General features: G+C 36.9%; 1 protein-coding gene across 1 annotated transcript; it reads left to right on the top strand.

The window, feature by feature from the left end:
- Positions 1-41,065: 41,065 nt before the first annotated feature.
- SLITRK1 (SLIT and NTRK like family member 1) lies at positions 41,066-44,909 on the top strand. The gene has a single exon (XM_019282676.3). It carries the CDS (start codon positions 41,561-41,563, stop codon positions 43,637-43,639), a length of 2,079 nt encoding a protein of 692 aa, XP_019138221.3. The 5' UTR covers positions 41,066-41,560; the 3' UTR covers positions 43,640-44,909.
- The last annotated feature ends 27,180 nt before the right edge of the window (positions 44,910-72,089 follow it).

Genomic DNA, 72,089 nt, shown 5'->3' with positions numbered 1-72,089 from the left:
ACCAAAGAATTGAAAAAAACAGATAATTTCTCTGAAGATTTAACAAAGACCATGAATTCCTCCACTGTATGAATGATATTGCTAAGGAATTTTACACTAGAAGAAATAACATATCCCAAAATGCAAATATTGCTTTGAGAAAGAAAAATCTACAGTTATGTTATTTGGTTTCTACAAGTTTCTATATATGTGAAAGACAGTAATTTCCTATGCTGGATGATTATCCTAATTAAAATGTGCAGAAAAAATGAATGAAAGTGAAAGCAAAAGCACCACAGAATATTTTTAAGAATACAGACATGAAAACATAAACTTGTTCTTAATGTGAACTACCCAGTATTATGACTCACTTTGTGATTCAGGCAGTGCTTATTATGTAAGACTGTTTATATTCTCTTCCAAACCATTGTTACTTTTTTTCATGGCCTTTTATTTGGCCTACACCCCTAAAAAATGTCTATAATTTATTCTGTAAAACATTCTAGTTGGGCGGACCAATTCAAGATAACACCGTAAGTCTCCCTTTGTTTATGTAGGGATTGACTAATTCAAAATATATGGAGAAATGTTTTATTGACCCTTCAGCTCTTTGCTCCCAAGAAAATCATCTTGTTGTGTTTCAGTGATGCAATCTATTAATTTTATGTGGCTTCTACATTGCTGGCTGTAAAATGATCCAGTTTCACATGGAGGAAATGGTAACTTTTCCCAGAATGCCTTATAGCCTAATGGTTAAGACCTTTCCTGGACTTCAGGGAGGGTGAATTTTCTCTGGGTTTTGGAGAGTAACAGAACCGAGGTTTCACATTTCTGCGCACAGAACCCTGGCATATTTCTGTTATATAACTGAAGGATACCACCACTGGCTACCTCAGATAAATGCACACATTCAGTTCAGTGCCTACTAAAGGACACTCATCCATATTGAACACTTCTTTCATCTAGCTCTAGGCAGTGCTTCATTTAACACACAGTCTGTTTGGCTTATGCTTTGGATTAATCTAACTTAATGGACTATCAGGAGAACCCAGGTGCATTCACCTTGCAAGGTGTCATGTAACTCATGTGCTTAAATATTAAGTCAAGGCTAGTTATCCTTTTAAGCAAAAGAAAAAATCAAGGTTTCCAAATAAAAAGTAATCCCATCCTAAAATCACTATCCAAAATAACTTCGAGAAATCCATCTCTGTAAAAACTGCTTCCCTTTTTTAGCTGTCTAAAATTAACTGATGTGAATTGTTTGGTTTTGGTGGTTTGGAGTATTTTTTTAAGTACAATGTCTAAATTGTATGTTCCAAAGCTTGAGTCAAAGTACAATATAACTAATCTCAAACATTAAAACAAAGTTTCTGATAAGCCAATATTGATAAGCAAGATCCAATATAATTTCAGTTATACAAGACACATGAATTCATTTCCAGCTTAAATAAAACAGGGTAATATGGGAGAGATATAATTTAAGTAGCTGCTTTTTTGGACCTGGTGAGAGATATAAGACACAAAGCTCCAGTCTTTAAATCTCCTGTAGTTTGCAGAGTGCTCAGTACCTGTTTGCCTGTACTCACATTTTTCTTGTTGATAGTTTTGCCTTCTGAATTTCAATATTACTGGTGTCTCATTGACTTAAACTGAAAAAAACCCAACAAACTGTCTTACGGATAAATTCAGGTTTAACTGGCTTCTGTTTGATGAGTTGCTATTTTTCTGACTATCTGTGGTGTCTTGTCTCTTGTTTATTTATTGCATCAATCATGTCCTCATTTTACATTGTCTCACAATTATTTACAGTATTCATTAACAGCAACCAAATCCCTGAAGAAATCTGTATCTCTTTGCTTCAAAATTATTGTTGTTGGTCATTGAAAGAGGGGGCTAAGAAAGAGGAAAGAATCCAGTATGTGATTTTCTCATTAAAGCAAAATGGACTCTCAACAGAAAGAATTTTTTTACTTTGGAATTATTCTAGAAATAAGTGATTGCAATTTTTATTACGAAAAGCAAATATGTTGTTTATGCATTTAATTAATGTTTTATTTACACTGACAAATCTAAAGGATTGTTTCATTTCAGATTTACATGCACAGAATAGCAGGCAACTTTCATTTCAGCTATTAACATAGTTTATAATTACCTTTGGCCAAAAAGAAAATATCTTTTTCCTTACAGTCTTGACTCTATTTTAAAGTTATTATGATACTTGTCACTATTCACTGGCAAATAAAACAGATACGTACAGAAAATAAAAACTGATCTTTTGCGGAATTGAATGACTTTTAATATATTTACATTAGATTACACAACACAGTTTATTTATCTTTTTTGTTTAAGAAAACCCTCAAATTCATGTGTGAATAGACTTGGGAAAAGGGAAAAATATAGATATTTTGGGGTTTATGCTTATAGTTAAAAGCAGTTATTATATACATTATATATACACACACACAAAGCAAATTTTGGTTTAGTCTTTTAATTTTTTTAAGGTTTTCTTTTTTCAAATCAATGCAATTATCAAAGATGTTACTACAGTCTTCTCATGAAAAAGTCATTCTATAGGTATTACCACAATCTTTCAATGAAGAAAGCATTCTAACACCTTCAGGTGCATGAAAGTTTCTCCACAACAAATGTCCTATAATTTTCATTTACCTATCATTATTACTTTGAAAGGTATGTGATTTTTTTTTTTTTTTGTGCTATGATGTGGAACCCTCACTGGTAAAAGGAATAATAGGTTGCAGCACTTTTTGGTCTATTCCGTTTAACAGACAGAATTTTTCTCTTTTAGTCGATGGTTCTCTTCATTCTTTCTATCTGTCCTGAAGACTGACACTTTTATTTTATTCTTAATTCTATCTGATGACTTTTTCATTAAAAGGAGAAAACAACATCCTGTAAAGCATTTTTCTGAGCCAGTTAAAGTTTTGCTACTAAACCACGATGGCAGAACACCTATTTTACCAGTACTTGAGCTGTTGCTATTACACATATTGGAAAATTTTCTGTCAATTGTGGGGACTGAGAGAAAGGAAAAAAAAACTAATTAGAAAACCACTATATACTGAATTGATTTTCTGGTCATGATGAGAGAGGAAGGGTCTGAAAAAATGTGTTTATAATGGAGTATTTAAATGATTCTTCATTCTTTTATGAAGTAATCATTCTCCTTTCTCTTCATGGCTGGTCAGTGTATGGAGTAAGATAAACTCTAAGAATTATCTCTTACGATTTATTTTGTTCCCATTATTGTACTCTTTCTAGTCTTTTTGTGGATTTTTAATTTCCTCATGTCCTACTGTAGGTACTTGCTTTACATAAATTCCTCTAAATTTACTCCAAATTTAACTTATTTTCTTTGCATATGAACAAACATCTGTCCTTTTCTAAATTTAATTTTGGTTCATAGGATTTTAAAGGAAACTTTCGTAGCAATAGTTTACTTCTGTCTACAGCAGAGTTTCTCTCTTATTTGTTATTACTGCAGCAATATTTCTAACTTATCAGGCAAGTAAAAGAGAAGAGCATATTACCACTGTAATTATCAATGAAGAAAAACAATTAAAGTCTTAATTAACTCTGTAGTTGTACTAATTACTGGTTAGAATAGGTATGCACTTTCCACTTTATTAAAAACTGAGTAGGACTGAACGTAAATTAAGAAAAAGGAAATTCTGCAGTGTTGCTTCATAAGCAAGCCTGATGTTTCAATACTTTGGAGATTTGTGTGACTGAAGAAGCAATTGAAAGGTTAACCAATCTTGGTATGTTCCTTAAAATCACATTCTTTACACTTTTTATAAATTTTAGTTTACCCTGATTTTTCTGTGCAGAAATGAATAAGAAATCTTACACGTTCTGCATTATCTAAACCATACCTCAATATCTTTTACTCATTTGGAGCTGACAGCTCCTATTCACCAGTAAAGAGAGCCTAGGTGGCCTTGATAATTCTACATCCACACAGTGCAATTTTTCTTTGGGAAAAGAAGAAAGTAAGCAAAGAAAAAATCTAGTCTGTTATAAATTTAGAAGTATAGAAATACCTATTTAAGCCTGAGTGAGTTATCTTAAGCTCTCTATATAGTCAATAAAAATAGACACCTTCAGAACACATATCATCTCATTCTGTCTCTTTATGATAAAGACTCATTCCCAGGAGATGGAAATTTCTTTTTTAAACACAGCTGTTCTACTGCCTGAAGGTTCACAGAATTTTAAAAACATAGAAGAAACAAGTAAACCTTAGAAAAAGAATGGATATCTGTATCCATATCCCTTTCCTTTTTGATTGATATCATCTTTACCCATTGAATAAAGACTTCAGGGATGATAATTCAATTTTAAAAATACACACATCCTAAGATGCTTGTGATGTTATTGAGCTTCCAAGTTACCTGTTTAGGATTCGTAGATATGACACGGGACCCAAAGGAAGTTCATCCCCTTCTGAAATAATAACTAGAAAAAGGAGAAACAATTTTGAGCATATTAAATGATGTTACATATCTATGATTAGGCATCTGGTGGGACTCAGCATCTGTAACTTCATGTGTCTACAATGCCTTTATGTGAACTAGTTGCTGGAGGTCCCATTGTGCTCAAGAGAGATTAAAGGAAAAAATCATCCATAAGCATTTAGTATCCTTTTAGATGTTCTAGTATATGAAAGATATCATTTGACTTGTGTGACATCATGCTGACACAAGTTTTAAGAGAAAATCATAGCCCTTGCATGATAACCTAGGATACTTGAAATGACACTGAAATTGATGTAATTTGTTTAAGCTATTAATGTATACATCTCATATATGTGTGCATGTATATATGTTTGTATATGCACTTATGTATATGAAGAAACTCTCAAAATAGCCTAATAATATTGTGTGGATAAGCAGTAATATTTTATAGTTAAAAAAAAAACAGGAGGAAAGAATGTAAAGTGTGCGTATATAAAAAATGTGTTAATATACATTGCTTTGTGTTTGCAGAAAAAAGGGGAAAAAGGTGTATATGAAGAAAAAAAGATAAAAAAGTAACACTGTGTGAGAGATTGAAATGTTAATGGTTACTGACTCCAGCAACTGGACATTTGCAAAAGCAGCAGGGTGCTTTGCTGAGGCCAGGTTTGTGCCACCCACCCCCCAGCCAAGGAGGAGGAGAAGAGTTTTATGTGTGTGGTGATGAAGCCTCTGATCCACATAAGACAGAGGGGGATGAATACCCACCACCAGAGGCTACAAGCTGGGATTTGAGCCAGATAAGGGAGAAGACTGATAAGAAGCAGACCCTGCAGAGGGGGGATGATGGTTTTTATCATGCAATGTCCTCTCTTCCACAACTGGCTCACTCACAGAACTGTATATATTTACAAACACTGATCATTCAGTGTAGTTTCACTCTAATCCGCCTCAAGGGATCTTTGAACAAGAACCTGAGCTACCCTTGCCTACAGGGTGGTAGCTTAAATTTGCATAAGAGATTATTCTTATGTGGTGGCCGGTGAACATACATTACAAGGGACAGAGAGTTTTCAGTAAGACAAGTTCCCAGTACCACAAGAACCACTTTATGTTAAGGTGACCAGAAAGGATTCTCCCAGGATGCCATGTTCTGTTACGTGAATCTATCCCAGTTTGGATTCCCCGGTTGGCTGTCACCTCTACCCCTCATCATTCCCCCAGAGCTTCCCCATTGGTCCCTGTTCCCTAGTCCTGCCCTTTCCCCACCCCCAGATAAAACTGTGAGCTGCGGGATCATGTTGGTGTTTGCCTCTGCACCCTTCGCCAGCGTAGCAGCAATAAATGCTGCTGGCGGAACGCACGCAAATGCCCTTCTGGACTCTTTTGGGTACCGACGGCATTGCTGAACCCACCCGTGCGGCTGTGGGGGCACGCGGGACCCCACGGAGCCGGGCAGGGATGGTATTGATTCTTACACTTCTCCCTTTTTTTCCTGCTACATTTCAACCCATATAGGAAATAATTTCTTTGGTGCAGTATCCATGTTTGAGGAAGGTACTAACCATACCCATGGGTAATATAAATCTAATAAATGACATCTCTCACGGGCTTGTGCAGAAAACAGGTATACTGCTGAATATGTAATTCTCAAAGAATTTTGTAAAAGCAAGACAGCTATCACTATAGAAATACTGAAATCCTTTGTCAAATTCACTAGGGACAAAAGGGGCTTATGTAAAAGAAAAAGAACAGAGATCCTTGTGGAGACTTGTAGACTGTTGATATTGTTTGAAATGCTCAGTGTGTCAAACTTATTGATCAAAACATCCTAAACAACTATTACATTCTTTGAAAATAACACAAAGACCTTGGTAAAATGTATTGACTGACCTCTTTTACTTTGAAGTCACAGACTGCTTCCTCGTGGTGCATTGGCTTGCTAGTTATTTTTCCTTGTAAGACATATTGACAACAAACATTAACTCATCAGGACCAGGCCAGTGATACTGAAGTAGGAATGAAACACAAATCTTTTCTTCCACCAGCCTGTGAAGTGTGTGTGTATGTTTATTTTGTACTCATGTATCTATCTATCTTTAACTACATATTTTCACATTTGAAATGCATCCTAGCAATACTAGCAATGTCAAATTCACTTCATGTGTGCCTTATGATGTACATTCCACTCTCAGGTTCTGGCCACAGCTGAGATGTCGCACATCTATTGGTTTTCCCAGAGGCTTTTATGATGATAACAGCTCTCCTTGGTTTCTACACAAGTGATCTGCTAAGCTGTTAAGAGCAGTTCTCTAGGTTCCCCCTACAGTCACTAAAAATAGGCAAAGTTGTCTGAGCTGCTGTGGGTAAGCGCACCGCAGTGGGTTTTGGATAAAGGGGTAGGATGAAAAGCACATATTAAAAAAAGAGATGAAATACAGAGGAGGGGAGGGTGGGGAAGGGAGACAAAGGAAGGCAGGAAGGCAGAGAAAGAAAATGAGAGGGAAAGAGAGAAAGAAAGAGAGAAAGGAAGAAAGAAAGAGAGAAAGAAAGAGAGAAAGGAAGAAAGAAAGAGAGAAAGAAAGAGAGAAAGAAAGAAAGAAAGGAAGGAAGGAAGGAAGGAAGGAAGGAAGGAAGAAAGAAAGAAAGAAAGAAAGAAAGAAAGAAAGAAAGAAAGAAAGAAAGAAAGAAAGAAGAAAGAAAGAAAGAAAGAAAGAAAAAGAAAGAGAGAAAGAAAGAAGAAAGAAAGAAAGAAAGAAAGAAAGAAAGAAAGAAAAAGAAAGAAAGAAAGAAAGGTGATTTGTAGATAGGTTTTTCCCACTCTAAAAATGGGATTTTCACTTTCTCTGCAAATTAGTTATAATGTGCAATCTGTTCTTGCAAACCTTTCTGGAAATTGGTTGGATGGCTTCTAAGACCTTCAGAGGTCTTTAGTGATCTTGGTCCCCTCCTACAATCCAACCCCTCCTCTCGGCATCATTCCTGCCCTTGCACAGTACTGTGTTGTGCTTATTTCCAGAAACAAGAGCAAGGACATTTGTCCAGGAAAAATGCTGCCTGTACCTCCATATGGCCCCCTTCTCCAGTCTCAACTTATTCTTTCTCATAGAGTTGTTATTACCAATGATCCTTGGTTGGCTCCACAGCCATCCAGCTATTGGCTCCTGTGTTCTGGGATTCTACAGGATTGATCTCCATTCTGTCTCCTTCCAGCGGCTTTGTTAAAACTTCCCTATGGAAATTTATCAATAAAAATGTTAGTAATATCTGTAGCTTCTAATTGTTGTGATGGTGTCACAAGGAGTACTTTAAAGACATTAGGCATTAAAATGCAGACCATGGTATCTACTGGGCTTTTCTTTCCTGGGAATCTAGACACAATGGAGCCATGTCCAGCTTTAACCACTCTGCAATTATTTCTTTCAAAGTTAAGAACAAAATATACTTATTTGACTTTTTGAATTTGTTTAAGTTTCTTTTGGCTTAAATTATCACCTGTAGGGCTTTTGTCATTAATTTTAGCACAACAAATCAATACACAAGATTGTTTCAAAGTCATTATGGCATTTTCTGGAGAGTCTAGATTTTGGCTAGAGACTGCCTTGTCCTAGGTAGTCTATTTACTTCTCATCACACCATTTATAGATAATCCATTGCTAGTATCATTATTTTTGTGAAAGTCATTGTTTGTTGGTAGGAGGTTGTTTATATTTGAACTGTGTCCAGGTAGCACCATAAAAAACACAGTTTAGACCTCTCTCTATGTTATAGATGCTTACACAGATTAAACTGCAGCTTGAAAAAATCAGCTGGGTTTTAAACTGAACCTACAGACACAAATTCTGCAAGATATTTAACTAAATGCTTTGCTTCTTTTCCATGTTAAATGCAGAAAGCTAACTCCTTTCTCTATGGTTAAGGTGATGAAAGAGATTATTTTGAAAAACACAGTAGTGAAATGCCCTTAACAGCAAAATACTAAAAGTGGAAATATCTTTTTCCTGTGTTAATTTTCAGTTTATTTCTGAAATTCTGGAATTCTTCTTAAACTTAGTGTATCAATGCTAACCACATCAAAGCTGCAGAGATTTTTTTCTTCTTTTTCCCCCTGTCATCTCCTCTCTTTCATGACAGAACAGATTTTTATAAGTAGGACTTTTATAATTATTTTCTTTTTTGATAGCTACTCACGTTGTTAATTATTACACAGTCAGCATTAACAGAAGAACATGCTTTTAGTGCACAGAACAAGTGAGAAATCACTTCAGAATGAGAGATGCATGCAGCAATAGAATGAATATTGTCATTGTGTTCTGTAAAAGGTGTGTTTCCATTTAGAAAACAAATCTCAACATATTAAGTCTAAAAAGGTATTCTGCTGCTTTGTGACAGTCTGGTGCAGCCAAGGTATTACTGTCTACAACTCACTTCATGTAAGAATCTTATGATTCTTATGCATTTTCAATTAGCAGATATATTTGGAAAAAGATTTAAGGGAGATTATAGGTGCAGTATTCGTAAGCTGGAGTTTTTGAGAGGGCTGTGCTTGGTTTTTGCTATTACTTGTTTAGATTGCCACACAAGCTACAAGAACAGGGCAGAGAATCAAACCAAGGCTCACCAATGTACAGGTCACATAGCAGGAGACATAGATAGATGCTTAAAGAAAAGGAAGATCAACAAAAGCAGAGGTGATATTCTCCCTTATATTCTTCTATTTTCATTCATCTCATTTTCACTTGAGAGGATTTCCTGAGCTGGATCTTGTTTTTCACATTTTGTCTCCCTCAGTGTTGGGGTTTTTTCTTTGGTCCAGCATGGTCTTTTTGAGTGTACATCATTTGTTGCATCCACAAGGAATTCTTTGTAAGGAATTCACATGATTATTATCTACTGACTGAAGAAATAATTACTGAGTTTTTTATTTATTTAAATGACAGCGTGCCTACTTGAAGATTTGTAAATGTCTCTTTCTTTGGTATACCCATGCATGGCATTCTGCTACCTGACATCATGGAGCCATTTCTGAGAAAATTTACCTCAGAATTAATTGTGTGTTAACTGGTACATCTCAGCGTCAGTGTTTATCACTGCTGCTCCAGGATCTGTGTTGATTTCAGAATGTAGCTTAAACCTGTATTTCAAATTCTTTTTCATTTTGTAGGGAATATTTCTATTTTAGTTTTTAATCATTCATTGTCTGCATTTTTCATCAGTTTTGCAGAGAATATTTAAAATCCTCAATATGAACATCAGCTGCTACCAAAGTGGTTATATTTTTCCTTCTGGGATGCTCTCACAGCTTTGGCTGGCAGAGCTACTGAGAATATATCCTCCTATGCATTCTGAGTCAGAGTAAATTTTCTTACATGTGGCTCAGTAAAGCCTTAATTTAAATGGCAGTAGAAAGCTACCAGTAGAGTGTAGTCAATAAGAAAACCTCAGTTCTCAAACAGATTGGAAAACTTATCTGTAGTGATCTTTAGAAGGAGCTGTTGGAGAACCTATTACTACAGACTTCCATTCAAGGGGAGCTTTGATAAGAATTGACCTCTGGGGCCAGCACTAAAGATAATGTCATTATTTGTTAACTTAATATTCCCTTGTTCTAGGTTAACTTCTATTAAGTGCTTTCTATGCTGTTTTTTACCTCATTAAAATAATACATTTCCATGAAGCTCCAAGATTTACAGTCAAATTCACAAATTTCTCATTCTGGTTGTCTGTGTTCTGCTAAAGCACTTGGTAAAACTCACTGATACCTCGCTTCTGAAGGACTGAGCTTGCCTTCTGATGGGGAACAGTATGTACCAATATTATTTGTGATTTCAATACTTGAAGTGCAGGTTGTTATGATTACAATGTATTGGACTTCACTGGCTATGGTAAAAAGATTCAGTGTTAGTTTTTAAGTTGCACTTTAAAATTTTGAGAAGTTTTAAAGGGGTAAATGAACAGTAAAATGTGAATGTCTGTTAGCCTTGGATTATGCTGCTTGATTAAGCTGTTAATAACTGCTGGTCATTTTGAGGTAAAAACAGGATTATCACTTCAGGTGCATGGAAAGTCGAAAAATAGTACTTCATTCCTCTAGTATACAGAAGGTATAATAAAGAATCTTAATTGAAGGTAATTGTGTTTGACTCAAAAGGACTTTTATAACTTCCATATTGATTAAAAATATTTCTTTTTCTTCCTTGACTATTGTGTTCCTTTCTCTTAACTGAACAACTATATTAACAATTATAACAACCAATAACAATTATCACAACCAATTAACAGTTAACAATTATAGCAGCCAATGTTCCTCTGTAACAGTGGCTTTCAACCTCCTTCAGCGCACAGATCCTGACAGAATTTAAACTGGACCCTTTATAAAAAAGCTAAACCAACTGGCAGTTGGATTAATTGATTGTTTTTCTTACTTGTCTTTCACAGACTCCATTTTTTTACTTCATAAGCCCTTACAGGTCCATGTAGCACTACTTTAAGGAACATTACTCATAGTATCCATAATCAGCTAAACCAAATAATTCAATCCAATTCTTTATCAAAATTTCAGTTGGTCTTTCCATGTCTAGGATTGAATGAAATCTAATCCCTTTTGTCTGAGTGACAATTTGGAATTAGAGCCTGGATTCATCATCTGCACCTTCTATTAGCTATTTATACATGTATGCTCCATCACCATTTAGGCTTTGGGCACAGCATCATTCTGGTTTAATTTCCCATAGGATAAAATGCAATAAAAAAGAAGTCATGGGAAAGAATTGCCTTAACATTGAGAACTTATCTGAAGGTATCTGAAAATAGCTAAGAAAGCTCCAGAAAGCACTTTCCAGAGTGTGATACCTTTGGTGATGTATGTTTTGTGTGATTTGACCAGTGCCAAGTGTAGTCCATGTCTGACAGATACAAGTTCTTGCTGCACTTCCTGCTCTCCTTTGCCTAATGGCCTCCATAGAGATCATGTCCAAACTACCAACCTCAATTGGAAGGAGGGTGTATAAAATGGCCCACAATGAGAAGATTAAATCTGGACACTTGTTTAGACACAAAAGATTAGCAGAAGATACTAGAGACACTGTCTGATGTGCTTGAGAGGGAAGATCATCAGGACCATCTTGGTGTCAGCGGGGCTGGAAACATGCTTATGAGAAGACATGGTGTTCCTCTGATCATTTGTCAGGTTCTTACACAAGAAAATGTTTCATTTATATTTTATTCCATTATATTATATTGTCTTCTATTATATTTTCTATCATTTTACCTAATTTTCCTCTTTCTATCTTTCCTCTCATACTCCAAATCATACCAAATCATAACTTACCTTCAGAAAAAATAGAAACAGTTTCCTATAAAACTAATAAAATGTTGAATCGTTTGACAATATTTGGTTTGGAGGCAGTATTTTATTATTAAAAAGAAGGAAGAAAAAAAAATATAAAACTTAAAATAATTCACAATAAATATCTTAAAAAAACCCACGGGTTTCAGAAGCATAAAGGTATTATATCCAAAACTGCAATCTGAAAACTCATGTGCCATAAATTTTCACATTTTCCTAACTTCCAGGTGTAGTCCTTGGGATGAGCTGAAAATAGACATTTGAATGTGTTTCAGTAGTCTGGAAGTATAAGTCCTGGCATTCATTTCACTCTGTCAAAGAAGCTTTCATGTTTTCAACCAATATCTATTTCACAATAGAATATCCAAACCATTCTGGGAGCAGTGAAAAGAACTCACATTTGTCATTGTGCAGTATATAATACATGCTCATTTTAGGCCTGTGAACTTTTCTATGAGACAGATGCATGCTGGTTTATATTGTTTTTTGCAGCACGTGGAACACACCACTGGGTCACTGACTGCCTGCTTTAGTGTCCTAAGATTGATCTATAAAGGCCTTCTTCTACTCTCTGCATTCAAAAGGATAAATAAATAAATAAATGTATGGAATAAATCTGCCTTACAGAGATATCTTAGTCTTTGAAGGACAACTGAAGGAATTATTCCAACATTCTTCCTTAGTGAGTGCTTCTACATCTTTTTCCTCATTGTCCTGGAATTTTTATAATATTTCTGTTAATAAAAACATCCACAATATTACACTCTTTAAAATCTCTTCTGAATGGCACCACTATGAGCAACTCTGTGAACATTACAAAACGTGGATATACCTTACTCATGGCTCTGGTTTCAACTTTGGTGGCAAGACATCTAACTACTAGAAGTATAGCTGTATTTTGATACCTAAATATTAATTGTCTCTTTCTAAACAATGGATAAGAAACAGACCCCATTCAGAAGCATTAACTTGTCTTTTGATTGCTGGTGGAATTTCCAGATGTTCTATCACTTAGCTGTATAATACAGTTAATAAAACTTATTAATGTGCAAGGTATTTTTTAAGCTCAGGTAACAGATTATGGTCAGCTTTGTTTCATTAAATGTTTTTTAATTTTTTTTAAAGTACTAAGGGATAAGGCAAAAATATGCTATGGATAAATTACCAGATTGTTACTCCTACATAATGGTATGACAATTAAATGGAGGAAAATTGTCCTTGGATGCATATTTATCTTTTAGTCTTACAGTTAAATGCACGTGTTATGCTGTTACATGCTCAGAAATCCTTCATTATGTTGCTTCACAGGATCATGAGAGCTCAATATTTTATTCATGTACCATAAGAAACATTTCAAGGATGTTTATCAACTGTAACTAAAAAGGATAAAACATATATTTTCATGTCTACGTGATCAATAAGAGAAAAGTCCAGGTCAGTGGTAATAAGCAGGGATCCTTAAGTACCCATGCTGTAATGAGAGTTCTCCCTTATTGCAGCATTGCTGGCAAGCTAAACCTCAAGGCAGGATGAGAAAAAAAAAAAAAAAAAAGGGAAAAAGAAAGCAATTATGGTTATTCTAGTATTTTTTTTCCATGTCAGACTGTGGAAACCACAGCTCAGCTTGGAGAAAGGACTAATAAATATTTGTTGTCCTTCCCCACAGAGAGAAAAAGACAGATCAAGAGTGAGAAAAAAGAAAACCACAAATCATCCCTCATATTTTGTGGCCCAGTCCTAACACAAATTAAAATCGTGAAGAAAAAGAAAGACTTCTAAACTCTTCTTTCAGGGATTAAGCAGTGTTCTTCACAAGTCATCTGTTCCTCTTTCTTCCAGATTCCCCTCTACATTTGCTAGAAAAATGACAGCAAAGGAACAATTTATGCTGGTTTAGAGTTCTTGTGATAACTTTTACTGCCCTTATTCTGATCTGCCCAAAGTTACTGTATACAAACCTTGTGACTTTCTAAAAGTCAGAACAAGACACAGTAACTGACAAAACCTGGGGCACTCCATTCTGGAGTCTCTTTGCAGCACTTTTAAAGAAATTGAATCTTTTTGTTTCCTTAGATTTGAAATAGATTTCTTAAGTGGTGGAATATTAGTGTAGCATAAAGTCTGGAAAGAGCAATACCAAAGTTATAATTTCAGCTCTAGAACCATCTTGGAAATAGATTTGAATAGAAATACTTGGATAGAACATACATCTTTAAATAATTAGCAGTTCAGAGATATCTAGGGATTCAGTCTTCACTCTTTTTTTTCTTTTTTTCCTTTTTTTACCATTCTATGTGGTTGCAGCAAAATTATTAAGTCTTTTTCTTCTAGCTTTATTAATACCATAGGGATTAAATATGATGAAAAATTTTGGAGGCTGATCCATCTGATATTAGAATATTTATTTTAGATTGTGTTTATCATGGGGCAAATATGATCCCTGGTGCACCTTGGAGGCTTTTTCCTTGTTTCTCAGGCAAAAGAATTTGTTAGATAATATGTCAATTCTCATGCAAGGGTTTTATTTCAGTGGAAGTAAAAAAAAAGAGCAAGGAGAGAGAACGTTGATTGTTCACTTTTGAACTTCATGTTATCCATTAATGACCATGATCTGCCTAGAGAAATGTGTTTGCTTTTATCTTTTTTCTATTTCTAAATGAGGCTAAGGAAATTATTCCTAAAACAGTGACTTTTTTAAGATTATTGCCTTTAAACCTTTTTAAATTACAGAATATATTTATAGAAAGACTCTGTATTTTAGTGTTTTTTTTAAAATAAGTCTATTACTAATAATAATTTTTTATTGCCTTAGTAATAAATTTTCTTCCATGTTAAATTTGAGGTAATTCAGTGACCAGAGAATACTAAACAGATTCACTAGTCCTCTTAAAATAGAAACAATGGATTCCAATCACTGACACTTGTAAAATATGTGAAGTCAAAGAAAAGGCCACAGGCAAAAATAAACCACAAAGAGTATTTTATGCACTAATATCTATATAATTAATTGACACAGGAAATGTTATAGTAACAGCGGTTATAAATTTTCTAGCATACTGCCTTAATGGTAATAAACTTTTTCTTCTGCTTTGATTAGAGGCATGCTTCTGCCACCACCTGAACAATTTTTTTGCTAACAAGCTGATGTTTTTCTCTTCTGTTTAGAGAAAGATCAGAGATGTAAACATTAGGATATAACAGAGCTTCGAATTCTATTTCTTCTGAAAAAATATATCTGCACAAGGAAATCTTGCTAGTATATTTATTGTTGTAGTCAGTGAATGAATGATCGCTTTTTTTCTGATTCTCAATCAATAGATTTTAGAGTATCTGCCCTAGAAAGTCTACTTATACTCCATAATTGTAGAAGGTCTTTGATCTGGACCTCTCCTAATTTATTTTAAATCAATTTGAGCTGATAGCATTTGTGCATATATCATGTGGCATTAGTTACTGCTTCATTGTAGCTGATTTATTGAAAGGAATATGACCACCAGTTCATTCAATTAGAAGTTTGCCAAATAAAATGCAAAATTATATGGTGTCCTGGTGAGGGCAGCAAAACATTCAACATACATGCTCTTAATAAGCCAGTTGCTGTTCTACGCACACTAATTCTTAAACTACAAATGAGAGGAATGTATGCTTTTTGATTTAGCAATATAAGATAGGAAGGTGCATTTTTCCACATTTTTGTTCAATCACTGTCTATGTTTGTCTAATACTAATGATAAAACTTTTATTTATTTAAATAACATCCTAAATTATAATGTGTATGCAGATGAAAACAGATTCAGTATTAATCTCAAAGGACAGTGCAAAAGTTGGAAGCAACCTGAGTTTCTTTCCTTCTTATGGCTTGATATACACTATTAAAAAATAATTGAACTATGTTTGGCTGTCTCCTACAAAACCACATTGTAATTTCTTGATTGAGAATAACTAGTAAAGTAATTCTTTGAAAAATAATTCTGGAAAATATAAAATAATTAAGTATTTTATGATCTGGAAAATATAAAATTATGAAGTCATGAAAGTAAATCTCAAGACCTAAATAAGTAAGTAAATAAGCAAATAAGTAAGGAGAAATTTACTCATCTTCTCTCCTTTTTAGTGATTCTTCCAGTAACCTCAAATCATACATTTTTATTTTAGATAGAAACAACGATCCGAAATGGAAGTCACCTACCAGTTGGCAAATATGTAGTATTATGCAAACTTTAATGGATGGTTACCTTTTTTTTTTTTCTCTTGATATGGAAAGAAAATCAATCTATATACCCAAACTTTGCAAATATCTATTAATTTTGCTTATATGTGCTAAATTTGGATTCCTTTTTTCCTGATTTCTCTCAAAATCTGTGATACATATGCTGAAAAAAATGGTTTACATGATATGCTTTTGTTAATAGAAAAAATAATGTTATCTTTCATGCTGAGCAATAAAGAAAGAACATATATAGAGAAAATATGGGATGCAGTTATTGTTAAACATTTTTGTTTGGCTTATATTTGGAATTATTTCCAACCTAAAATATGAATTGCACTATATGATTAAAAAAATATTGTTAAACATATTTTTTAGGTTTATATTTGAAACTATTTCAAACATTAGCCTCAAACTAACTTGGAGTATGAATTGCACTTTGTGTTTCAAATCTGTCTGTAACTATGTGTGATGTAAATGTTTCAACTTTTTAAGATGTGTGTTCTGTGTAGGAGGAGAAGAAAACAGTTCCGATTTTTAAAAGCTTTTCTTAAAAAAAAAAATTATAAGCTTTGGTTTCACAAATGTAAAATAGCCAGCAATTTAAAATGATACATGGTTATTCAGTTCTTAAAATGTCCCTGTGTAGAGGATTACTTGAATATCTATTGCAAGATTACTTATTTTTCCTCTTTTTTTTAACTTTTTTTCTTGTTGTTTATCTGACATTATAAAAATTATTATTATATAACACTCCTGAGGCTATTATTTGTAAGGCTGAAGAGGAATAACTAACATATATTTTTAAAACATGTACAGGTGTAAAGGCGTAAATCCTGATACACTGTGTTCTTTCAAAATTATTTTTGAAGTACTGCACAACATACTTCTTAAAGAAGGATATTCATATTGCTTGAAAAATTAAGATATTAATATTATACCTATGTAAGGAAATAAGTAATCTGATGTGAAAAAGATAAAGTTTTTACTCATATGGGCCAATCTGCCATCTTTCAAAATAAGTGGCAGGTAAACTGCTGCAGATTAGCTGCTTCCTATAATATTAAAAAATTAAATTGTAATTTTTTCTGATTAGTTTTCTAATCACATAATGGCTTACTTGAAATTTCTAGCTTTGGAGCTTTCAGAAAAAAAAAAAAAAAGGGGAAACTTATTAAATCTTACCACCTCTTAGTATTAAAAATGTTATATTTTTTAAATACATGAAAAAAAAAATAATAAGAGATTTCATGAGTACAGTTGTATAATCCCCACACAAGAGTAGAGTTCTCTCAGGGAGTATCATTCATCCTCCTGTTCAGACTATTACCACTGATAGTTGTACTTGCTCTCTCATAAAATGAAGAGCAAATGGATAGATGGACTTCAGGATAGCCTGTGTGTTAGAACTTCTCTGTGGAAAAGCAGACAAAGACTTAGCAGAGGATTTTTTGACGTGGTGCTGCTCTGTGTTCTTCAGTGAAGGGTTTCAGAGAGGTGAGGGTACTAAAGGGATCAAGGTGTGTTAAGAGAAGACAGAAACTTTGTTGTAGAGGGCTTATTTGCTTTTTGATTTTTTGCAGTTATAGTCTTCAGGCCAAGGAGAATAATGTGAGGAAATAGAGAGAGCAAAAGAGAAATGGAAAGAAAGATAAGTTCTGCTAATGAAATCAGAGTTTCTATTTGTGACAAGTAATAAATCTCATTTCACCTTCCAGTCCTTTCTTTGCCTTTTTTTCACTGTTGAGGTCAGTGGTCAAGACTTCAAGCTAGCTTTGTGGCTTTGAGGAAAACTGAATGAAAAGGATAAGGTAAAATAAATCAGTCACTGTAGAACCTGAGGGAAAAAAAGGATTTGATTATTTCTATCCAAAGTAAAGGAGGGAGTGAAAAGTCATAAAAAGGCCTCTAAAATACTGAAAAGAAAGAAAATTCCTTCCTTCCTTCCTTCCTTCCGAATTCCTTCCTTCCTTCCTTCCTTCCCTCCTTCCTTCCTTTCTTCCTTCCTTCCTTCCTTCCTTCCTTCCGAATTCCTTCCGAATTCCTTCCTTCCTTCCGAATTCCTTCCTTCCGAATTCCTTCCTCCATCTCGTACCATTAATCATTCTGAAGGGACTATAGGCAGGCTGGGATATGTTGATACATACGTCTTCAAAGATAGATGCAAGAATTATATTTACAGCCATTTATATGCAAAGCTATCCTATTTCTTCTTCCACAATGCAAACCTTTTTTCAAGTCTTGTGGAGCTGCTTCAGGCTGGGATTTGTGGATGAAATACACAGTGATAGCTGTCAGAGGTCCTAACCCTACAATTCATATTGGGACTTTACTTTCTCTCTATGTCCCTCTTGCCAAGATTAAGTTGAACATGCTCAGCTGGAGAGAGCTGGAGCTAAAAACTAGAGTACAGCAATTACTGTTCTGTGGCCTGTGATGGTAACTAACCTTGCTAATGACAATGGCACATGCTCCTCTTGAGATCCACCTGACAGAGTAGTTGTCATCCCAGGAAAATGAAAACATATGGGTGCTCTAGATAAGTGAGACATTTTATTAAAATAATTTGCACATTTTTTACTTCACATTCACCAGGTATTATGATATCTATATTTAGGTTTTCATTAGCATCCTTGGGGAAGTAAATATTCCTCCAACTCAGATGATTAATCTCTGCTTGTTTTCAGCCTTCCTTCTGACTCTACTTTTTAATAAAAAATCCCTAGCCTAATTTTAATCAAATTGCATACTTTACACTTCAGTACCTTGCTAATAAGAAGAAATGTCTCTCTCCCCCAGCCCTCCTATATTTGCATTGATGAGTGGTGTTTTACACACCTTTTTGCTATCATTTGCACTGAAAGATAAGGGGTTTAACTTCAAATCTAAATTTGTGTTAAATCAGTTCCTTACGTGTTCTTAACTCTTTAAATTTTATTTTGCTGTACAATTATGTGTTGCAATGCATATAAAATAAAAGGTATCCACACACTAGCATGTAAAAAAACATACAGAAGAAAATGTAACTAAATGCTCAGAGTTGAGTACTATACAGAATACCTTTGCATTTAACAATACAAATATCCTGTCTGAAAATCACATACAAAGAGTCCAAATTGTCCTGCGTGAATATTTTTACAGGGTCATAAGGGAGAAGAGTGCTAGATCTTATTCCTAGAGGGAACAGATATATGCATAGATGTTATGTTGCCTAGCAACATAGGGCCCTATCTGTTATTTACTCCATTTCTCTGATCTTACTATAGTCAATGGGGGAAATATTACACATTTTAGGTGTACTGAGTCCTCTATCTCTGGTTCAACAGGTCAAGAAAGAAATGGGAAATGTGTAGTTGTATATTTGGTTCTGGATAAATATTATGAAAGGCTTACCTCCCAATACATGGCAAGAACAAGTCCCTATTATTAGCTAGTATTTCACGAGTCAAAAATGCATTAAAGTCTTTACAGATTACATGAGGAAGAAGAAAACAAAATTAAAAAAAAAAGAAAATTTAAAACTTACAACCCCAACAGTTGTAATTAAAGCCTGTAATTTACAAAAGGTTCTACTGAAGTGACAGCATGGGATAATAGTGTCCTTTTTTCAGTCTTACAACACAACGAGTATTGTAGGGAATACACTTGTAAGAAAAGCTATTAACATCAGGAAACTTGTCAGAGAGTCATAACAGTCACAATTAGGAAAAAATGTGCCTACATTTTTTCTTTCACAGATACAGGTATGCTTCCATAGCTCTGACATCGCACAGGTTTCTAAGCAAAGATCAATCACTAACCTGTAAGAAGAGAGTACAAAAAGGTTATGATCCAAAACTTTTTCAAATGAAGACTTTTCTGTGGGTTGACTAGGGTACACTCCATGTAGAGTTTCAGGAAATTCTGATTTCTACATTCCTGTGTGCTTGTATCTGTGGGTGTCTTCTGGATGTGGGGTTTTTTTTCATGATGAAAAAGAGGGCCAATCCCTCTGTTATTTTGGGTCTCCCAAGGATACTGATGTGGTTTTGTGGGCTTTCAGGGACTCTTGGAAGATCTCTAATTTTTTGCAAACTGGAAAATTCTCCACAGGCAAAGACTTCAGACTAACTGTAGAATCTGTCATTAGTGGGAAAATCCCAATGAATTTGTGTGTACGGTGTGAGTTTAGGGCCTGATCTTCCATCCATGTGAATCTTCTGTTTAGGACCGTTTTTATTGCTACTGCCGAACATAATAGTCTAGAGAGTGATCTGGCTGCTCCTCATATATCAGGCGGACAGCATACTGGCACATCTCTTTTTTGGGTCCTGACTCAGGCATGTTTAATCAGCAGAAGGGTTAAAATATAATGGCTACACTGGGCTGTTTAGGGTCTTTAATCCTTCCCAAGGCACTATAGTAAGTACTGGTGTACTTTATGGCATTGTGTAGAAGAAGTGCAGCACACCTGATCTGAAGCTGGAAATACGTTATGTGGTTCAAGTGCCTGAGAAAACATGGGGCTCACTGAACTCGAGGACTACCTGAGGAATAAGTCACTACTCAGCCCTGAGAAAGGGCAACAACTAGCACCAAAAGGTTTGCAAAAACTTTAATAGGAGAGCAGAGCAGCTTTGTCACATTGGTAGATGATGCTGAACACCAAGAGAAAATGGGTTATTCTTGAAACCAGGAAAAGCATTGAACCAGACCAATAGCCAAAACTGGGTCCCTACCTCATGAAAACAAAGTATATATTCACTTAAATAATTTCAATTCAGGTTAAAGTTTTGAATATTTATTTTCCCAAATAAGACAGAATGTTTTTCTGTATTTGTAATCTTTTGTAGTCGTTTAATTCTTGTGTGTGTTTCTATCTACAACTCAAAGCAAAATAATTTTGGAATGAAAATTTAAACTTTTCATTGAGACGTCTCATGCTAGGATTGTAAGGTTTAGAAATTTGATCCTCAAATGCCTTTTTATTTCCTCTAAATTAAATACTGCGTGAATCAAGAAAATTACTTAATTATTTCTGTTGTTAAGTTGGTGTTTTCTAATGGAAAATCCTTAGGAATTTTATTTCCCTAGTGGAACCAGTTATGAGACACTAAGCTTCTGCCTCTGGCGCACTGTTTGCAGGGGACTTCTGGCAATGATATCAGACTTCTATCACTGCTGCTGTCTTGTGAGTGTAAACCCTAAGTACTCAATAAGCAAAACAATAAAACTACTGAAAATGGCTAATACCTGCATTGTAGGCCTTCACTGCCTTGCCTTTTAACAGTAATGCCTTCCTACTCCTTTTCTTTCTTTCTTGTTATCACGGCTTACCTCCCTCATCAGTGCAAAAAACAAGGAAGATAATCCTGCCAGTTACGGAATGCCTTTGATTCATATTAAATTGAGGAGAATGAGTTCACACAGCAAGTCTCCTGAACAGCTGTTGAAGTGACACAGGAGGTCCTGTGTACTTTGGAGAGTCAAGCATTGATGTAGCTGCAGTTTCCCAGCTCATTTTCTGACAAGCAAGTTTTCAGATCAGGAGAAACAGTGGCAATAATATCTTGCTTTGCTGTACCTCTGCAGCTCCACCAATGCCTGCAATCAGGGCAATTTATGAGTGCAAAACCCAAGGCCGAGTGACAATACTTTGGTTCTTCTTTCCTGCAGTGGAGTTATGCAGACCCAAAGAGTGAGTCCCCTGGCATTTTTTGTATTAACTTAAAAAAAAAAAAAAAAAAAAAAAGGAACATCTCCACAGTGTGTGATATGATACATTTCCTAAAATAAAAAAGTACAAAGTTTTTCTTGGTACCTTTGACCCCTTTTTTAAAATTCAGAACAGTGTTTTATGTAGCATGTTTCCTTTTTTTTAAGTGTTCTGGATTAGTGCTGCAAAAATGTGTCCTGTAGTACTGTCTTACTAATTGGTAGTCCAGGAGGAACTGAAAGAAGCAGCTAAGAAAAAGCAATCAAAATCCCTATAATCCAGGAAATAGAAGAGGAAAGAACCCAAAACAAATACACTTAAGAATCCACAGTGGCAATTAGAGAAGATGACAATAAAAGGCAAGAATTATTAATATATGTATCACTGTAGGCCTAAATTGTCATCAGCTGTCCTACTATATTTTAATTTTTTTCAGTTAAACACTTTGCTAAATCCTTAGTACATTAGGAGGATAGGACCTTTCAGAAGGTCATTTTTTTCTCATTTCACAAAGAGACTATTATGTAGAGTGGACAGTTAATTAAAAATAATTGAAAATTTCATATAGTTCTCAGGAATTATGAAATTAAAAAGAAAATAAGCTCTGGTTATTCTGCAAATTGAGAAGCATAACATTACCCTGAGTTACAGTAATGTAACTCAATTCTTACAATATGATAAATTATCATTCAATGTTTCAGATAAAGATCAGCTGGTAAACTTTTTTAATTGTACAATTTTACTGAGCAACATTTACCACAGTCCTGCAAATAAAATCAATATTCTCTGTGCAGTTAGTTGGTAAAAGTTGGGAGTAGATGAATCCATGTTCAGTCCCAGCTAGTGAAGATAATATTTTGTGGATATTGGCTTCTTACTACTACTGTTACCAGTATTGATCTTGGCTAACCACTGCAGTACACTGAAATCAATTCAGCTACATTCCTTAGAGTCACCTAAAACTAGAGCACTCCATTGTTGAATCAAGTCCGTTGACTTGAAATAGCTTTATTTGCAGTGGAATATTAAAAAGGCACAGAGATAGCATTTGAGTGCTAACAAAACACAGACAAATAGGGTCATTCCCCCTTCTCATAGCTCAGAAGCACACACAAAAAGAATTTTGTGGGGTTTGTGCAGGAAATAACAGGATCTGAAAGAAAAGAAATCCTTTCCTCTATGTAGTTTCCTTTACACCCCAAAGGCAGAGGCTGTGGGAGTATGTGGGTGTACATATGAACGGATTTAACTGCAGAAGTATCATCATTAACCTGAACCAGCCCTGGCTGGTGCTGGGTTTGGTGTGACTTGTTGAAAGAGATGTGCTGTTTTACTTGAGGTGCCTCATACCCAAACAGAGTTATTTTGTAGATAAAGATCTAAAACATCTGGTGTGTGAGCATCCAGTGAGTATAGGTTGCCATGAAGTTAGAAGTCAACAAGCATGATCACCATGTGTCCTATGTCTGTTCATTAGCACAGTTTGAATGTTGCTGCTGTTTGTGGGATTTATCAGTGGTAAGAGTAATGACTGTTAAGGAATCATTGAAAAACATTTGCTTGGACTGGTTTAGCTCTTAGACAGTCATGCATTTGATTGTCTGTACTGTCTTCTATATTTTGCAAGTGAATCAAGCTGTCAGATAAGAAAGTGATAGCCCTAAGTCCCTACTTATGTCCCAGAAAGTAACCTCATATATTTACTTCTAGTAAAGCAATAGAAATCTGCCTCCACTAAAATTTGATGGTGATAGAGTTGATGCATCTCCTTACAGAAAATATGTCATTTTGGACAAGGAGGGTTTAATCTAAGGTAGAGTTTAGGGACTATTATTTATGCTATTTTATTTTGTTAACCTATATGTATTTGTATCATATTTTTCATTATTATGAATTTGCAAACATAAAATTCTTGAATATACATATGTATATGTAAATACATACATAAATAAAATGTATACATAGATGTATTTAGCCATATATATGCATATACAAAAGAGAATCTGGTGAGTTGTTTTGTGGCCTACTAACAAATATATTTGGTTGCTTTGTTCCTCAAATAGAAGAGTTTCTTTTGTTCTGCTGTGCCAAGATCCTTCCTTCATTCACTAATCCACCTTTATCTGTGTCTTAAATCCAACAGGATGTAGAGAATATTGTACTGGAAATTATGCAGACTACAGATTTAAACGACCAGAAAAAAAAGAGAAAACATAGCCCACTTGGATAAAACCAGCCTTCCTGGATAAATGCCTTTTCGTTGTTTTTTGGATTTTTTTTTTAATTGTCCCACTTGAGTGGCTGTTAAATATTTTTAAAGCACATCCTGTACTTAGTGAATCAAAATTAGTTAATACTTTTGGAGTGGGATATTTAATCTTTCAGAGCTCAAAACCACAACTACCTTCTTCTACAGGGTACATAAAAGATGCCAAAACACCTCTGATTTCTTAGGATGACTTTCACTGCAGCTTAAAGTAAGGTCCCTTCCTAAACAGAATCTTATTAAACCAGTCTGCTCATACAAATCTTTGTTTTAACACCAGTTCTTTCAGGCTGAGTACATTCTTCCACTCTTCTGTTCTAGCTCAATGAGTTTCTCTTTCTAGGGTCTTTGGGTTAGGTCATGACTATCAAGGCACATCCATCCGCTGAGTCTTAAAGTGATTGGCTGTCTTCCTGATCTGGAGCAGTTTGTGTCTCTTACTCTGTCGTGGGATGTTCACTGCCAGTAAAGGGAATGGGATCTCCTGACACCAAAGTTGTCCTCAGAGTAAGGATCAAGTCTACAAGATGTCACTGGGCTGCAAAAATATTAAACAAAACTCCAAGTAATGTTAATTTCTAGCTTGATACCATTGAGATGTGGTATTCTGCCTGTTTCTTGCAAGTGGTAAACCATAATTAACTTGTATATTGATAACTGCCAAATTATTTTGATTACATCTGATGGGATAATGTTGTTTATCTTTCTTATTTGCATATTTGTTTTAACCAGAGACATCAAAGTTACTTCATATCTGTTGTCAAACTGAGAGGAATACAGACTTCTATGCAGATAAACAGACAGGATTCCTATCCTGCTGGCAAGTATGTTTTGTTTTTACTTTTATCTGTATTATTCCCAGGCAATATTGTTACTAGGAAGTCCTTTGAAAATATTTCTCTTTTACACATTTTAGTCTTTAAAAAATAATTACATGAATTTTCCTAGACAGTGAATACAGTGGATTTATATCTGTGCAACAAAAAATTAAGAAATAACATGTAGTTCTTTCTAATATTATCCCCCAATCAATCTAATTCTTGACCTAAAAACACTGCCTAAGCTATATGTCATTTTCTTTACATATGGGTGAGCAACACAATGCTTCATGTATTTAAAATCTTATTAAATTAATATTACTGTCCCAAACCATATTACTTTTTATATTGCTGTTGTTTTGGTTTTCCTTCCCTCCTTCACTCCTTTCCTCCTTCCTCCTCTGTCTTCTCTCCTCTCTGGCTTTCTCTCTCTTTCACACACCTACTCACTTTCTCTCCTTAACAGACAGAAGGTCACGAGAAGAGGAAAAGCAACAAAGCTCCCACCCAGTCAAAGTCTGCGCCCTGTGATTTGCTTTTTAGTTTATTTTTCATATTCATTTTTGATTCGTTTTTTATACTATCAATATTGTTTTAGCAATCAGTTATGCCAAATACTTAAGAAGAAAATGAAGGACTTATTTTGCAGTATTTTACATCTTGGATTCAACGTGTTTATCTTTGGATCATAGGAGAAAGTAAATGATATTAGAATTATCTTAACATCTGAAACACAAAAAGAAGAGTGTAGGACAACAACAGGTTCTTAAATACAGTAAAAAGAAATATTCAATAGGCAAATATAGAATTAGCAATTTATGCAACAAATACAGAGGTCAAATCTTATTGTGCATTTCTGTCAGAAAAGTTCTGTTTTAGCAATTATTCTGACTTCAGTTTTCAAACTCCTGCCTGAACTGAAGATGGCATCACCAAGCCAAAAATGTCCTACAAGCCTTTCTTCACATTGTTCAGAAATTTAAAATAAAATCCAAAACCACCAAGACTTCATAGAGCTCTGCAAAGTTTGACTCTGCAAAGTACTGAACATCTCTATTTTCCCAAGAATTCTCTGGGAATTGTGAATACTTTATGTCTTTTGGGATCAGCTTTCATATTAATTATGCTACAAAACCAACCCTACTGGACCCAAAAGAAAACCTCAGACCAAACCTAGAAACAAACACCGAAAATCCAAACAAGGACATTTAAAGACTTGGAAACAGTTGCAAGAAACTACAATGTTGTTTTGAGTTGGGGAAACAAGGTTAAGTGAATTACTAAAAGGGCTGCTTGCTAAAACAATGCATATAGCTTTTTACATTTATCAAGTAGGAAAAGGGAGGATACCAGACTACTGATAAGGAGAAGTAGCCGTGACCAAAAGATCCTGCTTTGGACCTAGGAACAAGTTCAAACCAGCCTTGGGGTTTGAACTTGAGCCAGGGACTCAGGGAGCATGTGCAAGGAAGCAAGGTGAAAAGTTCAAATCGAGGAAGATTTCTTACTTCATCTGAAGAAGACTTCTTACTTCATCCCAGAGACGCCTGCACGAGGCACTGCGCAAGCACAAGCCACATGGAAATGGCTTTGGGCTCATTATAATACGAAGCGGGGCTAGGCGGGGCTAGGAAATGAATTTGTGTAGGCGCATTGGGAAACTTAATAAATATGCAGCTTGTAACTTGATATATACCCAGCCAAATGGTATTGCAGGCACACATGCATTTGCTGGAGCAATCCACATGCGCCCCAGTGCTGGAATAAACATACCTACTTTACTACTTATTTCAGTAGTGGGGCCTTTTCCGTGTATCAGTTTGGGGGTTGTTTTTACCACTTTCGGAACCTGCATTTTCAAAAGGATGTTTGGAACATAAAATCTGTGGTTGTGTATGTTTATAGGTGCACAATGGATAGATAAAATTACCAGGTTTAAACTTTTATCAGTAGCACATCTATACTGTTTTGCTTTTTTTTTTTTTATCAAGAAAGCTTGTTCAAAGATTTCCTAAGGCTGCCTAAGTGCTTTGCAAATAAATATTATTGGCCTGAACTACATGCAAAGATCAAAATCACTTTTTAAATTTCAATGAAATAAACATCACATATCTTCTTCTGATTATAGAAATTCTTAGCTCTTTTTCAAATTGCCTCTGACTTCCAGGTAAGCTTGTATACTTGTTCTTTGGTTTCATTCTGACATATGCAAGTGTCAAATCTTGAAGTAAGGGCACATGACAATAAAAAAAATTTCATTTTAATGGTCTATTTTCTAGAAAATTCACATTAGTTTTGGGGTTAACTATAGCTATGATGATGTGGGTAAGCTTGAGTAGTGGGCCCCTGGGAATTTCATGAGGCAAGGTGCAAGGTGCTGCACACGGGTTGGGGCAATCCCCAGTACCAACACAGGCTGGGGATGAACAGATGAAGAGCAGCCCTGCCGAGAAGGACTTGGGGGTGTTGGTGGATGAGAGGCTGGACATGACCCAGCCATGTGCACTTGCAGCCCAGAGAGCCAAATGTGTCCTGGGCTGCATTCAAAGCAGTGTGGGCAGCAGGGCCAGGGAGGGGATTCTGCCCCTCTGCTCTGCTCTGGTGAGACCCCACCTGGAACACTGCATCCATCTCTAGGGCCCCCAACATAAGAAAAAACACCTCTCTTATGAGAAAATGTTGAAAGAGTTGAGGTTATTCAGTCTGGAGAAGAGAAGGCTCTGGGGTGACCTTGTTGTGGCCTTTCAGTACAGAGAGAGGGCTGATAAGAAAGCTGGAGAGGGACTTTTTGCAAGGACATGTAGTGATAAGATATTACAAGGAGTAATGACTTTCAGCTGAAAGTGGGTAAATTCAGATTAAATATTAATAAGAAGTTCTTTACTGTAAGGGTGTTAAAGCATTGAAACAGGTTGCCTAGAGAAGCTGTGAATGTCTGGAAATGTTCAAGGCCGGGTTGGATGGGGGCCTTGAGCAACCCTGTCTAATGGAAGATGTCCCTCTCCATGGCAGGGGTGTTGGCACTAGGTGATCTTTAAGGTGCCTTCCAACCCAAACCCTTCTGTGATTTTATGATCTAACATGGTTTTGTAATAAATCCTAATTTTCAGGTTTTTTACACGTTTTTCAAACTGAAACTATTAGTCTATTATTTTTTATCAATAAGCTGGACTGGATATTTGGAGAATAGAAGCACAGTATAAAAAAAGAAGTCAAGAATTTCTAGTCTGATGAAGAAAAATTTGAAACTTTTCCAGGAGGCCTTCCTGAGCAGTGTTTTGCTTTTTAGCTTCCTTGTGAAACCTTGAGAGCTTCTAAGCCGTAAAAAAATCCCATTATATCTACTGAGCTAGGTGGTAATAGCTAAATTATAAGTTTGTATTACGTGCAGACTGGACAGAGAGACCATAATAAACATTGTACTATATTGGATAAATTGTCCATCTAACTGTATATCCTTTTCCTGGCAGTGACCAATATTAATTGAGGTGGTTTTTTGCAGCATCAGGGAGGTGTAGCTTGACAGCTTAAAGGAACAACTGAAAGATTGGCCTATTTTTTGTCCCCTGTCCTTTGTGTGATTTTTTGTTGCTGCTGCTGCTTAAACATATTACACATTGGATGTTTCCACACAAATTTACTAAAAGGTTGGCATTTTAGTGGTTTATCTATTTATTAATCATTTTTAAATTAAGAAATGGGATACATTCATCTCCTAAAAAGTAGCTGGAATCTCCTAGCCACAGCAATGTCATTAAGATGTAATTTCTTTTTTTTTTTTAATCATTACTCTTTTAAATATCCTTGACTCTTTAGAGTGTCTGAATTTAAACACTACTTTGTCATAAGATTGAGATCTTAAAAAAGATTGATTTCCTTGGTATAGACAAGATTATGCTAACTTATAAAATAGATAATATTTCAAATGTTTGTAATAAATAGTGTATGGAAGAAAATACTCCTAAAGATTCACAGAAAATCATCAATTCAATGAGTTTTGTAATAATTAGGAAAATTGCTTCCCAAGCATAATTTTAATGAGACAAGATTCAGAACAATAAAGCTACTGATACACATAATATAATCAATAAAATCCAACTTTTATAACAGTCATCAACATAGCACTCTTTCGTTTCACCCTTCATTTCTCTCTGATATGTTGGTAGAGCTGTAAAAGAGAAAATAAATGAAGAGCCCTCTGCAATACTGAAAGGTAAGGAATAACAATGTAATGTTCCTTTTGTATATTTATCCTTTCAAAGGAAATTTTGAAGATGCAACATAATGACTTCTGTTTATTCTACTTCAAAAAATAATTTTCTATTTTTGTATTGAATAACTTACTTCACCTAGATGATAACTTTCTGTTCAACTCTTCTTGAAATACAGTAATGAGAGAAAATATTTTGATGTTCTTTTTGTTCAAAAATGACTGAAAAAAACCCAGACTTTACAAAAAAAAGTGTCTATATTTTTTAATAAAATATTATTTTTTATAAACATCTTCTTGATGTCAGTTAATCTCTTGAATGAGATTAACCCCATCTAGATATAGTCATCAAAAGGAAGCTAGTTTTTGTGTAAATTGATGTAAACAGTTAAGGTATTTGAAATAAAGTGTCACAAGTAATGCTTTCCCAACACAATTTATTCTATTTGTTCTGAACATATTTTAGTACAACCTGAATGGTTAATTTCTCACCCCTGACTGTAAAGATGTCTTGGTGGGTACCTCAGACAGAATGCTAAAAGCTAAAGCTATCGCCAGACTGCTGAAGTGTTCTGTCTTAGGATTACTTCAGTTTGACTTTTAAAAGCTAAGTTTGAAAACAGCAAAATATTTTATTTAAATTATTTAAATATGTAATTGCTACAAAAATATTTTGCAATCTCTCTGCACTTTGCTTCTGAAAAGAGGGGGTAGAAACTATAGCAATTAAGAAAAAAAGAAGGTTTAATCTAAACTTCTCTTTTTTTTTCATAGCCTGGCAATGACTTAAAAAGAGATAAATCAATTGTTCAGAGAAATGTATATCTACCGTTCAATCTCTTTAGATTTTCAGAAATCCACCAAAAGAAGGAGCTGTTACTCTGACTCCTCAGACAAAAAGCCTTACACTCTCATCTCTTTTTCACTTTGTTTTGGTTTTCTTTACCTGTAGATGACCTTCCATGGTTAGAATGAAAGTACGGAAGTTATTGAGTCAGTCTGCAATGACTTGAACTTTCATGATGAGTGTCACAGGGAAGGAAAATGAAGAAGCAAGTCAGGGAGAAGGGAAGTGGGCCTTTCAGCACTGACCCCGTGTGACCTCCTACAGGTATTTCCCAATTGTGGTGCTGGAGTCCTTTACCATGCTGTTCCACATCCATAGAGAGGGCAGCACTACTATATTTTAGTGGTGCTACTCACAGCCAGGTGCTATAAAAATAAAACAGTGCAGTTGTTTGATTGCTGGAGGGGTATGTTTGGACTGTGGGATGTCTGTGCTGCCTTTGCAGAAGAGTTAGGCCTCTTAATTTCTCTTGGAAAGGTTAATATACTCTTTGTAAAGGTTCCTCAGATGTCTGGTGGCATGAACCACTCGTGTGCAGCAGAGCAGGTTAATGATGCCTCCTGACTTGACCAAGCCTCACTGCTGTGGTTCTGCAGTGCAAATGCTGCACTCTGTGCACCAAACAAATTATCTGTTTGAGAGCCAAGCACATGAATCCCAGGTCACATGTATCCTACAGGACCATATAATACAGACCTAGTCTAGAGTTTATAATTTTTTTTTCCAAGTTATAAATACTGAAACTCTAGAATGTAAATAAATATTCATGTGAATGAAGGTAAAACAGTAAAATTGTACTTTATTTAATGTGATAAATTATCCTGATTTTCCTTCGCCTATCCAACAGAAAACACACCAGAAAAGCCCTTATATAGCCAAGTAAGCAAGGAACTTCCATTCAAAGGAGAGAGTACCAGCCTACTTAATAAACAGTGGCCCAATTCTTACTGCAAGTATTGCAAGCAAACATGAAATAAGCTATTTTAAAGTAACTTCTGCAGAAGTTATGACAAATTTAAGAATTTTAAGTATCTATGTAGCTTACAGAGTGAGTATATATGTTGCTTAAATAAAAGTCTTACTGACAAAGCAGTGACCTATTACACCCATAAAACTGAAAAACATTGAAGAGAGCATATTTGGTATTTGTTTGCCTGGAATCTGAACATAAGCATAACTATTTGTGAAATACTACATTTTGTGATGTCAGTAATGGCATAACCAGCAACAAAGTCTAAACACTTGGGCACAGGTACATAAACTGCACATTTAAACATCATCTGTAACTGCAAGAGACAAAAGGAGACTTCTGTGATGTAACTATGCAAACAGGGTACAATAAAATTCATGTATAAGGCATAAACTGAAGAAAATGAACAGTAGTTCTAGAACAAGCAGGAAACATGACTGGGAAAATGAACAAGTTCTGCTCCTGGAAATAAGACAATCTGTATTGGAAATAGATGAGATTCGATCTTTCTTTTGGGGAGGTTGTGAGGATCATAAAAATAGCAAGGACACATGAAAAAAGAAAGATAGATGATCCTTGGCTTTGGCCCCATCTTACCCCTTCAAAAAGATCTCAAAACTGATCCTCAAACCTGAGTCCAGCCATCCCTGCTGACTACATGGCATAAGCTCTCTGGTATTGAATACACACAGCTACTGTATGAGACAGTATTAAGAAGCACTTAAATATGTGATAATTATAACTAATAATGTATAAGAACTTACCATTGGAAAATGTGTACTGTTAATGAATGCCAGTCTAGTAAAACACTAGATAGAGTTTTTGTCAAAGGCCACTTTGATATTGGCCTTATTTCTCTTTTAAATACTCCCATCACCATCACATCTAACTCCCCAATATATGTGTGCATCAATATCCATATACACACACATACACTCAGTTGCAAGAGTCTTATGTTGTCTTGGGTTACAGTGTAAGATGTAACCAAAAGTATGTGCTCTATATCTGTTAAAACCAGCTGGGGCAGTGTTCTTTATCTCTTCTATGACACATCCCTGGTAAGTCCCTCAGGGGAATATCTTCTGTTAATGGGCTATCAAACCTCACTGCATGACTCACGAAATTACGTCATCCCATTGTGAGATGTTCTGCCCAGGGGGAAGAGCCAAGCATTCCTACCTGGATATAATCTGATGTTTGGAGCACCACAGCCAGCCCTTGCCTATTGGATTCCCAGAGGACAAGAGCTACACAACCACCACTGGACCTTCAGAGGAAGACCAGACCCTTCTACAGGATCACTGCTTCAACAGGACCACATCTATCACCTCAAGAGGACTGCAGTCACCACTTAATTGGACTGCTACCCCCACCGTGCCCAGCAGGGTGTCAGGTCATATCCTAACTCTGTCAGGTTAAGCCAGTGTTTGTGTATTATTGTCTTGTTATATATACTAGTAAAGAGCTGTTATTCCTATTTCTCGCGTCTTTGCCTGAAAGCTGCTTAATTTCAAAATTATAATAGTTTGGAGGGAAGGGAGTTACAGTTTCCATTCCAAGGGAGGCTCCTGCCTTCCTTAGCAGACACTTGTCTTTCAAACCAAGACACATGTGAAATTGCATTTTAGATTCTGTATATTTTACACAATAGCTTAAAGACATTAAAGTCCAGATCCACTCAAGCTAGGGTTTTCTGGGGGCTAAATCCTGGACCTTGGTATGTATTCATCCCCCTTAGGTATATGGATCATTCCTTGGACACCTCAGCAGCAATGCTGACTTGATCTCATCAGCTCAGGAAAGAACTGTTTGTGGACTGCAATATGAACTGAATCAATAAAAATTATCATGGTTATATAAGAAGGCCCAAGAAGTTAAAATTAGTTTCTGGAGGTTAGTGAAGGCAGTAAGGGATATCTCAGATCAGCTTTGCCCATGGAGAAAAAAATAACCAACTGCATCCTGAAACACCCCTGCAATACTCTAGCTTTACATCAGAGTAACACATTTGAAATCATTTGGGATGCTGTGATGTAAAATCGAGCAGTACAATGATTAATCAGGTCACCAGCCTCTTCTCCCTTATGTCTCTAAAACGTTATTTAATTTAAACTAAAATGCCATGTGGGATTGGTCCCAGGGTATGGTTTCTAGGCATTGCATAAATAGGAAGAAGGTATTATTCTATTGTTAATAATGTTTCATCTACTCAGTCTTTCTCCAGTCTGCTGATGCACAGCAATTCTCCTTTTAATATGCAGACACCACTGCGTGTTGACTTAATAGATAGTTTCAGAAAAGTTTTCAGAAATTTTCTATCAGAAAATTCCAATTCAAATTAATCAAGGGAAAGGAAAAATAATTTTAACAAAATATGATTATGGAGGGCCATGAAAGATAAAAAAATTCTGATTTCTGACATTCCATTCTGATTTTCTAGTTTAAAACATGATTTTTTATATTAGACAAAACACAACAGATAAAAAAACAAATAAGACCCTACCAGAACGAAACTTGTCATATTTTAATAAACTTGAATGTTTGGTTTCAGATTTCTGTTTTGAACCACACTGAAAAGTATTCATTTGGTTTTCATCTTTACTACGCTGGTTGCCTTTTTTTTTTTTTTTACAGCAGAATAAAGGAACTACTGTTTCCTGAAAACAAAACCACTTCTTCAGATTTCTCTGATTAAACAGGCTTTTTAATTTTTTTTCCAAGATGTTTTTTAGATGAGAGGGAGTTTGTGTTTCACATGCTTTAACATTTGGTTCTGAAATCCCTGTTTTTAAGTCTGAAGTCTAAGTCAGGTAAAGTCTAAGGAATGAAAACATTCTGTTTCCCGAGTTAAAATAATTGCATTACAGGAATTAAGATGTGAACTAATAAGAAAACCAAGGCTTGGTATTACTGTCACACCACATAACTACATTAGGCCTCCAGAAAGAAAATGACTGGCATATGAAACCTTTGATGCATAAAATCAAGTTTGAGAGAGGAGGAGAAGGAGGCAGGAAGCCTTTTGTTTAGTTTTGGTTTCTTTTGTTTTTTGAACAGTTTTTTTCTATAAATTGGTAGATCTGCCTCTCTGAAATACTGGGGTAGAAGGCAGGGCTGAGCCTTCTGAGACTTGGGTCTATTTCTAGTGCTATCAATGGCTTGACATGTGACCTTCCCAAGGTCAGTGCTTCTGTTTTCCAATCTGTTGAGCAAATAAAATTATATTGTATTCTGCTGTAAAAGCCTCTGAGATGGGTTGACAATAAGAGGAAGAACTGGGTATTACTCTTACATAAGACTTGACTTTTTCCAGTTGTACCCCTGAGTAATGATGATAATTACTTTAGTCACCACGTCTGTTCATCACAGATTTCAAAGCACCTTTGTGCTTCCACTTAAAATACCTTCCACTTCCTCAAACTGGGAAACTGTGGCATGGGAAAGAGAAATGATTTGCCCATAGTCATGTCAGGAAGCTATTAGAGGCAGGTCTTTGCCTCAGTTCTGCATTCTGAGAAGCCTTTTCCTCTTCTTTATTAAACAAAGGAAATAAGTTCTAGTTAGAGAGAGCAGAAACATAAGCTCTTATCTACTTTTGTTCATTTATATGATCCTTACGTTGCTCTGAGACTGTGCTATGAAAATTGGTAAGAAAATAATTAATTATTGAAAACGCATTATAGATCTATTATTCAAGCTGATGTGATTCAGTGGGATTACTTGTGTAAGCAATAGATTGAAAGTCTGGATTTTTTTTCTGCAGGATTTTTTTCTTGTTGAGAAAGATACTTTTTAGTGCCTTGTGTACATCTAAATGACACTGATTTTTTGTCTCATGTCTCATCATTAATTTTTTTATGAAATGATGAAAGTAATTTTTAATTTACTTTAAATTGTATGAATGAATGAGTGTTACTAAACTACCTCAGTCATCTGAATATGCTGCAGAGGGACCACCTGTTTCAATCTTTTGCTTGTGTTCAGTCAGACATGGGACATGGGAAAGAATGAAATAAGCAACCAATCAAAACCACAAAATGGTCATATTAAAAGTGTAGTACTATATTGTGTATTGATCACACTACATGGTAGTCATGTCTTGCAAGATGTTGAGAATTGTTGTAACAAGGTACTTAAAATGATAATGTTGGAATCTTAAGAAAAAAATTTGCTGAGGTTAGACTATGGTGCAAATGTTATCACTTCTTATTAAGGGCTGCAATGTTATATTAGTAAATTTCCTGTTATAGCTGACTAAAAGAACAAATATTTCTCACAGCTCCAGTTAACTTCATTGTAATGTTTTTCCCCAGCCTAAATGTATGTCTTTCATCACAAAGAAAAAAAAGAATTCTGTGTACTTCTGTGCTGCAGTGCTGAATGCTGCAATGCCAAACTTATGAAGTGAAAGCCTGGAGTGAAATCCCGGTCCCCAAGTCAAGCAACCAACCATCTCATGTATTGCTCTGGGAAAGGCAGAAACTAGGCCTTCATATCAGGACTGAGAGCATGGAAGGTGCAGCTGGGAGGACATTTCAAGTGAAATGCTGCAGTGAAATCTCAGTTCACGTTCTGGGGTCAGGGCTGCAGCAAAACCATCTCTCTCCATCTGGGCTCCTCGACTTGAAATTCTCCACTGAAAACAGACAACCCACTTCTGTTGTGTCAAAGTTTTAAAGTAAATGTGTGTGTGAGTCTCTGTGTGTGTGTATGTGTGAGAGTGAATTTTGAGATGAGAGGAGTAAAAGGAGGTGGGTGACTCAGCTCAGCTCCCTATCTCTCTCCTTCTAACCAACAGCACAGTGGGCAGAATATACTTTCCCAGAGAAGGCACAGGGTCAAATCAGTACTAAGTTGGAAGGGGATTAAGTATGTCCCTATAGTAACCCTTACATTTCAACAAAAGGCCACTCCAGAAGACTATAGGCTGGAGGAAAATAAAGAGAAAAAGAAAAATTAAAGAAACAGAGAAAGAAAGATAAAACATAAATGTCTGTCTGAATCGTCTCCTTTACCAAACACCTATTCTGGATACTCTCACCACGAAGTACTGTGTAGCTGTGGGGCTTGGTCCTCTCCTAAGAACTCCTCAGGTGCTTTAGTGACTTTAATGCAAGCAATCATAGTAGAAACTGGGTCAGAAACTCAGATCAATATATATAGTTTAAATAAGAAATTGTGGTCAGGACCTTGGCCTGGCCTACTCACTAAATACACCTCTTTCTTTCACATCATCAGGATTTCAAAGTGAGATGACTACACGGGTTTTATGGCAGACTACACACAAGATGGATGCAAAATCTGTCCACCTTTCTGACTCTATTCCCTTTTCTGACACCTAGTGTTTGAACCTTTTAAGATTAACCCTGTGACCTATTCAGACACTGTTTCCAGCACAAAATTACCTCAAGGTCTGATGACAATGAGAAGAATGTCAATGGGTTTTACTACCAGCTCCATAATCTCAACAGCTGATATGTGAAGTCCATTAGGGCAAGCTCAGCCTCATATGAAAGCACAATGCAAGCAAATCCTCCCAGGGCTGTGCACACCCTGGTGAGTGCTGTAATTCATGCTCCCCTACTGCCTTTCTATGGTTCAAGGATCTCAAAACTATTTTTCTTGTAATGTTGAACAGCTGCAGCAAGAGGGTTGGTAGCCCGGTGGTTGAGGGTATGAGCCAAGAAAGAAGAACATGTGGGCTGGCTCTTACACTGCGAAAGATAGGGAATTTTTTATTTTCTCATCATGAGCCAGTCTCCTACTCACTAGATACCAGTAGGCAAACCACTTCTCTAACTTTCTTTTCTTTCTTTTTTTTTTTTTAGTCATCATCATCTGCTACTGCATCATTTTGCAAAGCTCCGTCTGGTGAACATATCACAGGGAGACTTGGAACATGCTCACATGCCATTACCCTTAGCAAAATGAAAAATGAAGAAGAAAATTATCTAGTTTTGGAAACCTTGTTAGGTCTAATTGTGGTTTAGATAGAAATCCAGTAGCTATGTGTGAAGACTGGCCTGTGAAATACACTGAGATAGAAAATTCTGTGATGAGATCCTGATATTAGCTTAAACCTTCTACCCTTGGTTAGAACTTGTTTATCTGTACTGGTTTAAAGTCATTGTATACGCTGAGAAGCATAGTTTCTGCGGAAGTTGCAACATATGGAGGCATCTGTGTTAACCACCAGCCTATGTTGAATTCCATAGCCAAAGCTTGAACAAAGGCATCATTTCAGATTAAATAATGACCCTATAATTCTTTTATTTGCTGTTCTATCATGATTTGTAGTGCACATACACAGATGTTTATATGCATATGTATATATGTGCATGTGTGTGTGTGTGTGTGTATCCACACACGACATCATGTCTACAGTGTAGGACATCTTTATACCTCCACAGAAATAATGAAGCCAATTTTACAGTAGACAGCACAAACACTGAAATCAGATATCTACAGTAATAATTGCTTTCTTCTCTAGAACCTTTGCAGATGGTCTGAGTTCTGCTCTGCAAGTTCTACAATGTTACATGAAGTAACTAGCTTTTTAACGTGTTCCGATGTAGCACAAATATACCCTTACCCAGTGTTACTTACATAGCCATAGCAACAGGGAGATGGGAGATTACTAATTGGGAAAACGAAGAAGTATCCCACTACCTTTTCCTATTTCGAGTAATTTTCCATATTATGAAAAACCCATTTCTATTAAAAATGGCTTCATTTGGCTTGTATGTGGTTAAATAAGGACTTTACACCCAGAGGAAAGGTATAAGTAGGAAGCTCATTGTTTTAGGCTTCTAGAATTTGTAGATGGAAACACCAGGTAAAAAATAACAGATAAGTCAAGGACAATATACTTGTATGCTCTTTCCCTTATCTGATCTTCTGGATAATTTACAGGGGATTATGTGAGTTCTGTTTATACAACCTGTGTATGGATTGTAAACTGGGACGCGTATGCTGAATTTTAAAGACCCAGATTAATTGGCACTTCAATGCTGTATGATCTCCCACTTTACCACACTCTCTAAGTAACAGAGTAAAACATCTCAGCTCCCAATCAACCTGACCCAGGAAGAGGTATTTCCTTAAAACTCTCAAAGGCAGGCCTCTTATCCTAAGATACATGTTTCCAAACTTAATTCAATAAGATGAAAAAACCTAGAAAGTAAGGATTATGGCACTGAGTAATGATAAATTAATTTTCTGGATCTTTCTGTGTAGCTTGACTCATAGAATAAAAAACTTCAGATATCAAATCTAAAATGGATGTTGCCTTTTTTTCTTCCTCTCTGAATTGTGTCCTAGATGTTAACTTTTGCATAGCAGATGCTCTCTCAATACATATATTTTAAATATAAAACATCAATCTCCAAAGTATACAATTGAAAACACAATGGCTTCCTTAGATAAATACTCATTTGGAAGTTACATAGCATCCATAAACACTCTTATTTCTTCTGGTGTATTTTTTACTTTTTGGGTTTTTACCACTTTGAAATTTCAGGTCCCCAGATGGCTTCCACCAGTTCTCACCTCTCAGCAGATCCTTTGTAAGAAGCAGGCAATTCATCCTTCATGCTTTGGCAATAGGTCATTGTCTCCTTCTACTTTCTCAATTCGTACTTATTTATTTAATATCTTGTTAATGTTCAGGTCCTCTGGTTGCATTTTGATTGTTTTTACGGTGCCTGAGCAATTTTAATAACATGAAGGTAAAGATGCTTGGAAGCTCTATTCTAAGGCAGGAGGAGAACAAGTCCTTCTGCCCCACATCCCAGGGAGTCTTCACCAGGCTCCAGATTTTCAGTCTTTCCTCTGCAAAGACTTTGTTCACAATGATCTTGTTACTGCTGCTAACACCCGCTAAATGTGTCCTTGACCCCCACACTGACCCATGTCCCTTCTTCTGACTGTCCCACCTTCCTCTGTGGATTGTCCTAGGGGTTTCTTGCCTCCAGTTCCCCTTGCACTTTGAGGCTGCAGTTTTTGATCCACAGATGTTTCCAGACAGCCTTACACCCCCACCCTTCAACCCTGACATCACTGAGAGACAAAGTCAAAGAAACCATCAGGAGAAATGAATTAATGTGCTCCAGTGTGGCGCCAAGTTTCCTTTCCTCTTTTTCTTTTCCTAGTGAAACCACCAATATATTTCTTGTGGTGCTTGCTGTCTCAGTGGCATTTTATCTCTTCTAGCCTTTTTGTAATTTATTGGATAAGCTTTTTCAGGGTCAGGATTTCTCTCTTTCTGTCTGTTTTTTTTTCCCCTACTCCTGCCCCACTTCTTACCCCTTTTCCCCCTCCCTCCCTAGTCCCTGCCCACCAGAACAAACCTAAAGACCAAATATTCATCCTGGGGACTTGAAATGGCCACAGTAACTGTTGTAACTTGTCTGTGGTCTAATTACATTAATTTGATAAGATCATCATCGGCAGGATGTCTAATTTATTTGCAAGCGGTAGCCAGGGAGAAGCTTTGACCAAATTAATATGCCGCCGGGACCAGGGGGTGCAGGCTCCATATGGCTCTCTGGATTTTCCTATAAATAACCCTCCTCCAGCCCACTCCCGCGGTTACATCCCCCCCTACCAGTATGCCGCAAAGTTCACCAGCGGCGCCGGACTCGAGAGGCACAGCGCCGGGCTGCAGGAGGCACCAGGACGCTGGGCTGCCTCTCCCGCCTTCGCGCTTTCTCCCCCTCCTCCTCCTCCCGTCCTTCTCCCCTCCCCCTCCTCCTCCTCCTCCTCTTCTTCCTCCTCCTCCTCCTCCTTCTCTTCCTCCTCTTTCTCCTCCTCCTCCTCCGCCTCCTCAGAGCGGTTTGAAAAGGCAGGGGAAACGCGGGTTTCCACATGCACCACCAGAGGTGCAACTGGTTCTTCGCTCGTAGTCATCTGAAACCCGTCCAAATGATGCAGAAACTTTTGTATGCTTAGCTCCTGTCTTTAAGGCCAGGCACCGATTTTTCCGCTGTGTAATCTCTTTTGTCAGAAGGGTGGGAGCTGGAAAAAGGCAGCGGGGGGGGGGGGGGGGGGAAGGGGGGGTGGAGGGAGGGGGAAGCAGCGAGAAGGAGGGTGTCGAGGGAGGCAGGTGTTTTATTTCCACAGAGAGTATATAAGGAGCATCCCTAGAGAAATATCTATGCGTGGACATACACGCATCTCTAGATTTTTATACAGAGATAAGGATAACCGTCAGTTTCTACCTTCCCTGCCCTCCTTAAGGGAGACACTACACTCCGTGGGAACAGGTAGCGTGAACTGTTAACAGTGCAGCAATCCCCTCCCCCTACCTATCCTCTTCTCTGTGATGATCTAAATTATGAAAAATAGAGAGTGCATTAGTCCACGGTTCGACATTGCATAGAGAACACCAGCAAGAGACAAAATCCAGCATGAAACACCCTAGACTGCAGGGGAGGAAGAAATGCATTTAAAGCAACGATAAAAATGGCGTGCAGAATAATTGCCTCAAATTGCTATGCGCTTGACACCCTGACACTATTTCTGTACAAGCCATTGGGAAATACAATAAGGCAAACGAGCCTTCCTATCCTTCTTGTGCAGGTGTGAGTGTGTGTGAATGGGGGCAATACGGAACCGGTCGGGAGGAGGGGAATGCTAAACTTCCCATCTTAAAAGAAAAGAAATAAATTAAATAATCCATTTAGGAGAACGCATCTAAATAGATCGACAGCTTTTAATGCCAGCGTTTTTAACGCTTGCCCTGTACGTGGATTGATTTTTTTTTCTTCTCCAGCATTCCCTCAGCAGATGGATTTTTGCCACTGCAGCTCAGCAGAGGGTGTCAGATCTTTCAGTGTGCACCAGGTTGAAACGAGCAGAGCCTCTTAGCAACTCTCCCTCTGCGTGCATGTGAGTGTGTGCGAGCCTGCGGCTCGGCAGCAGCGGAAGAAAAAGGAAAGAAGAGCGAGTGAGGGAGAGAGCGAGGGAGCGAGGAGGGGAGGCAGCGCGGCCGGCAGGGCGAGGCGAGGAGCGGCGCGGGCGGGCGGCGGGCGGCCCCAGCCCCGGCCCCGCGGCAGGCTCCGGCCGCCGGCGGGCATGGGCAGCCGCGCACCGCAGCAGCGGGGGCAGGCGCCGGCGACAGCGCCGGCGGCTCGGCGGGCAGCGCCTAGGCTGGGGCGGGCGCTTTCAGCACCGCGGCGCTGGACAGCGCCCGGCGGGCGGCGGGCGAGGAGCCGCGGCTCCGCGGCCGCGCGGCAAGGTCAGTCCGCGCGGAGCCGCGCACCGCGCAGCCTCCGCGGCCAGCGCCGCGCTCCCGCCCGCGCCTACCTGACATGCAGCGGCGGCCGGGGGCCAGCAGCACGGTGCCGGTGAGCCAGCCCGGCCGGCAGACCTCCACTTAGCTGCCCGGCAGGCGTCAGGGAGGGCGAGCGAGGAGGGGGATTTTTTTTTCCTTCTACTTCTTTTTTTTTTTCTTTTTTTCGCCTGCCTTGCAGTACGTGCCTGGATAGTTTGTGGATATAATTACTGACTGGAATCTGGGCTGTTGCAGTTGTGCGTGGGGGGGAGAGAGGAGAAAAGAAAGCATCCCCCCCCCCCCCCCCCCTCCGCCGACCCTCCCTGCTCCCCCACATACATTTTTTTTTCCTCCCCCTTTGCTGGTGGTTCGGACATTTCATGTATTGAATGAACTGGAATTGCTTTCCGTGTGAGGAGGATGGTTGCTGTTACTTTGTGATGAGATCGGGAATGAATTGCTCGGTTTAAAAATGCTGCTTTGGATTCTGTTGCTGGAGACGTCTCTTTGTTTTGCTGCTGGAAACGTTACAGGGGACGTTTGCAAAGAGAAGATCTGTGCCTGCAACGAGATAGAAGGGGATTTGCACGTAGACTGTGAGAAAAAGGGATTTACCAGCCTGCAACATTTCACCGCCCCAACTTCCCAATTTTACCATTTATTCCTGCATGGCAATTCCCTGACTCGACTTTTCCCTAATGAGTTTGCTAACTTTTACAATGCGGTCAGTTTGCACATGGAAAACAACGGTTTGCATGAGATTGTTCCTGGGGCTTTCCTTGGGCTGCAGCTGGTGAAACGCTTGCACATAAACAACAACAAGATCAAATCGTTCAGGAAGCAGACTTTCCTGGGGCTGGACGATCTGGAATACCTCCAGGCAGATTTTAATCTATTGCGGGATATTGACCCGGGAGCATTTAGGGACTTAAACAAGCTAGAGGTGCTGATTTTAAATGACAATCTCATCAGCACCTTGCCCCCCAACGTGTTTCAGTATGTGCCGATCACCCACCTCGACCTCCGGGGAAACCGTCTTAAAACCTTGCCTTACGAGGAGGTCCTGGAGCAGATCCCAGGCATTGCTGAAATCCTGCTAGAGGATAACCCCTGGGACTGCACTTGCGATCTGCTGTCGTTGAAAGAATGGCTGGAAAACATACCTAAAAACGCTTTGATCGGCAGAGTGATTTGTGAAGCTCCCACTAGGTTGCAGGGCAAAGATTTAAATGAGACCACAGAGCAGGAGCTGTGTAAAAAGAACAGAGTAGATTCCAGCCTAGCTGCTCCCCCTGCCGAAGAGGAAACCTGCGATCCTGGTCCCATTCCAACCCCCTTTAAAATACATGGCAAAGAAGACCCTGCCACGCCAGGATCTGCTCCAAACGGAGGTACAAAGATTCCTGTCAACTGGCAAATCAAGACCAAACCCACTGCTGCCGTGTCGACAGTGAGTGCGAAGAGCAAGCTACCAGCTACCTTTTCCTGCCCGCACATCTGCAGCTGTGATCAGATCCCTGGCTCAGGTTTAAAAGTTAATTGCAATGATAGGAATGTGAGCAGCTTGGTGGATTTGAAGCCCAAGCCGTCCAATGTGCAGGAGCTGTTTCTGAGAGACAACAAAATACACACCATCAGGAAATCCCACTTTCTGGATTACCGAAAACTTAATTTACTCGATCTAGGCAACAACAATATTGCCACCGTTGAGAATAACACTTTCAAGAACCTCTTTGATCTCCGATGGCTCTACATGGATAGCAACTACTTAGACACCCTGTCCCGGGAGAAATTTGCTGGGCTGCAAAACCTGGAGTATCTGAACGTGGAGTTTAATGGGATCCAGATGATCATGCCTGGCACCTTCAATGCGATGCCCAAACTGAGAGTCCTCATCCTCAACAACAATCTGCTGAGGTCTCTCCCAGTAGACGTGTTCGCCGGGGTCTCTCTTTCCAAGCTGAGCATACACAACAATTATTTCATGTACCTCCCGGTGGCGGGGGTGCTGGACCAGCTCACCTCCATCACCCAGATCGACCTGCACGGCAACCCATGGGACTGTACTTGCCCTATCGTGCCTTTTAAACAGTGGGCAGAGATGCTTCGCCCCAAGGTGATTATGAGCGACCTGAGGTGTGAGTCCCCTGAAGATTTCTTCAAGGAGGATTTCGAGTCTCTCTCCAATGATGTGATTTGCCCTCAGTTAAAAATCTCGCCCACATTAACTTCCACTAACAAAAACAGCACCGGGTTGACAGAGACAGGTACTCACTCCAACTCCTACTTGGAGACCAGCCGGGTCTCTATTTCGGTGCTAGTGCCAGGGCTTCTGCTGGTTTTTGTGACCTCTGCATTCACGGTGGTTGGCATGCTGGTTTTCATCCTGAGGAACAGAAAGCGGTCCAAGAGGAGGGATGCCAACTCTTCTGCATCCGAAATCAACTCCTTGCAGACGGTCTGCGACTCGTCCTACTGGCACAACGGGCCCTACAGTGCCGACGGGGCCCACAGGGTGTACGACTGCGGCTCCCACTCCCTGTCGGACTGAGGCTGCGGGCGGGGCGGGGCGGCCGCCACCCGGGGACCGGCCCTTCCCTCTCCGGCCGGGGACAGCTCTGCACCTCTGCTGCTACCTTTTGTGAGAAACGAAACACACAGACACACGCACCGCCCTTCCTCACGACCCCCATAGCAAGCGCCGAGGCCCAGTGGGCGGCGGGGGGAGCCCGGCGCCGGGGCGCATCCCTGCAGCGCCGCGCAGCCCGGCACAGTGCGCGCATCTCCCCGCCCGTGCGCGGCCGGGGCGGTGACGGACAGGCGAGGAAACGCATCCTTCGGCTCCGGCAGGGCTAAACACGGCTCCTGGTTTTGTTGGGCTTTTGTTCTATTGTGTTGGGGTTTGATTTGCTTTTTTGCCCTCTTCCCTTGTGGACCGACCCCTTTCCAAGAGGCCGGGAAAAGGAGGGAGGCAGAGGACTGGTGTTGGCCTCCTCCTGATGGCAAAGCAGGAGGGGAAAGTTGCACGAAGGCATGAATGTAATGTAAATAAATGACTCCGACTCCGAAACAAATAGACAAATGGACAAAAAAAAAAAAAAAAGTGCTGCATGGCTCGCATGGATACAACGCACCCCAGGGACGCTCCAGCCCCGACTGGAAGCAGCGTCTAGTTCACACCATCATCCCTCTTACCTGATAAGTCCCTTCGTATCAAACCTTCTATATACGAAATACAGTATAATAATAAAAAGTGCCATTTCGCCAGTTTTTTTGTGTGATCAATAGGCAGTAGAGATCGTACTTTTACTGTGGAAAAAAATTGTAAAGATTTTATTTAAGACATAGTTGCATGAATATTCTCATTGGATTTTTTAATTTTAATTTTTATTTTTTGGTGGGAATTACTTTGCTGGGAGATTTGCTTTGTTGATAGTGGGTTGTGTTTTGTTTTTCGGGGGACGTGGGGGAGGGTAGGCTTTGGTTTTGTTTTCTCTCTTCTTTTTCAATATACATATTCAGTATTGCCTTTCCATCTGAATGTAAAAATTAGTACCCTTGATTTCTATTAAGGTAACAGTGTAAACATACTACAAAAAAAAAAAAAATCCAAGGCAGTTAAGCATGACCAATTAATGTCACTCTAGCGCTTAGGCTGCAAAGTTTAATGGTAGAAAATTCTGTGCTGTTGTAAATCTTACTATAACTTGAGGAAAACAGAACTGAGGAAGCAAGTGAAACTTACTAATTCTATTCGAGGATTTTATAATGGCATATTTTTTCAGTATTAAAGTGAAAATGTTTTCAACTCCGGGTCCTCACCATTTTTCCAGCATCCAGTTCTTGCAAACGGGTTACTTGGGTTTAGGGGACAGAGCCTCCTTTCAGTGCTCTGTGTGTGTTTCTCTCCCTCCCTCCCTCTCTCTCCCTCCCTTCCTCTATCTCATTCATTCACAGGCAGAGGCACAAACACCCTTCCTTCCCCCCCTTTCCCAATGTAAATAACACACAGAAGTTTCCTGCTGCCTGCCTCCTCCCCTCTCCCTCCCTCCCCTCGCCTCCATTTTTTTTTTTTTTTTTTTTAACGAGGGCAGTGAATCCCTTTATTAATACTGTGAATCTCTCTCTGCTGCCGCTGCTGTCACCGCCTCTGCTGCACACACTGCAGATGTATTAGGGATGTTAGTGGGAATTTGCTTTAAGTGCCTCTGCCCAGCTTGGTCTCATTAAGCTGGAGCCGAATTTCCGCGGCCGGCATTCCCGCCCGGGAGCAGTTTGCCCGGTGGGGCAGCTGCGGGCGGCCGCGCTCCAGCAGCTGCCGCCAGTGGGAAAACGAATTAGCGCGCAGGGGTTTTCCGGGTCCTGCACTGGGTACCTCCACCCTTTGATATTAAAAGCTGAAAAAACCACGGCGCAGTGCTGCAGTTGGACTTCAGGCAGCTCGCGTTTGATCCCGTTCCTGTACGGGAAAGTGCCCCTAAACTCAGTCAAACTTGTAAAGGCGAAAGTCTCTGCAAATCACTTGTAACTCACAGCTCAAGTCCCAGTGGAGATGTGGAGAATTTCAGTCACGTTGCTCCTGGCTTTCTCCAGGCAGAGAATCCTTTTAAAGAGTGAAACACCGTAAGGGACTTGCTAAACTTCAAATACTGATTTGGTTTGCTTTATAGGAAATGCCCACCTTTGGGATCTGTGAGGAGAAAACAGACATACATACACACTGCAATAGGTACGCTCTTGAAAATGACGCAGAAGCCTGATCCCAGATATTCATGAACTATTAAACACGGGGAATCTGTCATTCCTCCAGAATCCTTTATCACTGTGGAAAAATCTGCAGTCTCCTAGAAAATACCTTGAAGTTTGGCTGGGCAGCTCTGAAAATGGCATGGCCTGCTTAACTATACAAACCATTCCTATTTCAAGGTCCCTTCTTTATTCCACCTTGCTGCCTCATTAGACAGATTTTTCTGCCAGGACACTCTGTGTAAGACAAAGTGAAGGCAGCAGAGGCACTAGTTTGCCACCGTGCAATCTACTGTTGTGCAGTTTGAGAGGAAAAAGCAAATGCACTTACATGTGAGCCAGTATTTCTGTCCTTAGGAGGCCATCAAATTTAGCTTAGAAATAGTCCAAAACAACCTGTTTAGGTATAAGCTAGTGCACCCTTAGAAGACTACCTAAGTCTAGCTGCCTTCTTCATGATATTGTAGTGACAAAATTGAGTAACTGAGAAAATTAAGAATACGTCCCATGGTAAAAAGAATAATAATTATGTTAGAAACACTGTAACGGAAGTTAAGATAAAACACATAATAAATTAAAATGCAAAATCACTGACTGAAATCAGACATGCATGCATTTTAGAGAATATAATGCTAAATATGTAATTTTAATTTGTCATCATTGAAAAGTAGCATAAAGTTGCAAATTTTCTCCTTTAGCTTCCAAAAAATGCTAGTTCATTGGCACACCTAAATAGAAATGTCAGTTCAATTGAAATGTTGAAGACATGTATTTATCGCCCTGTTTCTAGGTTGTGGGGAAATAACAAAATGGAACTTTCTATGTCATTTTCTGATTTTAACATTCACAGGATTCTTTCTTTCATCTTGCAGACACTTGCCCTTAAGACACATAGATCACCCAGCTCTCTGAGATGATGTAATAATTACCAGGCCTTGAATTACAATGCTTATCTTGTTTACATGTTTAGCACTTCCGTAATTGTTTTTATGAAAACAAAACACTCAACAAAAAAAGAAACATAGGCGAAAGAAAAGGGATTAAGGATGTTTTGAAGAGGAGTGAAGTGCAAATATATTAAGCATGTTCAGTTTACAAAAAGTTAATGTTTTATTTGCTGATAAAGACTGTAATGATATTTCTAATATTGGAAGCCTATGAACTATCCATGCTGTGTCAAAATATGCATTTTTTCCTGCTAAATTAAGAATCTCATAACTTCAAGCACAGTATATATCACATTAAGTTACTTTTTGCTTAATCATCACAGCAAAGACATTTATATTCTTTCAGAAAAGGAAGAAAAGGAACAGATACATTATTTAGTTAGTTAAAAAGAAGGTTGTTTGTGGTTTGTTTTTATTTCTGCAAGCACTTCAACTAAGAATAGCCTAGAATTTAAACTGTTGCCATAGAAATATATGACTTTATACATGGTAGTCTCCTGCATGTCATTGCAGAAGACTGAATGAAACTCTAGAAGCAACCTGATAAAATTTTAAATTCATACCCATATGTATCATTTTGAGCAGAAGTGTAATGTTGGAACTGCACAGAAATGTGTTATTATGTTGCTTTACTAAATGTATTGGTTGTGTCAGGTTGTTTTATAACTTCAGTGCAGTTGCACTGAAAATACAGTTTCAGATCTGCTTGCAAACTAAGTGATGTAATCTTTCAGGGGATTTATTGTTTGGTTTAGGTTGGAGTTTATTTCCTGAGTTGTTTTTTATTTAGCTTTAGGGGTTTTTTTAGCAAGAGTGGGGGCAGATGTTATCTGATGTAGAAGAAAAGGCTTTGTGTCTTTACTCAGGTAGAAAAGCGATGAACTACAAAAGGTGAATATTTCACTCTTTTTTAATGTTGGTTGCAAAACACATTAGGGTGAAAATTAGGGCAGAAAGAGGCTGAAAAATGCTAGTCCTTCCCAACAGAACAATTTCTATCTTCCATTATCCGTGAAACAATTTGTAGTTCTCACAAATATAAAATTTTCCCAAAGGCTAGTAGCTCTTAGTAAAGTGACAAACTCTTTCCCTTTGTATTTTTGTTGGTGGTTTCTTAAGTTGCAAAAGACAGCAGGAGTTTGCTTGAGATTAAATGGAAGACCTTTCAATTGCTCTTTTTCTTTTCTGTGTAACTTTCTCAAAGACAAGGCTACATCTGGGGACTTTCTTGGAAAATGGTGCACAAGATATATTCAAATCTTTAACAGCTTCATTTTTCTTATATTTGGAGTTTGAATCTGCATGGCAGTTGTGTTATTCTGCATCCAGCTCTGTAATTTTTTGTACTGTTTGAATCAGTCAGAGAGATTTTGGCTACAATTTTATTCACAGGTAATCAAAAATGGGCACTCTTAGATGTTAAAGGTTCTCATTAGGTAGATCCTTCTGTATTTAGTGAAGTTCCCACAGACATACACAAGAAAGATGGGAGGTAGGACAATTTCTGTGGCTGAATATTTTTGAAAATTTGTGGGAGTTTTTTGTGATTTATGGAACAGAAATTTCCAGGCATTGAGCAGGACTTCTGAGTATTTGACTACTGCACAAATGCTTTTTTTGCTATTTGGGAACAAGTCAGAGGGCAAAGAATTAATAGGTTGTGTTGGTAAGCTATGGTTTTCCAAAATACATGCAGATATTTTTGTAATCTGTTTAAAATTAATACTGTGTTTAAATTGTATTAGAAGTATGGACATGACCAATGAAAATCACAACAATAATTTTATTTTACTCAGTTTTCCTCAGAGGAATATTAGCACTGGAAAAAATGTGGACTAAAAAATGTTGCAAACATTGTATTATATTAAACTACATTCATTATGATTATGTTTAGCAATGGTACCTTAATGGGTTTACTTGTAACAGAAGATGATATCAGACATAATATCTGTGAAACCTTTATAATTTTATCTTTTTGGGATAAGAAATATAAATGAGATCCATCAGTATTACTTCTCCAAGATTAATTACCAGGTCAATGTACATACTGTTATGCTGAATGGTTCCATTTACTAGTTAAAGTTTCTGAATCAATTTCTGTGTATACTTCCTATACACATTCTTCAGTCATGTGAGAGAGAAAAAAAGTCAGCAGAAAGTCCCCTGGAAGGAAATAGCATCTTGCATCATACACTTGAAGACTAAGATTGAACATTCATATCAAAGAATGGACAGAAAAAGCCCATTGTAGAACACACTGAGTTGACTTTAGGTGAATGACTGCTTAAACTACCATTATTTCACTGGTATGAGTGGCACAAAGTGCTTTTGGCAGAAAGCACGGGCTCCACAGAAACAATAGTACCATCAGAATTCCTCAGTATTTCTCCCTTTCTCTTAGGTAATAGATTGATTCCCCTCAGCTAGTTTCCAGATAGCCACTGTAACAAATTCTCTTAGCTATTAATGACTTTTGAAGATGTCATGACCGTTCAGACAGACCCCTCAGGCTTTGGTCTCAAAGCAGGTCTAACCATGGGTTGTCATGTTTGGTTTGTGTTACTTTTTTTAATTTATGAATCAACCGCATCTCTTGCAAGTGGGAATTTTTGCAAACAGGACACACTAAAATGTGACTTGAGGAAAACAAAATAATGTAAAGATAATTGTTCTTTTTAATTTAAACGAAGGTTCAAATAGTAAAGATGGGCTGGTATAATGTAGAACACCTATGAAGAAGTTAAGAAGCAGTGTAGTCTGGTGGAAAAACTTAGGGAATATGACTCATGTTCTGGATTACTCTCTGACCTGGAATTAGATAGTATCTTTCTCACCTAGTTTGATGGGCTTGAATGAGCTGCCTTAACAGTCAGTGGTGCCCTAGGAGGTGTCCTGGAGTATCTGAGATGTGTGCATGAGACTGATAGACACAAAATGAGAACTAGGGCACATTTGAATATTTCTGGAGTGGCACCTGGACTCTAGGATACATTAGGGCATTTGAAATAGGAGTAGACACCCATGTGTGAACAACTGAATTGAATTCTTGATCTGTGCTGAGAGCCTGGCGGGTTGGTTCATTTGATACACATAAGTAATTTGAAATATCTTGATTCATATAAGTAATTTGAAATATCTTGGTGTCTGACATGCTGACAGAAAAGACTCAAGGCTTGTAGGACATATGATCAGCTGGGGCCCAGGCAAGGTACTTTAAGACACCACAATTGGCACTGTGTGTCTGTGGGTAGGCAGAGGAGTTGAATCCTAAATGTAGCTCAGTTACATACACCTGTGCTGCAGATAATTAAATGCATTTGAGAATTAAACCAAACCCTTGAAACTACATTAAATAAATTGTATCAGAGGTGGTTTGCTGAGATATGACAATTTTTAGACGATGACTGTTATTTTTCAGAGGTTATTGATAGAGGCCACATACATACCACACATTCTTTCCATCTGTTTTTCTACCCGGGATTTTATTTTCATCTTTTCAAATTTCTAGCTCTTTGACTTTGGGATTGCATCCTAGTGCTTGCTTTTGGATGGGACTTCTATTTTAGTCGGTGCCTTTAGAAATTGCTATAGTACATAATAATTATAACAGTAACCTCATAAAGTAATACAGGGCTCAGGAAACAAAAAATGTAACAACTACAAAAATTCCTGACAGTTATTGCTGATACCATAATAATAAATAATGGGTTCTTGGGTCAAGCTTGAAATATAAATGAGGAATACAATACTCCAGGGTTGAAGTCATTATTGAAGTCATTAAGCTCATCACAAAGAAAGATAAATGCCACAAATGGATGAGAAAATGCAGTGGAAAGTGTTTCAGAAAAAAGAAAGTCTGGTTTATGAAAATAAAGTGCAAAACCGTTAAGTGATTTGTCACAGGAGATTTGAAAAGGGAAAAATATAATTTAATTATGGACACACAGTAACAACGTATTCACATGAGAGATGTTTAAGGGAAGACAGATGGTAGGAAAGATTTAAGTGCAGGATGTAGAGTACGTAGGTAGACTCTAGAGATTATTACTCAATTGCCCAGGATAAATATGGCACAGCAAAGTTGGCAGTATTGTGTACTGGGCACTTTGCAAACAATATGGACTTCTAGACAGAAGTGCCAAAACTCACCTTGGGCACGAATGGGGAGAATGCAAGTATAAAAACAATATGGGATTTTTTCCCACTGTTGCAGTTTGGGAAGCAAATTTTTCAAAAGGAGTTAGTTTGTTTATAAAGGTTATTTTTTGAGGTGTCTTTATTGTGGAATTGTCTCTATTTAGTTAGCTTGTTAAGGAAATATTGACAAACAGGATGGTGAAGATCATGGCAGTTGAAAAAAACTCTGTGTATGAAATTATTATCCTTTCCTGGAAGCATTCCTCAAAAAGCTAGGTCAATGGATACCTCTAAATCACTAAAATAGAAAAAAAAGTCTAAATTTTGGGGTGCATTTTCACTGTTGCAATAACCTTAGATCCCTACCAGAAATTGTGTTCCCTATGACACTGTGTAGCAGAGTACAATAATATTAGTAACAGTAAAAATAATGAAGATACCTTTTACATTTAAGGGCTTTCCGGTTTGGGGTTTTGTTTATTTGCTTATTTGTTTTCTCTCTCTCTACCTTTTTTACTTTTAAATATTTTTTTTTCTTTTTTGTGCTTTAATTTAGATACACTTTTTTTTTTTAATGTAAGAGCATGATACAGAAACAAAACATGATACTGTAAGAATGAACAAAAGGAATGCAGTAAATACAGTGTTAGCCCCTGCAGATTTGCTGAAATTATTCAGAAGGAAGAACTCCTGGTCTGAGCAGCAGAGTGAAAGATGTTACTGACATTGGCTAAGAGCGCCCATGGGAAAAAGAAGCACTTAAGTGTTTGAAAGGTCTTTCTATGACTATGCTTCTATTAATGAAAGATGATCTTAACTAACTCAAATTTTAGTGTAAGACAGTACTCTGTAACTAAATAAATTAGAATGTATATTTAGAATGATGATTAGACTGTTGATTTGGCAATAAGGCAATATTGAAATTAAGCTGGGAAGGGAGTGTTTCTTATTACAGATCCATGAATTGCTGTCTGCCCAAACTTATTAGCTCAGCTGCAGATGTGTATTAAATTAAGCCCATTTGTCCTTTGAACAAATTCTTAGCATTCATAAGTTCCAATCTGAATAATGAATCCAAGGATTCTTAGCTGCATTCTTACTGTACCTGAACGTGTCCATTATGTTACATGGATGAATTAGGAATGGAACAAAAGTGAAGAAAAAAATTTATTAATGAGGTTTAGAAATAGGTTGCATATTTTAAAGGATCAGTTCTGGTTAGAATTGTTACATCATTAGCACAGTTCTGGTCAGATAATGTAAGACAGATGATTTACATGGATCTTATTTCTATAGATGGTTTTGTGAAAGCAGTAAATTTCTCATTATGAAGCAAAAAAAAATAGGGTAAAGACATTAAGTAAAGACAGCTAAATTTAAGATAATTGCTATAGAAGGGTTGATACTACCAGTATTAATGAAACTGTAATCACATCTAGTATGATACAGAAAGCAAATGGAAATTATCAAAATATATGTTTCATTAGAACATATATTTTTGTAGCCAAAATCCCATTCACTGTAAGGTTATGTAGTTTTCAGTGAATTAATATTGTTTTTCCAAATGTCAGGTTTTACTGAAATAAGAAAAATTACTCTTGTAGAGAGAAAAAAACCCAGTTGCAAATCCCTCTTCTGTCTGGATTTATGACCAATCAATGCAAGATCAAATTTTTGAACAACAGTGGAAGAAGAAGCAAACTTAGAAAACATAATTGTGTGACATAAATCCTTTTGCATTGGTCTGAGTTCCCCATATGAGTATCCCATAACTCTTTGACTGGAACAGGATCCTTTATTATGCTAAACTAACAACTGTTCTATCACAACTTAGCTCTTTTCCATAGTTCTCAACTAACTCTGTCCAAGACAAAATTGCTGCAGAAGGGACAAGTCCTTGGCAATGAGAACATGAGCCAATTTGTACTTGGAGGTTGAGCCTATGATTTAATTCTGTTTCTTGCTCATTTAGAAGTGTGACTATCCACAGTGTATCTCCTGTGGTCTCAGCATTTGGACCAGAGATTCATAGATGGGCTTAAAAACTGTAGGTTGTGTTGTTGTTTTTATTTCTGTTTTCCTTTCTGCTTTCTTCAGTTTATTATGCAATTCCTTCTCAGAAATCCTGTTGGATTTCTAGGACAGCCTCTGATGTCCCTGCCTTTCACTCTGACTGACAATGGACAAGCACACTAGATTATAGCAATGAGAAATTTTATTTAATTAAATAATTTTTTAAATTCTTTTTTCCCATACGTACTAATATTCTATGTTAAAACTGCTAGAATGGTTTGTCGCCTTAATTTAAATTGCTGTAGTTATGACCAATGGCATTTGTATATAATTCTGTCCTCTTTGAACTCAAGGCAGATGTTTGGGATTGGATTTTAAAAAGGGTTTCAATATCATTTGAGATGTGCATGCTTAGGTGGAATTTAAGGCATCCTGGGGTACCTGAGATAAGTGTCCAGAGTTAATACATTTTCTATTCTGAACTGGCAGCTGGAATTCAGGCAAGATACTTTAGCATACCTTAAGTGTTACAGATGATTATGTTAAAGCCTCTTAAGTGTTCCCCAGCTGAAATGTAACAGCTGTATTGTGACCACATGAATTTACACATCTCAGTCTGTAACTGAATTGCAGCTTCTAAGGTTGGGTGAGCTAAATCACAGCTAAGCTATTTGACTTTTATATTGCTAGAGATAAGTGTGATGAATCTCACACTTGTGAATAACATCGTCAGGATGGAACATTCAATTAAAAATAAGAACACACGTATAAAAGAAGGCAGCCAAACAGTATCCTTCAAATATTTTTTTCACTGTCAAATCACATTTTATTAAAATAAAATCAAAGCATTTCAGACAATACACACAACCGATTATTTTTAATGATGTTTGCTGTAATATTAGGACACAGACAGATACCTATTTGCTTTTAAATTTTTACACCATGTTAATATTCAATCTTACATTACTTGAAATCAAAAAGTAGACTAACATCCTAATAACAATGGCAACAATAAAAATGTGGATTTTTTTGGTTTGGGTTTTTTTCCTGCTTCCCAAGAGTGTTTTTCTATTGGTTTCAGAAGGACATCCTCAATTTCATGTCACAGAAATTGATCAGAATAAACCAAAGAATATCAGCCAATTTACTTTCAATAGATCACAGTATACTAATTATGAAATAAAATAAAAATATATGTAATATTGCCTCCAATAAACAAGTAATTTTTTTTTGTTTTACTAATGTCAGTCCAAAAAACATCAGTAAATACAGGAGAAAGATGAAACTAACTAAATCCAACTCCTCCTTAGAAAAGTACCCCTAATAATTAATTCATTTGTGACTGAAAGTTAGAAGCCATGGACTTTGCTGTAGTATCTGAGTTTGTAGAATGAATCTAGTTCTAGTTAGAATCCATAAAGCACACAGATCAATATAACCACAATTGACACTAATTGACAAGCCAAATTGACAGTATTAGGGCAGAGGCCAAGAAACCAGATACTAAATCTTTTTTTTCTCCCTTCCCTCACTATGATGCATGGGTTCTGACTAAAGACATAACTTTCTGAAAACACAGATTATATTAATCAGATTAATAGATATGCCTATTAAGATTTTTTTCTTCATTCAGTTGTAAAGATGAGTTTCAGTGTACTCATTCTGCTGAAATTCTCACACCTGCACTCTAGAGTTCTCCTGCTGAGCAAGTCACCTTTGTCGTTCTGTAAGGTCAGTGGGGAGAAATGGGAACTGTTCAGGTTCATGTGACATTTTGGAATGCCAAGAACAGTTCAACTGTAGACATAGACACCAAATTTAGCTAATTAAATATTGTCATATGGGTGTAAATAGTTGTGTCTAGACTCTTATTGCAGTCAAAGGAATGGCCAGTGTAGAGAATAGAGAACTGAGAACAGAGAATAGAAGGTGCCTTAGGTGAGTTTAAACAGAACTTAACGTAAAACTCAGCTTTTAAATGTAATATTATTTTGGGTTTCCTGGAGTATCCAACATATCCTCTAGCTGCCACTTGAGAAGCTTGTGGTTTTTTTACAGGTCCTGGTTCATATCTGTGAACTCCAGGAGTGTCCTGGTTGTCTGAGATATCCTAAAACATCTCAAACCAGCCATTTATGCTTTGGCCAAGTTTAAGTTTGTCATTGACTGTATGTGGAACTTAGATCCTTAGTTCATATTTGGACACCTATGTTTGGAAGTATGAATCTCTAAATAAGCCTTATCCATATTTAGAAAGAGATAAAGCATGTTTTAAAAGTTTTATTTCTTTCCATTCACTCTAACGGGAATCTAGGGCACCTAGTCTAAATATACGACTACAACCATAAACAGCTGCATTTCCTCAAATTGATTCCACACTTTGAGTCTTTCACTTGGGCCATCTATTCCTTTGCTGTAAAATAGCATAGTGTCAGTGACCTACCTGAATAGAGAGGCAAGGATTCAGGTGCCTGACATCTCCCTCTTACCCCTTGCTCCAGCTGTGTGGAATTCTGGAAAATACTAGCCTCATAATACATCTGAGTTCTCAGAACCCCAGGGGACCTTCCTTCACTTCAAGGAGTCTGATTCCATCAAGAAGTGGCCCTATTGAGCGCAGACATCCTTGCTCTGGATTCATCTTGGAGGAGAAGGAGGTGGGGTGGGGAGGGGGAAGAATGTAGAAGTTTTAGCTCTTAATATCTCAGAGATATTAAAAGCACAAATTAAAATATGAAAATACCTGGAAGTAGTTTCCTGTCTCCAGAATAGCTCATATACGCAGAAATGTCATGCTAATTCCGAAGAAATCATGCTGATGGCTGATAATGAAAGTATTCTTTTCCTCCTTTATTGAATCCTTGTAGTATTTATTGCACAAAATTGCATATTATTACCCAAAATCCATGATGAAGAAAAGTTTGAAAATTCCTGCTGAAACTAATATTGAAGTTATGAGAAGGATTAGTAGAGACCTCAGTAGTAAGCATAAATTGTTAAGAGGAGTTAAAACTTATAAAAAAGTTCTCTTGCATGATTCGGAAACGAATTGTAAAATACAGTTTTAAGTCAAAGTCACTAGAAATATCTTTGGATTTATAGTAATTAACTATATGCCCTGTTACCTTCTGTAAAATTTAAAAGATTGCAAGAAGCAGAGTAAAAATGAGAATGAATTGGCTTAAGTCACTTAGATTTAAAAACATTAGTGATTGTTTTAAATAAAGTCAGTGTTGTCATTTGCCTTCTAGCTCTCATGAACAAGGCTGTACAACATAACCACTATACATAATTTATAGATAATGATTTGGAAAAAAAATCAACTCCCCAAAAGTCTGCATTGAAATAGAAATTTTGTTTGAAGAAATATCTGAGAAGGGTGAAACAGAATGAGGAATTTCACACTGGATTTTTCACTACATTAGGCAGTCTGTGTGTGGCAAACAAAAACAGCTCAAGTTTTTATTCCTAATTGACTCTGATTCCTGGTAAATTATGCATATGAACATAGTTCTGTAAGCAAATTTTAATTATTTTTCATGTTAATATAATACTTCCAACCAGATATTGTACATGACTATTATGCTCCTCATCACACTATCTTTCTCACTGGATTCAGTGTGTTACTAAAATTTTCATTGAATTGCCCTATGGAATGGTAGAACAATTTCAATTTATTAATTTTTCTCTTATTTCTCCATGTCTATCAAAGTAAAGTTTCTATCATACAATTTGTATAACAAGCTATTTGTAAACAACTGGTTAGATCCTGATGCAGCTTTCTGAAACAAATGTTACATTTTTACCTGTTTCCCAGTATTTTGAAACAGTCACATGGAAAATCAATTGCAACATATAGATGAGTCTTCAAAAATATGGAGAAAAACTTGTTAGTTCAACAGACACTGGGATAATAATAATAATAATAATAATGCATTAGGGCAAAACCCAAGAATTGCTTTACAAAATGGGAATCTTTATTTTGTACTCAAAGTTTGAGCTCAGTCTGAATTTTCAGACCATATGCAGAGGAAAGGCGAATTCAAAAGCAGTCCCTCTGCTACAGATCTATATATTAGGAAATCATCTTGAATGAATTCCGAGTTTCAGTTCAAAAGCAGTAATAAGTTTGGTAATAGAATGGAAAAAGGTAAATAAATGGCATTGCTTTAAAGTTTAGAAAATTTAAAATTAATACTTTTTAAATTGCCAGACACTTGGAGCAGGATTTAACTTCTTCCATAATCACTTTCTTCCTACTGAGCTTTATATAAGAATATGGTTTAACATGCCTTTAGTGTGCCACACACCTACCCACATACAAAATATGGTAATCTGATTTCATATTTGATGTATAGTTTTGTAAACTGGCATTCAAATCAAGAAGTGTGAGACTCACTAATAGTAGAATTGACTTATGTCTATCTATGGTATTTTACATTAATGGAAAAATCAGCGTAAATGAGGCCTAATCAAAGTTAATTCTCTAGTTGCTTGGCCATGTTAATGCCATAGTCTGGTATTCACTGTGTATTCAAAAATTCCATGTATTCAGTGCAAGTAATGCAGTAATGATGGGCAAATCTTTAACCAATAGATTCTGCTCTTAGTTAATTCCCAGTGTTGAATTATATTAATGTGTAGACCATATGTTTTGAATTAGAACCGATATATAGTTATGAATATTCTGGCTAGTGGAGAGAAGGCATGTGTTCATCAGAAACTAAGTTGCTTCTTCCTATTTTGGGAACTGAATAACTACATACAGTGAAAAAATGTTTTTTTATGTTGATGTCAGAATTGTGGAATAAAGCAAGTAAATTAGGACCCTAATGTATGTGCCTAATACCATTTAAGATATTTTTTAGATAACTGAGAAATGTATATAGTGATGGCAGATGTGCACAGGTCTGAAGAGAACTTCATATCATCCTGGAGAGAAAGATGGAGACCAGATACCATGTCCTAGGACACCTAAAATGTCACTGACACCTATGTAAATGCACTTGGAAGAGAAGGGCACCCTGACACTATTATCAGTTTGTTCAAAATGCCTGTGTCAAGTCCCTGATCCTCAAGATCAGGACTGGGGAAAATGGGATCTCCCATGGTAGAAGAAGGTCCACTTTGAGACCATGTGAGGAATATAAATATGCACAGGTCTGTGAGATCTGATGAGGTCTATCTCAGGATCCTGAGGGCAGTCGCCAAGCCACATTTCTCCCAGTTTTTGAAAAGTGTACCAAAGAGGACTCTGATCAGTTGATCTCATTTCTGTGCCTGCTAAAATCATGAAACATGACCTCCTGGAAGCTATGCAGACAAGGAGATGATTAGAGAAAGGGAAATTGCTCTCGACCAACCCATTAGCCTTCTATGATAGAATGACTACATCAGTGGGCAGGGAAAGTGCTGCTGTTGTCATTCTGCTTGGACTTCTGTAAAGCTTTTGATACCATCCTCCATAACATCCTTGTCACTAATTTTGGAGGTGTGGGCTTGACAGATGGACTGTTAGATGAGTAAGAAATTGGCTGGATGGCCCTGTCCAAAGAGTTACAGTCAATTGCTCAATGTCCAAGAGGAAACCAAGCAGTGTCCTTCGAGGGTCCATACTGGGACCAATACAAGTCGTTGTCTTTAGTGATAACATGGACAGTGGGATTGAATGCACCCTCAACAAATTTGCAGATCACATCAACATGACTGGTGCAGTTCATAGGCTTGAAGGAAGGCATGACACCCACCAAAACCTTGAAGAATAGTCTCATGCAAACCTCACGAAAGACATCGCTGATCATGGCAAGGCAGCTGAAATAGTGATCTTTAAAACTCCCTTCCAACACAAAACATTCCATTCTATGACCCTATGCTCTAAGATTCCTACCCGGGACTCAATATTTTAATATTAATTCATTTATTCTTTAATTAATAACAATAATAAATTAGTGGCTATTATAAAATACTAGAAATAAAAATATTGAAAAGTAAAAATATTATGTTAGCATGCTGTTTTTAACATGCCTTATTAAAGCACAAAAACCAGACATTAGAAGACAAGACAGCTAGATGCCTACACAGAAAACTAGTATATTTCTACATCATAAGAAAAATAATTAAAAAAAAAAATCATTAAATTGTTTACCTTTTGCAAAGAAAAATTGCATTTCAGTTAGTGAATTCTTTCTTGATTATGGTTGAAAATGAAAGTAAGGTAATAGAGTTTTGGAAGAGCTTGTACAAAATCAGCAAGATTTGTGGCACAAGAAACCAGGAGGTATCCATACAGATGGAAGAGAATGGTTCTTTATCAATTCACCATCAATTTAGATGGACTAAATCTTCTACAGCATGTGGCAAACTTATTCCACAAGACTGAGAATTTACAGAAACAGTGTCTGTCTGTCTGTCTACCTATCTTTTCCTGTTGGACACCGGTGGGTGCAGAGGGCTGGTGTATGCTCTCATCACCGTTCACTGCACATTACTCAATGCAAATGGCTGGCGTATTCTAGCATGCCATAGAAGTTCTTGAAAGGGATGTTGGCAGCTGTTCTTGGACACTAAAAGGATGGAATGATGGTATATAAAAAAAAATATTCACATTGATACTTGCAGATATTCAAACCAGTTCTGCCAAAGTACCGATATAGTGTTGAATAAATGAAAGAAGAAGTTAGAGCAAATAGAGTATTTAAGGTTTTAACTTTTACTGGACACATTTATTTTATTTCATATTTTGGATAAGTGAAACAGTAAAATATTTTAAAAAATTAAAAAGTGTCATAATGATTTTATTATTTAGAGATTGGATAAATTCATCAATACAGATATTTAACATATGTACTTTTCAAAATATTCACAAAATAATGATAGTTTTATTGTCTCAAATAGACAGCCCGATTTTTCATTTTAATTCTAAATGTCTGTCCCAGAAATCATTTCTCCAGGCTAAACCATGGCATCTGTCTCCCTGCTAAGCAAAATTTTTAACACAGAAAAGCATTAATTTTTATTTTACAGACCTGCGAACACAAGGGAAAATTACATTTTCAGATGAATTTCTGAATTCAGCTAACCGAAGAGCTTCATTTTATAATACGGATTATAAATCGTGCTGGCAATTAATCTGTAATGTGACTAATCCTTTTTATGATCTTAATAAAAAATAAAATATGTTTCACATTCTCAGTGGAAAAGCATTTCAGGAGTTTTTAGCACAGGGACTCAGCATGCTCATGTGCATTCTCCTACACTTATCTACAAGTTAATACCTTGATCTTGCAATAAATGTCATGCAGGCAGAACATAGCTTTTAATCCCTCAGTACAACTAAAAACTTATATCTATGAGGGCTTATTCTAAAGGCAAGTGCTTTATTTGAGTGCCTTTACAACTGAGGAAATAAGAAACCCACAGCCATGAACTCTAGATTGATACAGGCAATCATTAATTTTTGTTAGGCAGAAAAGTCTGTCAAGAAAAGCAAGTGTGTTTTCTTGGTATTTTAATGACTAGTTAAGTTGAAAAGTAGGTCAAAAGTAGCCCTGTCCTTCTGGCACTTTCTTCATAACTGTACATCTGAAAGCTTAGTAAAATGAATAAAGGCAGGTATAGGGCTAATAATAATTATTGAGTTGGCTTATATTTTTATGTTTCTTACATTCATATGTGTTGGAACACTGCATTTTTAACAGGTAGCCAGCTGAACAGAAGTTAGCCAGATAACAATATAGGCCAAAATGTTAAATAAATAATTTTTTTTTAAAAAGTAAATTGATATGTGTGGTTGTAATTGTGAGTAGAAATGAGCAGACACTGGGCTTGCCAACTACTAGACATACCTCTTTCAAAGGTTCCATGGCAAAGCTTGGAAAACTTACAGCTGAGTACAGATGGTATTTCTACAAACATGCCAGTAGCTAGGAAAAGCAGTGCAGATATGTTCTTACCGTATTCAAATCTCTTTTTATCTGAAAAATGCGGCACATTGTATTATTTTTTTAAATTTTTTTTTTTATATCTACATTTGAATTCTTTATTAAGTAATTGAATACATTTGTTTGTTCCTTCAGTTAAAGACTATCTCTGCTGGGATGATACTTAAATAATGATTCACATACTATTTTATTGCTACACAAGAAGAATACAAGAAAATTTTTTCAAGGACTGAATATTCTTTTGCTTAAACTGAAACTTTTTGTAATACTAAACAACTACTATCCGCTACTTCAGCATGAATAGTTTTATTTTGACACAAATGATGTGAAGAGTTTACATGCTTGCAGTAAATGTGTCATCTGTAGCTTAAAATCTTTCAGATACCATCATTTGTTCTTCTACTGCCCATACCCTTGGTAAATGTAATTGTCTTACTTTGTTCACAGGATAAACTTGAAATATTTTGAATAAATATTAATAGCTGCTGGTAATACAATGTTTCTCCAGCTAGCTGGAGCTCGTACATTTTTTCCCATGCAGCCAAGTTCCAAAAATAGAAAGAGATTAATTTAGGATTTTTTTTCCCAATTAAAAATAATATTTTCCTCTATTGAAAAACATCAGTTTCCCTTTTTACCTGCACCATTTCAGAGTGATTTTATAATTTGATGAGTCCTTGCTATGCTTAGTTGATTTTTTTGCCAGGACTTGGTTTCATATTCTCCCATAAATTTTTTAATCCGTATTTTAGATATACCATCAAAATGAAACTTCTAGCTTTTAGCAGCTGATGCATTTTCCAGGGCAGTGATAATGCTCTGTTATTTACAGCTTTTAATGTACTTATAACATTTATTCATAAACCTAATTTCTAAAATAGAAAAATAGATCAACTTTGATTTAGTGTGAGAGATGGTCATATGTGACTTTTAGAAGGAAAGGACTGCGAAATTTCATGGGTGTTTTTCTTCAAACCTGGGGTATCCCATTTACTCAGGTGGAGAAATATATATGCAGTAAAAGGCAAGATGGGCCCAGTGAGGAGTAAAACCACAGTCTGTACATTAAAATAGATTTTATTTGTATGGTAGTTAATTTTTTTACAACTTCTCTGCTTCTCTTCAGTCTCCCTCTAAACTTGTATAGGTTTTCTTAGTGTATTGATTTTTATTTATACAATGGAGATGATAGACTAGCACAACTTAATTTTGGTGTGTATATGCATGTAAAACTGTGAAGTTATGATAAAATAGAAAACTTAAGATGAAATAGTGTCTTCAAATGAATGACTTCAGTGTTCCTAAGAAAAGTCAAATTTTGAGGAAAACACTGATAAAATTATCAATTATATAGGGTTCAGAAATGAAGGGTTTTTAAAAACCTTGATATTTCAGATATGTAAATAAGTGACCAGTAATTGATCCTCTTTAATTGGGAATCTACATAAAAATAATTCTTTCCAGTGAAAGTGTCGATCAATTAATTTTAAGTAATTATGTAAGTCTCACTTATGGCTTCACTTCTTTCCTAATTTCACCTTTAGCATCCTCTGTTCCTTGTATTCTCTTAGCTTTTTCCTTATTATTTTTTTATCTTAGTTCCTACAAGTTTGTTTTAGTTTCTAGCTCTAATCATCTTAACAATATTAAAACAGACATATGTTGTTCTGTATTGCATAACATGTTTGGCCAAGAGAACGGAAAAATATGTTCTAGTCAAAGTATGACTACCTCCATGAGATGGAAAGAACAGCCTCTCTTTCTTGATTAAGAGACAGAAGCATTAAGTAGCCCACATCTGGGTAGGTCTGAAATACCACGAGATAGTCTACTGGGCTCCCACTTAGGTCTTGCAACCTGTCAGCTCTCCAGGTGCCTCCAGCATGCCAGAGAACTTAAAGTGGTGTAGGATGCCTGCTGGTGAGTGGCTGTTGCATACCTAGGTATGTGTTGACTGGGAAGTATCAGGTACCTATTCAATCTGTAGTCATCTACCAAATAACAACTAAATTTGTGTAATTTGAAAGGTGAATCCCATCCTGAGAGACCTAACTCAAGATATTTAAGGCAAAAGGTATTTTATAATCTTCTTTACCTGGATTCTTGACATGAGGGTACATATCCATGGGTTTTCAGCTGCTTACAGAAAGATGAGGGATCCTCCATTAAATGTCCTTGTCTAGAATCCCTTCTTCCTAGGAAAATAAGTATATTTAGAATATAAAGGTATCTCAATTTGAGTTATAATTAAAGAAGGAAATACTATATACTTTGGCTGGTATTTGAGAGAGGGAATTATCCATAAGAAATATTTATGGGTCTCGTTAGTCACATAGATGTGTTGTTTGATGCTGAAAATAAAAATAAATATGTACAAAGAGTGAAGGCATTTAAAATACTTAATTTTGGGTGACTGCATTATTCATAGGAAACAAATACTGTCAAGCAAAATATGTCCTTAATCCCAGTCACACCAAAGATTTTAGGACTATGTGATGAAAATTCACAGCTGGGGAGACAAAGGAAGAAAAAGTAGGATTTATCTAAAAATACATACATTGTGTTTGTTAAAAAAGACAAAAAAATAGTTTTTATGTGTTCAGCATAAATAGATTAGCAGTGGTGCTAAAATATATTGTAATTACATCACAAGCTCAGTGAGATGCATGTATATAGATGTACATGCATGCTCTTATTTTTGCAGTTAAAATAAGAACAAAGAGTAGAGAGAAGCCATAAAGTGCCCGAGGCTCTCATATTGTTATGAGTTTGAGGAGAACAAAGTGGCCTGCTGAGGACACCTGTTTTTCTCTTTCCGTGCAGAACCATAAGTCTTGTACTTAAACTTGGAAGAGAGCACACCTTAACAAATCTCAAAAGAACTTGGTTCTGTAGCAGGAGAAAAGAAGCATGTGTCCAAGTCATCTCATTGCAATTTACCACTGCAGAAATTATTTCACTCTTAATTGGCTTCCACTGCAATAGCTTCACCTGTGACAATGGTCAACCTACTGCAGAGCCAGGACTGGAGAGCACCTTTGCCAGCTTCAAAGGACTGCAGAACAAACTTAATAATAGAGGTGCCTATTGTCTGATGCCCTGTTTCTAGAGAAAAAACATATTCTTAAACAATGTTTTCTATCCTATCTAATTTCTCAGGTTCCATAATGATGTCAAACGATTTTTTTTTTTAGATTTATTTTTTTCTTTTCTTTTTTCCCCAATGCATTAACACAAAACGAAAATAAATGTCATTCAAATCATGGAAGGATATGTGGATGTGTCATTAAGGAACACCTGAAATGTTGACATCATGAACACTGATTTTTTAAAGACATTTGTGAAGGTTTTGTTAAATATTTCCTTTAATTTCAGGAAACGAAAGAATTTGTTCACCATTTTGAAGTGTAAGGGTTTAAAGTACCACCTGGCACTTCCAAGAATAAAAAAAAAGGATTCATAGCTGAATTCAAATTTTTGTTTCTTTATCTAGCTTTGCTATGTACGATATCTTCTCTTCAATATGTTAGGTGACACCATACAAGTAGGAGAAAGTACATTTATATGACTTCGGGTAGAAATATTTTCTAATATTTTCTGATAGGTTGCATTCTCATAATTTATTCTGTGTAGTTAGACAGACATGCTAGATGTGTGAGTGGGCTTTTGCTGTTGACAATGAGGAGTATACCCCTCTCTATTGGCAAAGTAACAAATGCTAAGTTTCACCGTCAATCTTCTCAAGGCATAAAATTTATTGCAGGTATACAACAGAGGCAAAAGTGTAACATGAGCCTGTGCCACTATGCAGTGCATGGCGGTGTATGCAAAGAGCTTTTCAGGTATAAGAAATATCAGAATTTGGAACATCTGAATTTAGTAAGTGTTCTCATACAATATACTTAAATTGCTAGTTGAAAAGCCATTGACATTAATAATAGTCTTTCCAATGTTTACAGTAAGTATGCTATCAGGTCTACTACTATATGTGCAGATTATATGTGTGTTATGTACAGAACTTAACAGACTGCCAAACCAAACCTGTCTTTACATAAATGTCAAATTCTTAGAGAATACAGTTCCTCAGCCTGAAGATTCCCGTTACTTCAATGAAAAATGAATGAGATCCTTAAATGGCAGAGATAGAGCGTTATAATATCAGAGAACAAAATAGTGACCAGAAAGACTGTAAATGTATTTTGTATGTGTAAAGTATACTACCTACCACAGAAGTAGATGATCAGAGTAATTAATATTGTTGATCAATAAATTACCTTTTGAATCACTTGGGCACATGAAGAGTATGCTTTTTGTCTGTTCTCTGTGTATTTTATCTGCAACTTATACTGGTCTCATCAAAATGATGTTAAATCCATGCGTATTTTCCACCACATAACTGAATTTTAAAGACGTCCATTATTTATACATGATTACTAATTTACACACTTTCATTTTATTGTGCTTACTAATGAATTAAATTTTGTTGAAAAGATTTTATTTTTTCATTTGTTTTGTGATAAGTATCCTGGGCAAGTACTCTATTTATTCATTTGAATTTCATTAACATACACATTCTAAAATATTTGCCATATACAACTGTGCAGGTTTTTTTGCAAAACTTTAGCCCATGAATAAATATGGACAAATCAGTGTATAAATAAATATTTTTTTGGTGATAATTGCCAGGAAAACAAAAACAAAGCAAACAAAGAAACACCACCACCTGCACAGTAATTATTAGATGCTTGGAACATTTTTGAACTTATTTTTGAAACTTTCAAAGGATAAATAAAATAGAATTAACAGTATATATATTCTAATATTTTTGTACTATTACATTCCATTCCTTACTGTAATCACCTATACCATTCTTTACAATAAATTATTCTTGGATGATACCATGTGTCACATGTAAGTTGCCACTAAATGTAAATTGCATATCACTCTTAAGGGAAGGAAAAGCAAGTATAAAAGCATTGCCATTTCTAAAATTTAGAAGGACAGAGAAATTAATTTTTAGATGCAGAGGAACCACGTGAAAAATAACAATATAAAAAATTGAGCATAATTCTTTGTCTAGAGATTTGTTTGAATCTGATGGCTATACAATTTAAATATCTATTTCATATGTATTAATGCAACACTATTCAATTTGTCTCTTTTATAAATTTTAACAATTTTAAAAATTGTTTCTCTACATAGCATTTTTTTCACTCTATGGGTTTTCAGCTGTTTTTTCATATCTCTCTTCATCATAATAATGATGAAAAAAAGAATATAATTTTTTATACCTGGTTGCCTGGGAGCAGGCACCATCAAACCATATTTAGGTATTCAAGTAAATGGCCTGATTTTCTGAGGTTGTAGTACTAATGGACGCTTTAAATTCTTCTTGAAGAGTAATGATAGGGTTTTTTATGCATTATTTTATTGTTGTGATAAAGAAATATTGCTACATTAAATTTATTTCTGTGATTTTAGGATCAAACTTGGCATTCTGAAAACAGTAGATGTTTTTTCCTGATCAATGTGGAAGTAGAGAGAGTAATTTTAGGAAGGCAAAATGTCTATTTGAAAGCTAGGGTTATCTGCCTTCTTTCTTCTTTTTCAAACTCCTCTTTCCTTCTTACACCATTTACAAGTTATTAAATTTTTCATTGTGCAGACTGTGCATCTCCTGCCTGATCACTTGCTTTTCCTGGTGTCAGGTCAGCAGTTTCAAAAGCAAGGCCAGCCAAACAGCTTGTATGTGTACCAGCTCTGTTCACAGCAGAACAGAGCTACTCAAACCCTATTTTTGCAGGTAACTTAGCAGAAGTGTTGACAGATCGTTAGGCAGCTCTTGAGGCCAAAAAGTACCCATAGCTCTGTTATTCTTTTCATGAAGTAGAGCTATGATGGATCACAGTTGTTTAAAATGACCCCAGAGTACTTTTGTTTCAATGTAGCAACATATGGTTGCTTGACGTGCTCACAGCACCTTGATATAGTCAGTGCTTAAGAGAAACTAAAGATTTCTGTTAGTTTTTGTTGTTTTGTTTTTTTTTTTTAATATATTTTGCATAGTAGTATTAACTTAGTTGTCGAAATCATTCCAAAAAAATACAGCTATCCTGTCAGACAGACTGCACACTCAACACCCATACACGCGCAGAAATTCCTACCTTGGTCAGGTTTCCTAGTATTCTCTGCTCCAAGATGTAGAAATCATATGTTACGTAACACCCGTTTTTGTTTCCTGCATCTGTGACAGCATTTCAAAAGAATTTTGATATAATGCTCATCACAAATGGCACAGAGCCCCACAGGTCAGCTTCTGTTGCTTCTGCAGAGCTCTGTACAGGAGTAACATCATTTTTAATGAACCTCGACTCACCAGATTATATAAATCTGATAAAATAATAAAATCAGCAGTGTATGTGACACAGCATCATTCTGCTTACTCAGTCCTCTCAATGTACAAAATGGACAGACATCATGAGAAGCATATAGATTTTAAAACTGGAACAACTTCACAAATATCTAACCAGACTTCTATCACATCAACAGAACTTCATTTACGCATTCTGTCTCTAATGAGGTGGTTCAATTAGACCAGAGAGTTTAGTGGAACACCAAAAAATCACAGCATAAAGAACATTATAGTTCCACAGCATCATATGGTTTAATATTATACAATAGAGTTATAATGCATGGCTGAAGAGAAGAGAACACTTTATTAGTTTATTAATAAAATTAAAATATCAATAACATTTTTACACGTAAGATTTTTACTTTGTAAACCAGCCACAAATGGTAAACACTTTAATGGGTATAAATCATGCCAAATACATTGTGGGCCTTTCTCTCCCCACTGACAATGGAATGAACTTACTAAATACCTGCTGAACACATCTGCAGATAAGATGAAGTATTCACTGTAATGCTTCAATTAGAAAAGAAATCAACAAAGAACTTTAGAAATTCATCACTATCTACCTACTATAAAGATAATTCTTCATGATAAAGTATTTATCAGCTAATACATAAACGAAAACCTAATAATCTGTAATTACCCTCAGCAGTGATTTAAGATAACCCTGTGACACTGCACTGAAATGGATTTGAAGTGCTCAAACTGTTTATTTTGATGTCACAACTGTCAGGACAGTAACTTTCAGCAGAGGAGTGTAGTGACATCTTCTTAAGCTTTTCCAGCTAAATTGCTAAGGCTATTTTATGACTTTCCCCATCAGATGCTTCCTGCTGTATTTATTATGAAGACTGCCAGCCAAATAATGAAAAACAACTAAGAACTTTCTGACTATATCTTTTTCCCAAGATACATGCAGGTTTTTTTCAAATTGTATTGTCCCAGGAAATTTTTACTCATAAACTCAAGGACTCTATGATCTAGTTTTGTATTTTTTCAGAAGTTCCCTAGGAGATGACTTAAAAAGATGCTGCTTTTTAGAGAAGACCAGATGAATGGAAATTAACTTTCCTTCCCTATGCTAAGTAAGGATAGCAGAGGAACAAAAAGTCATGCATGGCTGACACTGAAGTGTAGTACAGATCTATTTTATACATAATACATTGATGACATTTTTCAGAAGCTGTTCATTCTGTTACTCCTGTAGTGCTGCTGAGGTCCGTGGATCTTTGTATCTCCCTGCATATCTTACAGTCATGTTGGCAAATATTACCCAGGTGCAGTCTTACCTTATGCAGCCAGATGTTACAATAATGTGTAATTCTTCATGGTTTTTAGAAATTGGATTCTCTTTCCTTTCCCTAGCCCTAAATGGACTTTTATATCCTACCATACAATTGTGACAAAAAAATCTCTAACAATTTGGATGAGTAAATCAGTTTTTCCTTCCCACTTTCACATTAAATTACATGTAACTGCATTTTTGGATCTAAAGAGGTTACTATCTATATACCTATGCATATAGGTAGACATACAGATAGATAAAGACACTCTGTGTGCATGTGTATGTCTGTACAGACAAAATAAAAACAGAGAAAAAAGAGAGTAGTTTAATATTTAGCAATGGAGAAAGAGACTATAAGGGGTTTAAAATCTTCAAAATTTTAGATTTTAGAAAAAGGCTGTGCTTTAGTGGTTTAATTTTCAGTAGCTACAAGGAAAATACTGTTCTTGAAAACATGCATCCTCATACTCTTTTGTGTTCAGTTATTTTCTGTCTGGCTTCTGCAGAATTTGGGGTTCAGAGCTGACCTCTCAGCAAAGCTCTGTGGCACCCTGGGTTGTCATGTAAAGAATAATCCTCTCAATAAAAAATAACCAGAACTTATTTAGTTATTTCATAATAAATAAGATATTAAGAAAAATAATACTTAGCCATGAAGAGTGAAGCTTTCTAGAAAAAAAAGAAATATATAATCCTTTGTATATAGTATACAAACACTAGTAAAAGGTAGCATGTATGTGGTCACCATATTTCTACAGCTACTTTTGCATTTGAAACAACTTATATTGGCACAGTAATTGTTTTGGATTTTGGGGTTGGTTTTTTTTGTTTCTTTTTTTTTAACTGTAAAGAATATATGTGCATGAAAGCTCACACAGCATTTGATTATAAAAAAAAATTATGAAAATGGAAATTTTATGAACATAACAGCAAAACTATGGTGAATTCCTCCAAGTGACACAGCAACAGACATTGAAATTCTACGTATTTCAGACCTGTGCCTATCTAGGTAGAAAACAGATGCATCACAATCCAAATAGTCAGCTGCTGGAAATATAGTGTTTCTACTGATAACACTGATGTTGGTATATAAAAGTGTATCTGGTGCTTTTAATGATGTGCAAAACAGGTGCAAAATACTTTTCATATATGTAAGGCTGTCCAGATGGTACTCATTAGATGCAGCAACAGATAATAAGCTTTGTGACACTTTTCTTCCTCATGTATCCATGTCCCAAAACTGGAAATAACAGACTGTTAAAAAGGAGCTGGACTCAGAAGTTTCTGAGAATATGCATTATTTCCCGCTTGCATGCTACGGGTGACAATTACTGCAAATGTGTGAGGAGGTTCAGGGAAGATTCAGGACTGATTTTTCTCTTTCCAGCCTTTTCTTTGTGGATACTGACTGAGGTGACTGGTTGTGGAGGGAAAGAATATGTTCTGCTAGGGGACAACATGTGATTGACTTAATTGGTTGTAATTTAACATCTGAAAGTTAGACATCTAAAATCTGAGCCAGGCATTTTAGAATCCCTTTATAGTTAATGGAGAAAAATAGGCTCCTCCAGGGATATTCATCTGTTCTATCTTATGATGAGATAATGACTCTCTAGAGGTGCCTGTTCCTTTCCATTAGCTATAAAGGGAACTGCCACAGTCATAGTACTCCCTAGGATATGGTGAGGATATTTTACTTTAACTGGGCATTCTCCTTGGAGACCAAAACTTGCTATAATTTTTTTCTCAAGGCTCAGTATACTCAAGATCATGTTCCAATTTGTTGAGACAACACCCACTGAATCTCTTTGTGCAAGTGAAACTGAGAACAAAGTTTCACTGTTTCTAAGAATCTTTGTAGCCCAAGGACGACACTTGCATTCCAACACACACACACCCACACACACACAGAGACAGATGTTCTGTGCTGAGTTAAAGCTTAACCTTTACCAATATCAATGAGGGACAAGAGACAGAAATAGGATGTCGTGTCTGTCTAAGGCATAACGGCCTGGCTGCTTCTTGCATGCTGAAATTTCACACAGTTCAAGTGAGCAGGGTTTTTGTAGGGGCCAGTGCCCATGCCCAGTAATGAAACACGAATATCTTCACATGATTTGACATTAGAAAGGGTAAACATACACTGTCCATACTTTTAATTATTCTGTACTCTGGATTTGTTCCAGTATCAATGTGTCTGTGCTGTTGCAATACTCTGCGCACTGAACGTGTCTTGATTTTCAGAGGGCTTCTGCAGAACCATGCCATGGCTCAGGCAGGGTGATGCACTGATGAACCTACCTGGCCTCAGGGTCCCTCAGGCCAAAACACAGATCAGGCAAACCTATAGCTTCCTGTAGCCAGCCATAAACACATCTTTCATCTACTACTGACTTAAAGTCGGCTACTTCTCCTAAATGTGAAATTGAATTCCTGAATTTACCTTGCTGTAGCCTAAGAACAGAATACATAGCCATTTCTTAGACCTTATATTTTCCCCAGCAGCCTCTGTTTATGCCTTGATAACCCTGCAGAATATATTCCTTCTTAACAGGACTGAACAGCTCAAACCTGTCCAGAAGGACTCAGTGGCTGGTGTGAGCTTCATCATCTTCTAGAGACAATTCCTCCTTTTAACAAGGTAACCAAATGCTTAGAATTAAGAAGTCAGGAAGATAAAGCCAAAACCAAGCCAAACAAAGCCATATATTTCCTGCAGCATCTGAGGGATTTGAGGTCTTACAACTCACCTGCAGGTAGGGCTTTCTGGACACAACTCTACTAACCTGTTAGTCTGAGAGGCAAAAGGGCTGTGATGCACACACCAAGAACCAGAAATGGCTTATAATGCAGTCTGCAACCTCCTTCCTGATGCCCTTCTTTCTGAGGACATCCAAATCTCCCCAAGGAGTGGACTGTGCTGGGTGGATTGTTTCAGCAGCTCACAGCCAGCTCCCAGGGGCTCTTTATGCTCAGGGCTCCCATCTTGTGACACAGCAGGAGAAATCCAAGGCTAAAGTGGGGACATGCTTTGTCACTCGACTGGCAACTGCCAGCTTTGTGATGGGAATGAGTGTGGCTCCCCAGGTCTCAAAGGCTTTTCTAGCTGGAATACTAGAAATATGTAGGAAATACCTTGTGTAAGCAATGTCAAATTCTCCTCACAGATTTTTGAGTAAAAATCTCAAAATCTTTATGCAAGATATAGTTAAGACTGTAAGGGTAGCATTGAAATGTAGATGTTTATACAGGTACCTTGTACTTACCTTATTTTTTTTTTATAGTTTTCATGTAGTTTTTTTATAGCTTTCACATAAGCATTCCTCCCATTAAAACATGAACAAGTAGGATATGTAGAATACTGCGAAAGGAAATGAGTACTTAATAATTTTAATATTGTCCCTCCATGAAAGGACAACAGCCAAAGTATATTTCAAAATCCTGCTGATTAGTGCATGTTTCTTAGTGGTGTAATTAGGGTAGATCCTCTGCCAAAAATAAAAATCTTAGAGTGTACTTTG

The sequence above is a fragment of the Corvus cornix genome, chromosome 1, assembly GCF_000738735.6.
Source record: "Corvus cornix cornix isolate S_Up_H32 chromosome 1, ASM73873v5, whole genome shotgun sequence".
Taxonomy (NCBI): domain Eukaryota; kingdom Metazoa; phylum Chordata; class Aves; order Passeriformes; family Corvidae; genus Corvus; species Corvus cornix.
Note: the sequence above shows the minus strand (reverse complement) of the source record. Positions and strands in the feature narration are given on the sequence as shown.

Excerpts from the sequence above, each read along its gene's own strand:
- SLITRK1 (XM_019282676.3), top strand. The coding sequence starts at position 41,561 with ATGCTGCTTTGGATTCTGTTGCTGGAGACGTCTCTTTGTTTTGCTGCT.